The sequence below is a fragment of the Thunnus maccoyii genome, chromosome 11 (assembly GCF_910596095.1).
Source record: "Thunnus maccoyii chromosome 11, fThuMac1.1, whole genome shotgun sequence".
Taxonomy (NCBI): domain Eukaryota; kingdom Metazoa; phylum Chordata; class Actinopteri; order Scombriformes; family Scombridae; genus Thunnus; species Thunnus maccoyii.
In genome coordinates this window covers 19554584-19606258 of record NC_056543.1, presented here as the reverse complement: position 1 = coordinate 19606258, position 51675 = coordinate 19554584, and the positions used below count along the sequence as shown (strand labels likewise).

At 37.6% G+C, this 51675-nt stretch overlaps 2 protein-coding genes and 1 long non-coding RNA gene across 3 annotated transcripts; 2 read left to right on the top strand and 1 right to left on the bottom strand.

Moving 5' to 3' along the window:
- The first annotated feature begins 7684 nt into the window (after positions 1–7684).
- Positions 7685–14327, top strand: slitrk5b (SLIT and NTRK-like family, member 5b). Its single transcript, XM_042425531.1, has 2 exons — positions 7685–7927; positions 8365–14327. The coding sequence occupies exon 2, from the start codon at positions 8421–8423 to the stop codon at positions 11022–11024; it is 2604 nt and encodes an 867-aa protein (XP_042281465.1). The 5' UTR covers positions 7685–7927; positions 8365–8420; the 3' UTR covers positions 11025–14327.
- A 17536-nt stretch (positions 14328–31863) lies between these two features.
- On the bottom strand, positions 31864–36999 carry LOC121907465 (FAST kinase domain-containing protein 5, mitochondrial). Its single transcript, XM_042427057.1, has 2 exons — positions 36659–36999; positions 31864–34597 (listed from the first exon to the last, which is right to left on the bottom strand). The coding sequence occupies exon 2, from the start codon at positions 34583–34585 to the stop codon at positions 32150–32152; it is 2436 nt and encodes an 811-aa protein (XP_042282991.1). The 5' UTR covers positions 34586–34597; positions 36659–36999; the 3' UTR covers positions 31864–32149.
- A 699-nt stretch (positions 37000–37698) lies between these two features.
- Positions 37699–45576, top strand: LOC121907466. Its single transcript, XR_006098882.1, has 2 exons — positions 37699–40854; positions 44070–45576. It is a non-coding gene; the product is annotated as an uncharacterized LOC121907466 (long non-coding RNA).
- The last annotated feature ends 6099 nt before the right edge of the window (positions 45577–51675 follow it).

Sequence of the window (51675 nt, the reverse complement as noted above, 5' to 3'; positions counted from 1 at the left end):
AGCAATGTGTTGCCTTTACTGAATTCTCATGACGCCAACATTGCTTACTGAAAGACGCTTTTAAGAGAACGAAAGGATGCCTCAAGGTAACCATAAATAAAGTCTGTAGAGCTCAGTACTCCAACGAACAAACTGAGCATCCAAGAGAGCTTGCGATAACAATTTCCAAATGACTTAATAGGATGATAATGTGTTAAAATGGAAATTTGTGTCCATTTTAACCTTTAGTTGTATTGCTGGCTGCATGTTCTCATACATTCACACATGCAAGCACACACAGACACAGGTTATTATACCCTCCTCCTTTGAATTCGCAATTAGATATGCAATGCAGAGTGTCATGTTATAGAGAGAATTCAGATATAATTAATATACTGGCATATGCTCCTATTTCTATGCATATCCAGATGAAATATTGATTATGAATGGCAGCAAGAAACCTGGGCTATTCGGTTGAATAATATTTCACAAACATGCACTCTCACCTTAATTGAGTAGAGACATTAATACGTCAGTGATGTACAACTATCTGAGTCCTGCCTGCCACTAGGTATTACTCCGGGTTACTGCCTAAGGCTATACAAATATGAGCTGAAAATGAAAGCAACTCTATAACTGTTTCGATGGTGGATGGTTTGATGAACGTGAACGAAATACTCATGCTGTTTATGTCGTCTCAGCCGCTGCTCTTCCCTGCTTTATAACTAAATCCACATGGGAGCAGGGAGAGAGGTGATGGTCAGCTGAATGATCATCACTGGTGCGGAACAGGGGCATAACACCAGGCAGCAGCAACAACATGTTGATACATGCTTGCAAACATGCACAAACTCTTAAACATACAGCGACATATTGTTAGACATCGTGACACAACACGCATGCAAACGCACACACTGTGAGCTAATTATAAATGTGTAAACAAATGAATGACACAGTATGTTTCGCATGACAAAATGCATACCGAATGAGTCAAACATATGCAACCTCATTATTTGACACAGTGAATCAGGGCAGTGTAAGTTGGATGCTATCATGGCTGCAAATGATCACCCAAAAGATGTGAGCAGAGTCTGTCATTAAAGGCACAATGTGTGTTACCGTGGCAACATCACAGAGGCCTCCATTTTTTTTTAATGCCGTGGTTGTGAACAATCAACATTGCACCCAATCCCCCTGTGAATTAAAGGCACATAGCTAAATAAAGCTCAAGTACCCTGCTGCCACACTTTTACAATCCACTGTTTGTCTCCTCTCTGTAGGGAGTTGTGTAACAACTTGTTTCTGTAGGGGAAAGTAGTGACACTTGACAATCAAAGTAGCTCTGTGTTAGCCAGAATTTAATATTAAAACAATTACTCCAAAGACAAAATGACCAAAATGTGCAATTTTGATTGTCACACATGGAGGTCACAGTAATTGTACAACACAATGCTGCTGCTTCTGCGGTCACTCCCTTACTGACTGATTTAACATGAAAGCTGACATTCTGATTTCTTCACTTGCAATTTCACTCAGTGTCCTTGCCCGAGCTTGGTTAAATGTAACTAAGTTCAACTCCCTACACAGTTACTTTTCCATTATGTTCCACAACGACCTCTCTGACCAAGGTAATTACCTCAGCTCTTGAGTCATTGAAGTCAAAGATAAAGCCCGCAGAGATCTCTCTGCATCAGATTAGTAGTGTGGTTTTTGCAGTCCTCTGAGAAATGCAGCACAGTTGTTCATTCAAGACTTGCATGGTGATTTTTGCTTGTTTGTTTATTCATTAGCATTTGATCTGTCAGCCAAAGAACTGATGTCTTTAGTTTGCCGGAGTCTTGTCAGCATGAGGAACTGAGATAAGGTGAATGTAGTATTTAATTAAGAGGGTAGGGAAGCTCTTCTGGTATCTGGGTACATACAGACACCACACAGCAATTGACCTTAGTGAACATGTCGTGACTTTATCTTGCTCTCATCAGCCCCAAGCAGGAGTTGTGAAGACAGCAAATAGCTGTGCTCTCAGTAAGCCTTTTGATTTTCACAACCACAGCTTGTACTGTTTTCAGCCCGTGGCTTACAGTTTTTTTGGTGTATTTTTTTTTTTTTGCCAAGTGAGATGACATTATTTTGTGCTTTGTGTAATAATGTCTTGAAAACACATAATAAATGCATGTCATGTTTTTTTTCTGCACAACCAAATTACGTTTTACCTTGATTTACTGCAAAATATGTGTGACAGAATGAAATGAAATGCAAGGAATTATTATTATATTACAGTAAGAGAGGATATTTCCCCAAGCTGTGACAGAATTAAAGGGGAAATCCACCCTAAAACACAATCTACACTGTGCTCCTTTAACACAGTAGGGCCATTAACATCAAACAAAAATTGCATCCACACTGCATTTTTGCATTTATGAGTATATGTTTGATATAATCAGTCCAAATTAGTTTTATATTAACTCTAGCTGTGAATCATTAAATGTCTCCATATCCTGGTGACAGAGAGAACAAACAAAGGAATGAATACTGAAGGTAAACCACGAGATTCTTTCATGAGTCAGCAGTGACACCTTAAGGTCTGAGGTAAAATTACATGTCATTTTCCAAATCACTCGGTTTGCTTCAGGTTAACTAAAAGATGATTACAGAATTGATTAAATTAAAATAACAACAACAACAGCAAGACTCATAGTAAGAATAGGTAAAAGGACAGGAATCAGAGCAAAAAATAAAAACCAGCACAATCACTTAGGTGTGTTCAGACAACTTTTGAGTGTAATTAAAATTGCGTTGTGAATCGTTATTTATAAACTTGCAGTTATTGGAGTGAATCACTCTCTTCTCTTGGTTCTGGTCAAAGGTCAATCTGAAGCAGTTGGAAGTAAGTGCTTGTAATTTCACTCCAGTTACACTTACTGTATGTCATTGAAATGAAACAGTCATACTCAGAGATACCAATAGCTTTTCCATTTCAACCATGACTCCTGGTAATAACTGTTTTCTAGGTCTTGTTGACCCTAACATGACCTCAGAGCTAGTCACCCCTTCAACAGACAGGCAGCTCTCTTGTATTTTTCAGGTCTCTCCTTGACTGTTTACAAGGTTAAGCAAATTAAAAGAAATCTAGTTTTTTCTTTAACAACTTTTAATCTCCCAAACATATGAAGTGCAATTTCATTTGACCTGACATGAGATAGAAAAATAAGGATTTCAAATGTTTTTTTCTTGTTCTTCTGCAGAGACACAACACAAAAAATAGAAGAACTGTTACTTTATTACAAATGTCCTTGTCAACTATATGTATTAAAACTAATATAAAATGATTTGATGTGTCTCCCCCAGGGTGAAAAACGTTTTTTTTTCCTTTAAAGGCAGGGCAAAGGCAGGGTAATGTTTTTTGTTGTGCTCATACTGTACAATACATACAGTACGTATATTCTCAGTCCTTTTATCTCTTTTATCTCCTCTTGTTTTATTGTAGCTCTCCTTCTCCTTTTGTATTTCTTATATTTGACCAACAGGTGGTGCCATAGCAGCTAGCAAAACAAAACAAAAAAACCCACAGGCTCTGATTATGTTTCTTTTTATGATCAGTGGTTTTCACAATGAGGTTCATGGACCACCAGGTGTCCTTGAAACATTTCCAAAAGGTCCCAGACAAATTGTGGTAGAGCTGTGGTAGTTATTTTAAATTCACTGTCTGGGATTAGTGGAGGATTTAACAGCAAAAATAGTCCCATTCGAATTATAAATATAGTACATACACTCAGTATAGCACATAGTGTGACATGAAACATATGTTAAGGGGACAGCCCTTAAATTTGAGCTGGTTGGTTGGTTGTGTGTGTATTGATGGGACCTTGATAGAAAAAAAAGCTCTGATCTTGAGTGTATGAGAGTGGAGTTTGTGAAATAAGAGAAGAAATGTTATAGATACCACAAAGGAAAAGCAGCAACAAAAAAAAAAAAGCTGAGAAATATAATAGGAACAGCTGTGCAATCTGATGCAATCCAATACAAAAGTTCTGCCATGAAATCTACTTTTACGACTTAGACATTCAGTTTTTGAAAAGGTGATAATTCTACTTTATGTTTATTGTTGAGATTGTAGTGCGTGGTGGTGGTTTACTGGAGTGCATTATATTGAAAAGTGTTCCTAATACTTTGTCCACCCCATTAACGTACATGATATGGCAGAGCTGTTGTACTGGATTGCATTAGATTGCACAGGTGCTCCCAATAAAGTGCTTGGTGAGTATATATGCACAGTATACAATAAGAATGTGGTAGAAAGCACTGTTTACAATATATCAATATAGAATAATTGTAAAAATTGTATGAAACAGTAATATTAGAAAAAAAACAAACATGAATTAAGTAGCACTTGTTCATTATAGTCAAACTTAATTGTGTTCACAACAGCAAAAGTTCAGCTCTCTAAGAAGCTAAGGAAAAAGAAAATTGTAGGAGCTGTACTTTCAACCTCAGATGTGTAAAAAAAATGGTGAAAAAAATAATTTTAAAAAGGCAAAAAGAAGTATTCTGAAAGTTAAATGAAATATACTGATATAAAAATCAAATATCAGTTCTTCTCACATCATTCCAAGTTCAGGGTGTGATGTAGGCGGTGTTGGGGGATCTGTCAGAGGACAGGGAAGCGTGGAGGATGTGTGAATATTATTTGAATGAAAATATACATTTGAATAAGTATCTATAAAGTGAACAGCAGCATATACGTTGGCGAGATGGAGCTGAATGATAATGATAGTTGATACTCATAATTAGTTCAAAAACAGCTATTATGTGAAATTATGTGTTATTGTTTGGGTGTTATTATGGTCTGCAGGGAACAGTGGAGACTCGTGGCAGCAGAGATGAAAAACGTGGCGGTGTGGGTTTATTCATGCAGCTGCCTGCCATAGAAGGAGCTGCCCTGGGCACTAAAGGATCCATGTGGAGTGATGGCTGAAAATGTTGCCATCTTCTTTTTCTCCCCCCACCTCCTCATAGAGACCAGCAAACCCCAAGAGGCGTGTTCTCAGACTGTCTGCAGTTGGATTTCTTGTATCCAGAGGTGTTTTTCATGCCCCTAACTGCACATTGTTCTGCTGCAATCTATCCTCAGTCTTCTTCCTGTAGCTGTTGCCCTCAATGATCTTTCTCTTCTGCTTCCTGCGTATACCCACCACAGTTCCTCTCTGTCCCTGACATAAAAGATCTCTTTTTTTCATGCAGTATAGCCTTTACTTCAAGAGAACCCAGGACTTGTTGGGGGAAAAAAACACTGCACTCCCCTGATGGACACTGTGTTTTCGAAGATCACCGTATGTAGTCCATGATGCAGTGTGTCAGGCTGCCTGCAATGTCCCCCCACCCCCATGCAGCCCACACATCACAGTCATCTCCTTTGAAGTTAAAGTCTCATCTGCATCTGTCGTTGTGGTCATGGGTTGTCTCAGTGCCAGATGCTTCTACGCAGGCCTGCAAATACAGTTTTAATTGTCCAGCAAGTTACAAATACAGGACCGCCTGTGCAAGTATTCATGGGGCCAAAAGCTTTAAAGTCAGATAATACTATTACAGCACCCAAAAAATCCTTGCATAATGCACTGACATACAGTAATATTCTTAAAAACTCTGTGTTGTCTGTTTGTTTTCTGCGTAACATCACTTCTGATGCAACAAAGACTTTTGAGAGCCATGATAGTAATGTCCCTGCCAGACAATGGCATAACAGTTCACTGGGATACAGAGTGTTTCTTGTATACTCCAGCTGGACACAGATGACAAAGTGCGACGCACCATCTGTAAGGAACATATATCAGAAGCACTACCCATCATCCACTGTGGCACAGCTCCAACTCCATTTGTGTATTTCTGACCTTGGAGCACATAATTGTTAGTCATCATCAGATTCTTCCAGTCATTTGTTATACTGATTCCTTTTGTGTGCATATGTGTGAGTGTGTGTGTGCGTGTGAAGAGTGCCGTCTTCATCTCCCAGTTGGTGAAGATTATAGTATGTTCAGTGTAATGGAAGACTTGGAGAGATATTAAATGAGGCTCATATCATGCATCGTCCGTGTGAGTGTGTGGCTCATGTTCCTTCAACACATTGTGACCATAGATGAACATCTTACTGTAGCGAGATGTAAACATATGTGTGAACATTAACAAAATACACACAACTTGATATAAAAGAACATTTCATTAATATAAAAAACACATTTCCTCCTTCAGATGTTTGTGAAGATAGCTATTTTAGTACAGTAAGATATAATCCAGCTCTACCACTTACTTATAATCTTGCAACAAACATAAATGCTAATTTATGCAGAGTTAGTGGTGTAATGATGGTTAACGCTTAGGGTCTAGCCCAATGTGCGGCATAAATCTCTGAAGGCAGAGTTAACAGATGCACAAATGAATTGCATGCAGGCTGAATACAGCCTTCATACTCTTTAATATGAGCCACAGGCAGTGTCCCTGATGTGCCTGCTCTCCTCCCATGTGAGCAAGAGCCAAGTGGAGAGGATGATGGATATAGCTCCACGAGGACATAGCGATATACAACAATACTTGACATGTTTCCACATGAGTGCCATCAGGTTGAGAAGGGCATGACAGGTCTTTTTCTTTACCTTTTGCTGTCTCTCAACTATAGCACGACATTTTGTATGCAACATGTGCCATGAGTTCAAATGTTACATCCAGTAAATAAAAATGAGTGAACCGAATAATTCACACTAATTATACTTCTGCGAGAATTCATGCCAGAACTGTTTGGTTTTCATTAAGATCAGGTGAAAACACACTCAATGAGGGCAATGAGTCATACTTTGTGTGACTCATAGTTTACTGTTTAATTTTAATAAACCAACAGGCAAATATTGTACCATTGCGAAATATTATTTTTAATTTTCAGGCTCTCTGCTGGCACAGGCAAGGATGATCAATACACACACTAGCAAGTCACAGTGTGTTCATGCATTATGCAGCGGATCACATGATTATCAAGGCTGTTCTGCACAGGCCATACAAGCACTTTAGTGCTGCTTTTGATGAGTTGAAATGAGCTCAGTGTGACAGTTCATTCAAGGGTTCCCTATATTTTGACAAAATATGCTGACCGAACTATTACATTACACCCCAACAACCTCTGACCTCTGACTGGCAGGACATGAATATGGAGATAAATAAACTGAGCTGCCATTGTGATGAAAAATGTAGTCAGCTCTTGTCAAGTGAAAGTAAAGACTCACTGTCATCAGTGTTTTAGGTTTTATCACTTGCATCCCAGCTATCTAACATTACAGAATTGACAGATTATGAAAAGCTGGTGTATTCTGGTGTAGGTTATGTTTTCAGGATGAATAACATGATAAGCGGTTTAACAAACCGTTTGAGCGCAAGAGCGCACAAAGTCCTGGTAAATTATTGATATTTTTTGGGACATCTTTTTTGTAGGTAGGTCAACATCTTTTGGGGGGGGGGGGGATGATGTATCTCGGCATGATGCTCCAGTGAGCTGATTCTTTGTGCATGAAATGACTTGACATCCTCCCGACCACCGAGTGAGAGTGCGTGAGTGCGAGCGAGCGTCCACTGGGGGCGAGAGGGAGAGAGAGAGAGAGAGAGAGAGAGAGAGAGAGAGAGAGAGAGAGAGAGAGAGAGAGAGAGAGAGAGAGAGAGAATAAGCAACTTTGTTACCAGGCACAGCAGTGTCTCCTCCTGCACAGCGTGGCAAAAGAGAAGCATTTGGCAGTTATGGTTGATCAGCGTTTCTTTCATCCTCTCCGGCGCTTTAGTGACGACGAACGTGCTTGCATTGAATAGATCCGATATTTCCTATTTCGCTTTTTCTTTTTTAACGGATTAAAAATTTTAAAAAAAAAGATGCGCTGAAATACCTAAACGAGCCATCTCCATCAATGTGCGTGAGGTATGTATTTCTAGCAGGAGTTAGACAGAGATCACGCAGGCTGTCTTGTGTCTGACAAGGCGTGCACTGTGATACAGAATTCCAGCTAACCTTAATTATCATGTTATTAAACTATCAAATTGCCTTTTCAACGTCTTTACAAGCAAACGCGATATGGCTTCCCCCTCGCAGTGGATTCAGTCCATTGTGCTTATGTCTTGCTTTGACCTTGCTTTTTATTATTTACATAGCTTGAAGGAGTTGCTTTCTATCCCGCTATGTTTGAGCCATTTTAAACCAGCAGCCACACAGCCAGAAGTTACCTCTGGGTGATAGCAAATTAAGCTTTGACTCATGCAGGCTACAGCTTGTTGTGTGGAAGTTGCTTTCCTTGCAGCCTGCCTGTTTTCTACATCATCATCATCATCATCATCATCATGTGTGTCTTTTATTTCTAGATGACATTGAGGATACCTTAGCAGGACTGTGAGCATCGGCCATCATTTGCAGGAAAATGCATCTTTGGATTTCATATGTTTTGCTAAGTGCAACCTCAGTGTGCACTGTTGAGATGTTTGGCGGTTATGGAGAAATATGTCAAAGACTGTGTGCCTGTGAGGAGAGAGAGGGGATACTTACAGTGAGCTGTGAAAACAGAGGAATTGTAAGTCTCTCAGACATAAGCCCGGTGTACTTCTCCCAGTATCATCTGCTGCTTACGGGGAATCTTTTGAAAAAGCTTTCTGCCAATGATTTTGTTGAGTATAAAGGACTTACAATATTACATCTAGGAAATAATGACATATCTGAGGTTGAAGCAGGAGCTTTTAATGGACTTCAGGGATTAAAACGATTACATCTCAACAATAACAAAATTGATGCCTTGAAGGAAGAGTTTTTCCTTGGCCTTGACAGTCTGGAATATCTACAGATTGATTATAATTATATCACTCATGTGGCACCGAATGCCTTCAGCAGACTTCGACATCTGGAGGTCCTGATTCTAAATGACAACTTAATATCTACTCTGCCTGTGAACATTTTCCAGTATGTGCCATTGACTCATTTGGACTTAAGGGGGAATCAGCTGAAAGTGCTTCCCTATTCAGGTCTGCTGGAGCACATGAACAGCGTGGTGGAGTTACAGCTGGAGGAGAACCCGTGGAACTGCTCCTGCGAGTTGATTGCGCTCAAAACCTGGCTCGAGAGCATATCGTACACAGCTTTAGTCGGCGATGTTGTTTGTGAATTCCCTTTCCGGCTTCATGGGAGAGATCTTGATGAGGTTTCAAAACAGGAATTGTGCCCGAGGAGAGCCATTGCTGAATATGAGATGCCACCCCTGTCACATCTGAGCACTGATGCATACTATAGGACCACACCAGCTCTTGTCACAGCCTCCTTCACCTCATCTGGGATAGCACGGTCCTCATCAAGACCCACTAGGGGACCTCGCCAGTCAGGAAAATTAAAATCAAGACCCACTGCTCGCATCCCATCTAATAAACCACAAAATTATGGCCAAATTATTTCCTATCAAACCAAATCTCCCGTGCCTTTAGATTGCCCAACTGCCTGCACCTGCAATCTTCAAATTTCAGACCTTGGCCTGAATGTGAATTGCCAGGAGCGCAAGATCGAGCAGATCTCTGACTTAAATCCCAAACCTTACAATCCCAAAAAGATGTATCTCACAGGGAATTATATCACTGTGGTGCGTAGATCTGATTTTATTGAGGCAACTGGATTAGATTTGCTTCATCTTGGTAACAATCGAATATCTCGCATACATGACAGAGCTTTTGGCGATTTGACACATCTAAGAAGACTATACCTTAATGGGAATTTGATTGACCGTCTTACATCTGATATGTTTTATGGACTGGAAAGCCTACAATTCTTATATTTAGAATACAATGTCATTAAAGAGGTTGCCTCTGACACCTTTCAGCATGTACCCAAACTCCAGCTTCTTTTTTTAAACAATAACCTCTTGAAGACTTTACCAGTGGGCACCTTTAACGGCCTAACATTAGCCAGATTAAATCTCCGCAACAACCATCTGCGATATGTGCCAGTCAGTGGAGTGCTAGATCAGCTTACAGCACTGGTGCAAGTCGATTTGTTCGAGAATCCCTGGGATTGCTCTTGCAGCATACTGGAGTTGAAGACATGGCTAGAGCAGCTTAGCACAGGCACAGTTGTAAACAATGTCATCTGTGGTTCGCCCAAGAGGCTAGCTGGGGAGGACATGAGATACATTAAGACAGCTAATTTCTGCCCTAATAACTCTGATATACTTGCCTCCATTATCCCACCCTCTGAAGAATCATTTCCAGGCAGCACTATCACCATAGAAACATCCTTGGACTCTGACACACACTACAGTGCCATTCCTTTATCTGTGATGATTCTGGCGCTCCTTCTCATGTTCATTGTGTCTGTGTTTGTCGCCGCGGGATTGTTTGTGGCAATGAAAAAGAGACATCAGAAGAGTCAAAATGAGCAGAACAACTCCATGAATGCTTGTATTAGCTCTCTCAACATGGAATATGGCCTTTACAAAAAAGGATCCATTCCAAAAGTCAGAACATCTGCTGGACATGTATACGAGTATATTCCACCTTCCACAGAACCAACATGCAGAACTACTGCCCAAACGCCAACTGACAGAAAATCAGTGGATGGATTTAGAGACTTTGATGAGTTGAGTGGCGCTTTTCTGGGTAACTCGGATGAAGAGGCAGCCAGTAATGTACTAAGCTCGGAATACAGTGCCACTACTCCAGAGCCTCTTAACAAGCCCTCCACCCCACGCCAAGATGATCCATATTACTACAGAGATGTGCTTGAGCCTGACAAGACCACACGCTACAGCAATACGTTACCATGCAGACATACAGCACATTCATCCAGTCAGTATACCTCAGACTTTGATGCAAGGCATCAATACACACACCCAGAGAGAATACAACAGACAATACTCTATTGTGCGGCACCAAGTACTGTTTATGTGGAGCCTAACAGGAGTGAATACTGGGAACTGAAAGCAAAGCTTCATATCGATCCAGATTACCTTGAGGTTCTTGAGAAACGAACAACATTTACACAGTTTTAAAGGGACTCGGCCCCTGGACATGAGAGTGGACACATTGGTGCAATGTATCCATTTTAATCAGGAATTAGACCATGTTTAAAACAAAACAGACATAACTATTTTAACACCTTTATTAGTACAGTGCATTGTAAACTACAAAAGGCATTTATGGGAATCATGCTTTACAGGATTGAGTAATAAAAGGGAACACTGCTCATTTTTAAGTATCACTTAACACTTTATCCCTGTGGTGTTTAACAGTTTAGATTCAATTTGTAAATATGAACAAGCAGCCAGAGATTCGGGGCTCTTATGACTCATCCTATCGTGAAATACACCCTGAATTGACAATAACATGAGCTTTAACTGTTAAATTAGCTGCATTTCACAAGTGTTAATGAACCATGCAGATGATGTTCTCATCCCAGAATAAACCAGTTTTTTGTTACAGACTTATTCATGGTGACCAGTTCTGTCTTTTCAAATTTATTCAAAATGAACATGAGGCTTGATCAAATATATTCTACAAGTAAATGCATCTGTAACCATGAATTTGACCTGTGCGTAGGTGTAGACAACAGTCACCTAGCCCACACATCTGTTAGGAAATTGTGCTCCGATGAAAAATGGGGTCAGACACATTAAGCGAGGTACTTTGTCCTCCGTGATGCACAGCTCTGGGATGAAATGCAGAAATGATTAAAACAAATTCTGATATACAGCAGTATCACAAATCACTGATTATGAGGTCAGTAAATCTGTGCTCTATCGTTTGCAGATTGGGAGAGAATAACTCATGTTTCCTAAAAATATACTGAACTGACCGAGTGCATATGGGGTAATCTGTGAAAATCAGTGGTGTTCCCTCAAAGCTTCCCTCATCAAACCGATCAACTTTTGGATTATGGACACATGTTGCACTTGTATTGAGTTCAATATTAAATGTATTGTAACTATAATTGTGGATTATAAGCGCAATGTATTGTAACTGAAAGAAAATTTGCTTTAATTGTAGATCTACATCATATGTCACAAACATATGTGTAGGAATACCTTTTCGGGCATATTACATAAAAAAAACAACTTGAAAACACACTTGTTGATAATGGACAAATTGTAATAAGTAGCTTTATTTATCTGTGCCACTACCAAAGTACTTCACAGGAAATCAGCTCATAATATATGCAAACTTTGACACTCACAAGGGTTCATCAAAGCACAATCCTGTGTGACATTGCACCCTTATAACCCTTTTTCTTTATTATAAGCCTGACTACACCTACAAAATTTGTCTTCCGGTTACAATACATTTGAGTAGATTTGCAATACATTAAGAGTCAATATCATTCATATACTTCTGTCTGAAATTTAGCTGAAATTTTGTTGGCTTCAGACCCATATAAAACATTTTAAATGACTGCATATTTTTATATCAACAAGCAAATATGGAAATTAAGCATTTTTAGTATTTCTTTATTTCTTTCTTATTTTCCTTTTACAAAAAAATGCACTATTGACCTCCAGAGGTCAACAATGATGTCACTTTCTGAAATGCACAGTATGGTAACACATGTGCATATAGCCATAGTAGTAGGTTTGATAACTGCATACACAAAAGAAACACATATTAGAAAATCTTGCACTATGCATAGATATAGAGTATACTTAGACAATCTGTACAAAATGCCCAATACTCATCCCATCAATCTCCAACCAACACTCATAAACATAATATTTAATAATATTATCACATCCCATAAATGCTCATTTGAAATTTAATGCACATGAATATTCAGAGGTACTTTTGTACCACATTTTGGATAATTTGTTTTTTTCTAAAACTTAATGTATTTTTAATTCCATGTGTTTTCAGGGGAATACTGAGTGTATTAGTGTGTATTGCATTACAATGACAACTCTGTCTCATTACTTGGCATTGTTTGTCTCATCTGTATGGTGCAGTGTCCTGTAAAATCTGGCAATTTGACTTCAGTTAGCCGTTTCATTTTCTCTCTTTTTAAGAAGGGATTGATGGGTAGTGTAACAAACGTGTAAAGGCCTGCAAGAGCTTTAGCTATTAGATTGAAAAGCACAACAAATGAATGCAGCAGCTGAATGGAAAGAGTCGTCTTTATGCATAAAAATGTTCTATGCTCTGAAGCAAACTAAGCACATCATAATGCAGTCTAACCAATTTCTGGGTCAATAGTGTAAGCCAAGAAATGTGACTTTCCCTGAGAGTTTAATAGACAGTAAATTCACATCATATGCAGTATTATGCACTGAACCTGTCATCTTAACTCAGCTAATTAGAGGACATGGTGTATCTGGACCCTGTCTGCATGTCACCACATATTACACTACAGCATTAGTCATGCTGTTTATCAAGAATACAGTCTTGGTTTGTTGCCTTTCACATGTTCAGAGTCATTTTGTGATTATATTGTCACTTGACTTGTCTCTGCTCTTTGGAAATTCATCTGATCAAATGAAATTAAATCTACACAGCGAAGCATGATGTAAACCTGCACAGGTTTGTACATTAAAATGTGTTACATGTGGAATTTTTTAAATCAGTATATTGCTGTGAACTTTGTGGTGAAAACACTGTAAACCTGTAAAACATACAGGTACACACACAATTATTTTTTATTTTTTATTTTTTTATTGTGAACAGTGGCTGACATTTAGTTAACTGTTTCAGTTCTCAAATTGATAATTCTTTTTAAATGTGTGGTAAATTTTGTACAACCAAACTACATGCAAGTAGATGAGTGAATAGCACATCACAAAAGGGCAAATAAGGTAGCTTGCCATTGCATTTAGAGAAAATCCTACTAAGATCACTTTTAACATTGTATTTGTTATGATGTTTCTTTACATTTGTAACAATCTTGCAAAGGCAACTGTGTAATGGAAACGCAGTATTTACTGTATATAACAGATATATATGTTTTTTTCCAGCTTTTTGTAAGTAATAACCAAAAGCAGATTTTGTTTTTCTCACGTAAGACTGATAATCCAAAAATATGTTCAATTGAAATGTGACTTTTCTGTGTATATGTGCAAATGTTTAATTTGCAAAGAAGAAGAGATCAAGTCAGTGTCTTAATCTTATTCAGATTCTTGCTTTTGTTTGGTTTTCATATGAAACAGTGATTTTCTATGTCAACCTCGGATTGTAAATAGAACACTTCATCAGCATATCCATGCAAACTTGCAGAGGCTCTGAAAAGCAAAAACCTGGTCTCTTATTGCAAAAACACAGTGCAACTAGGAATTTGTGAGGTAAATATATCTACAATGTGCTGTTTCTTTAGTTGTTAGCTGATGAATAAAAGATATGCATTCATTTGGTATACGCTTGTTTTCTGTGTCCCCCTCATCCTCTAAACCATGGTGTAGGCAGTAAATGTCATAGTGCACAGGGAGGACAGATTTTTAAATGTTGCACAAAAGCCCATTGGCATTTTTCAGAGCATTACTTAAGTTACAATATCCCATTTGAATGTTCAGATCAAGCAATTGTCACAGTTTCAATTAGGCAAATGGGAAATAACGAGTATGAATGTGTTACATAATCAACATTGGGATAGCATAGTTAGTAATTTATGACGCCTTCGTTTTACTCAGTATCACCCAAAGACATTTTGACTAAGAACTTAAATGATCAATTCTCTCATGTATAAATGAAATGATTATCTGATGCCCCAAGTGTTCAAGCAGCTGCACAAATAGCAGTAACAGAACAGGCCTACGGCCGGATTACAAAATGTGCTTATACCAAATTTTAGCTTCTTGTACACGTTTGAATTAAAAATGTTTGATTTCTCTATGGGCTCAAAATAGGGTCAAATGTATTTTAGCTGTTTATCAGCATATCTGAATGTGTGAAAACATTTCATATGAATACATTTTAATGTGTGAATATGTAAAAATGTTATGATCAAATGAATTCAAATGTTTACAGCTACGAATCAAATCTACAAATACAAATCAAACCTACAAGTACAAGTACTTTTGTCCCACATTTGAAACTTCCTCCCGAATAGCCATTGGGGATGCTCTGAAACACTGCTGACGCTGAAATCACGCTCCAACTGAACAGCCTCTCAGCCTCTGAACTTAACAATGCTCATGCCGAATTCCCTTATGAAAATGCGCAGTTCAAAATAGGCCTTGTTTGTAGACGTAAGACAAGCAACATGGATGACATTTTAAAACTAAAGTAATATTACTACGGCACCTATTTTGATGGTAAACGTGGACTTATTTTAGTAAAAATGTAACTTAAATGACTGGTTAATAAGCGATCCATCACCAGTCATCATTATGTTAAGTTGTCATTTCTTTCAATAGAATTCAGTGTTAATGTTACCATCAGCCTTGAAGCAAAAGCCTCTTACGCTGTGCTTTTTGGTGAAGTGCTGACCAGCAAATGCTCTCCCTCTGCCCGGGGACCTGCCAGCCGAACAGCTGGTGCTGAAGCTGAAGTTGGAGGCAGCAGCCAGCGCCGCTTTAACACTGACTCTAACTTACCCGTCAACAGACAGTTAAACTGAGTTTGAAATAACTCCTTGAGTGCTACTGTTGACTTAAATGGCCCCATTCACCAGTAACAGCGGATTATCTGTGAATCCAAGTTGTCTCTGATGAAAGTTTGAAAACTAACCAAGTTACTAGCCAAGTTATTTCAAACCCAACTGAAGCATCCATTGACAGGCAGCATTTCACCAAAAAGCACAGCGTTAGAGGCTTTTGCTCCAGGGCTGATGGCGAAAATGCAGCAGAGAAACATTAACTCTGAACTCCACTGAAAAAAACAACAATTGATTGGTGATGGATAGCTTGTTACATTTTTACTGAAATAAGTCCAATTTACGAACAAAACAGGTGCAGAATTAGATACTGGCTCCTAACATTACTTTATTTTTAAAATAGCATCCATGTTGCTTGTCCTACACCTACAAACAAGGCCTATCTTAAATTGTGTAATTTTATAAGGGATTTTGGCATGACTGTTATTAAGTTCAGAGGCTGTTCAGTTGGGGCGCACTGTCAGTGTTTTAGAGCATCCTCATTGGCTATTCAGGAGGAAGCGTCAAACATGGGACAAAAGTACTTGTCCTCGTAGGTTTGATTTGTACTCGTATATTTGATTCATAAAAAAAAAAACTTTTTGTGACTGCAAACCTTTGTGCAAATCTTCTTTATGCACTCACATAACACACTCAATTTCAAGCTGTACATATGCAGCCTGGCAGCAGCAGCAGTAGTGGAGTCGTTGAGGTGGAGACTCTGAAGCTGTTAGTATTCACTGGACAAAATTAAGATCATTTGATATTATATTTTATTTCAGGCGGTAAGCGTTGTTACCTAATTTGTGATTGCTGCTCAGACATGCTGTCTAATTAAACAACTTTATTACTGTTGATGAAAATTCCTCCCAAAAGCAAATTAAGACATCTGGTCCTTTTTTAGAGAAGAACCAAAGTGTCAGTAACAGTTGAGCTTAATTAATAAGAATGCTCTGTAATCAATCCAAACATTAATCTTTGAAATTAAAGAGGAATAATTAGTATTTAATGCCATCTCTCCCCTTTTCCATGAGTGGATCAAGAGCAGAATACAGAATCTCAGGTGAGTTTTGAAAACTTTACAGCAGCTGGTTACAGAGCAGCACATTACCTACAGGCTTCTATAGATTTATTTTATTGTAGCATTTATTGTGACAGTGTATGATATGTTATTTTTTAATATTAATTTTGGTCTCAGATTTATAGTTAAGTATCAATAAAATAAAATGCAAAAATCTGAGAAAAAAATCATGATCCAAGTCTGGTTTCAGGCAAGTCAGCAAATGCATATTAAGTAAAGTAAACATTATGCAGAGTCAGGCTCTTTATGTGTGTATGTGTGTGCGCACATGCGCCTATAAAATAGAAAAGAGTGATAGAGAGCAAGTACATACACACAATTATTTTGGCCATCTGACAAAAAAACACCCCAACCAAAGTTAAAACCAAACCTACGCCTTTAATTTGTTGTGTCAACTCTGATGTGCATAAAGCTGGAATGAGGTGATGTGACCTTACTGTAACTGTGTGAGCAAGAAAAACACATCTGCATGCATATGCTAGCAGACGCTTGCAGAGAAAGTATATTCTTAGCAGACATGGCTTTCTGGAAGCCTGGTATCCATGGAAACATCCAATTACCTGACATGGAAAAACAATTCCAGATCAAGAGGTACTACGTTGACACATTGTAAACTAATTTGTAACTCAGCCTTTTGACACATATGTCATTGCACTGAAATGTAAACATTGTATGCAAAAGGACTTGAGATTTATTTTTTTTTATAAGACTTGCATAACATTCATTCCCCTGCTTCCCCTGTACCTTTCAGACACTAGATCTGTGTCCATTTTAATAAGATAACTAACCACTGTGGATTGACTCATCTCGTTGTCAGATTGGTGGTGTTGTGTTGCTGAGCTGCTTGAAGACCCCAGTTTTGCTAGGGAGAAGGAAATTAGGGCAGATCTACATTATGTACGCTTGAAGAGATGTGTCAGGCAGTATGAAGACAGCATATGACTGTAAGCATTCACCAAAGGAAAAACCTTACTATCTGCTTACATCGGGCAAGCAAACACAGTAGAAGTACTACTGACTCGAGCCCACTTAATATGTCTCTGTTTCTTTCACAGTGGAGAGTAGAAAAGAATCTCACATCTGGCGACATATGTATGGCTTCCAGTCGTTACTCTCAGACTATGTTTCTGTCCCTGAAGCCTTTCCGGTCTTCTGTTTCCCTGTTTCTGTTCCTAGCAATGCTCTGTTTCTTTCTTACTCTCACTTTGTATATACATATATGCGTATGTGCTTGTGTGTGAATGAGTGTGTCTGGGTGCATAAATTATTGACTCAGAGTGTGTTCATGCTTGCCTCAAGGACTTTAGCCAAGCAACATGGCAATACCTTCATCCTCTCTTTTCGTCTTTCAATATTTTTGTTTCAAAAACATTCACAGAACTCACTATTTAGTAATAATTGATGCATTACATCTTGTGTTAAAGTGCTGTTTCCAGAGTCAGTGTTGAAGTCCACTGTGCTTGTCTGGAGTGCGTGTGTCAGAGTGATGTCCATTGTTTTAGATTGATTTGAAGAGAAATGACATGCTGCAGGAGTGGAGTAGTATATACAAACCCAGAGAGGAGGATTTGGGTTGGGGATGTGCTAAATATTGTCAGTTTATTTGCAACAACAGTATTTGTGAAACACACTAATATTTATGAGGGCTTATCCAGGCTTACGACTGCCAACCTGAGAAAAGTGACAAAATCCTCCTTCATCCTCCCATTTATAGTACTCACACTAGAAATGAGGATGATATTTTACATCAAGAAAAAATAAAAGCTTGGGCAAAAGGCAGAATAAAATATGCTGTATTTCTCTGAGATTTCCTGCCAGCATTCAGACAAATTAATAACATTCCCCAATTCAAAATGATCCAATTTGAATATCATGTTTCCCTCCTTCAGACACCAGCATCCTGTGCAGCTCTTGTGCTGCCCTGCAGAGTTGCTCATCATGCGTTAACCTCTGTTCATGCCCGATATCCACCCCTTTTATATCAGTCCCTTTCCCTCATGGCTCTTCAGCACATCAAGGGCATGTCCTTCTCTGTATCTTGGCCTGAAGTGTCACTAACTGCTATCATAGACTGACATGCTTGTTGGCCTGTCACTTATAGTGACAACAAACATGCCTAGATGGACAACATACCTTATATTTGAATGTGTTAACAAAATATGTTCAAAATCAGGGTTTTTGTTTTGGTTTTTTTTAGCTCATGGGGGATTTATTCATAAATGCAGCACACCAGCCTGATCCACTAGAGTAGTGTTTCCTCCTGATTTGAAAAAGATGTGACCTGAAAGGGCCCTGTTTGTGTTTTCTCATTCAGTTGAGAGGGAGGAGAGACACAAATCTCACAATGAAAAAGCAGCACTGCCTGAACAATAATGGTCGACTCAAGAAAGGAGGCAGCTGCAAAGGGCGTGATTTTCTGCAGAAGCAATGGCTACTGACCATTTAAACAAAACTGTATGGCAAGATTAGCAAATTAAATTTGAAGTCTAGAATTACATTAAATTGAAGATATATTTTTATATATAATTTATTATTTTGTACTATTTCATACATCTTTTTTTTTTTGAGGTGTCTTAATTTCACACATCAAGATAAACCTGATTTCAGCAGTGAAGCTGTTGAATGAAATGCTATGACGTGTGAGTGCATTATTACAGACTGTCCATGTACTGAATTTTAAATGCAGCTATTGCAGTACATTTCCTCCTTGCTGACCATCTCAGACAACCAAACTGACATCCGGAGGACAGCAGCTAACCACTCGCCCACAAATGAAATGTTCAAATGTTCTGTCTGTTCTGACAAGTAGCAGTTAATGACCAAACTTTTCTGTAGTGGGAAAGACACATTATAAGATTTATACCCCCAATATATTTCCTATAAAGCATTTTGCGTCTGCTCTAAAGTGACATTACAAATTGTATTAAATCAGTTCATTTAACAATCTTTCATTTAACAGTCCTGCGTTCCCTGTAAAGAGGTAACATTTAACTCATGATTACATGTCTGAATCAAACTGTAATGTGTTGCAATTTCACTTCAGATTGATGGTCAGTGTAAGCGATGATGGCTAAGCATAGAAAAAGGTGTATAGTGTAACAAGTGTACTCCAGGTTTTAAGAGATTTAAAAGTTTTTTTGTTTTTTTCATGATTGGCAAGATTCTAATTGAATTTTAATTTAAATGTGTGGTGTATATTGGGCATTATTGAAGTTCCTTTGGACAGATATGCAGTGCTGCACATTCAAGGCGTATCTCAGAACTTATATCATAACGCTCTAAATGGAGTTCACTGCAGCAAATACATGCAGTCACAAAGGCCTCTCATCTCACTGCTGTGCCCAGAGGTACAATACATGTAACTGTAGGTAAATGGATTATGAATGTGGTGCTCCTGCAAGATACTGAATTCACTCTGTTGTCTTTCTTTCTTTCTTTGCTGTCTACATTACCTTTTAGTTTTAATTCAGCAACACTATATATATATATATATATATATATATATATATATATATATATATATATATATATATATATATATATTAAGGTTTTTAGGGAAAATGTATAATTTCTTTTATATATTATATAATAACTAAACTACAATATTTTTGCCTTAGTGCAGTGTCAGATTTATGCGGCGACACCTACTGGATTCGGACAGTATCTTGCTGAAGGACACTGCAGCAGAATAGACACTTGAGGTGACAGGAGAACCTACTGTGACTTTCATAATCACGCAAGCTTTTGGCATCTGGTTCACTAACTTGACAGCTTCACTTTTCTTATCTCTTTTCTTATTCTTGTGTTGCCTTTTATGATGTCTTGGCACAAGTAATTGTCTATAAGCACTGTAGCAGCACTGTAGTGTGACTATTGGTCATTCTATAAAAATCATGTGTCAGTGCATCTCAGATATTTATGTACACAGCATTGCCCACAAACACTTCTTTCTGTTTAGTTGGTGGTGAGTCAGACAAGATTATATTTCAAACTTGAAGGTAACTTTTTAAGCGGTGTACAGTTCAAGGCATAGCAAGACTTTCATGTCATATTCAACTCTTGTGACAGTCTGAGGGTGTGCTGTGGTTCCTAAAAGCACTTTCCCGTGTTTCTGTCTCTCTTCACTGCGAATCTCCTTGTGGGATTTACAGCAAGCTACAATGGATCCAGACAGATGGCAAGGTGGGAGTGTGTGGTAACCATCTTCTGAACCCCAGAGAGCACTGCCATATACAAGCTGTCAAACAAATGTCTTCACCCAGAATTCTATTGGTTATAATATAATACGATCTTGACTTTGATGTTCATTTCCACAATTGTTCAGACATCCCAAAGAACTATGAGTACACTTCTACGCCAAAATACTTGTTAAGAAGTTTATGCATACAAATCCCATGTTAATTATATTGTTGTTGTGTCAGTAGAATCTTCATATCCTCCATGAATGCATCAGGGCAACAGGGCCATCAGGAATTTCCATAAAGTGAAGAAGCAAATAGGTCATGAATATCATTAATATTCAAAAAGCAGAACTTCAAAGAGTGGTAGTCCAATGCCTCAGCATTAACTACATTTGACCATTCATATCTTTCCTCATTAACCACACTCCGAAGCATTATTTGCTGAAGGCTGTGTACTGTGGGCTGGTGGCAAGTGCATCAAAACAGTTCTTTCAAGTTCCTCCTTCTGTTAAGTATCGTGCAGCTACACAATTCCTAACAGGCCAAAAGACTGAGAGGACCCTCTGCCAGAGCTCTGTATGCGTTCGGCTCTGGTAATGCTGATGAAGCTCATAGCAATTTATGTAACACATTGCTTCAGTTGTTCACTGTAATTGACAGGCTATTGTTGGTTGGCTGCCAAGATTTCCCCACATTTCCCAAAAGATATGTCAAATTTGTCCAATCAACCACTAAAAGACTTCAACAATTTTGACAAGGATTGTTTGATGTTTCTAAAAAAAAAAAAGAAAGAAAGAAAGAAAGAAATGATGTATTCCTTCAGAATAATTTGACATGATAACATACAGAAAGGTAAAAATGCAACAAATAGTGGCTTAGAAACTTCTTATGTACGTAACCTGAACATTTTGCAAGACTACTTGAAAATTAACTCACAAACAGCTGACATAAATACCATGATTTGTTAACCATTTGATGATAGTGAAAATATCCAGCAGATAATCTCAGACAGTCAGCTAATACATTTCAATATCTACAAATACCATATTGAAAGAGGGCATTACACATTCAAATTAAAGTCTTTCAGAATAATTTTACTTGATGAGCCATATTCCCAATTTTATTCAAGGCTGAAGTGAAAATATAGTATTTCTAAATTATGATGAATTTCATCTTAAGACTTGTGTTCAATTTAAGATTGTTAACCAACTCATATCTGTCTATCATGCATTATGTGATGAAAAAGAAGCCTTGTCATTTTCATGCTAGAGTGCAGCACTACAAATGTCAACACCATCAATCATGCCAAGGTGGATGGTAAACTTTCAAACCCATATTTTAATGGTTTATCCAAAAATAAAAACATATTAAATGGTATGAAATACTGTATAAAGGCATAAATCTAAGTTCACACAAACAAAGCAAACAAAAAAGGGAAAAAGTATTGCGCTTTTACCAAACATAAAACTAATGTAATATAGTTGAGGTTAGCATCAAAATGTTTCAAAACACATCAGGCCAATCAATGATGAATCTTGGTGATTGCCAGCCTTACACACTCTACACAGATCACTTTACACACTCCACTATTCACCTGTGGCACATTAGGAATATAGTAGTTAAAGCAATAGTTAAAACACTGCCTTTCAACTAAAACACATGACAAGCTAGTGGCTTAACAGTGTGTAAGTAATGTAGAGGAAAACAAGATTGACTTGTAATGACCGAAAGGCAATCTGGTTGCAGGTCTGTATTTTTTTTTTTTTTCATTGTCACAGGAAAATGTGAGTTTACCACCACAGGCGCAGACATACTGCTCCACAAGGACCCTTGAAAATACAGAACACTCTTGTGGCAACACAGTCAGGTGTAAAGTAAGTGATTGCCCTTCTGGAAAGCATGAAAAAAAGATTTTTGCATCTACTTTATAGAGCCACCGGCTGCAGCTGGGCTCACCGAGTGTGTGAGTAACCTCCTCAGAGCTGTTTTAAAGTTAAATGCAACTCTCTGTATAGCAAATTAATACAGTCGGTAGATTTAGTGATTAATGCAAAATCTTTAACGTGTGATGACAAATCAATCTCCACTCTGGTTTACAATATGAAACTCATAAGAATGTAGGATGAATTATTCAACAACACTATTTTAGATTTCACAATGTCTGTTAATAATTCATTACATATCCTGCATATTTGAAAATACCTGAGTTTGTGAAGAGGTTTACATGCATATTTATAGAATCTTTTAATTCAGAAAAAAAGAATTTAACTCAGCAATCCTGCAAAAAAAACAACCAAAAAAGCATGTTTTAAAAACCATCAGGTGGAAAACTGTTCTTTTTAAATGTTGCTCAATAAAATGCTTCAGACCTTTAAAGATGGCATTCGAATCCTAGAAGATGATAAACTTATGCAATCAAATGATAACATACAGCATTTCCTCCCCTTTAATCAGAGTGTTGATTGCAATCTTGATGGGATGGCTTCTTTTTTGTCCACAGGGAGAATTCTTCCGCTGGTTATAACACTGTTAAACTCCTCACCTAGCCACTGGCTACCAGATCAAAGCAACATCCACTCACAGGAAAACAGTCAAGCAGAGAAAAAGGTTGGTTGCTATAGCAACTTATACCACTTCTTGTATGGTCTCACACTACAATTTTATCATTAGGACAGAAGCATATTAACTACATTAATCAAAGTAAGCTCTTGCTCATAAAGCAACAACACCTGCTGTGATGATTTCAGATGGCAGCAGGAGGTTTTGTTTATGGACTCTTATTTACAGATATTACAGGCAGTTTATTAAACTTAAAGATGATGCTCTTTAGCTATGAAATTTTTATTAAGTATGACGCTAAAAATATTTCTTATTAGGCTGGTATGGTTCAGTTCAGATTATCAATCTTTGAACATTAGATTTTTTTCACGCATGTATGGATAAATCACATTTAGTCATATACATATACTGTATGTCCTTGTGCCCCTCCCAGGAGACCGAATTTCTATGGCACAGGATGATGGCAACATCAAATATTCACACTTGGATTTACCACTCTTGAAATAAGAGCGTCCTTGGAAGTCTGACATCTCCTGTATAATTAAGTTGTCCGGATTAAAGCAGGAATGGGACCTAATCAGCAGCAGGATACGTTGATAAGCATTAAGCCACAAAGACAGAAAACGGTGAAAAACCCCTTCTGATCAGAGGGTCCCATAATGCATCAATCCTGAAGAATGAGGTCAACCACTGTGGTTTTCCATACAGTCAAATCCATTAAATATGTGGGTTTGACAGCTGTGGAAACCTGCACTGGCTTAGAATGGTACAAATGCAGTAAAATGAGACAACAAAACAATGAAAAATGTCCGTCATTCTCGAAGAGTGTCATTGATTTTAGTTTGTTATTTCTGTGAATGTAAAAGAATATGAAATACAAGACAGCTTTGGAACTCTTCTGAATGTGAAAATTCCTGTTATGTTTTTTGTTGTGCTGTGTCATTCGTCCTTTTGCTGATCTTTTGATAAGTGAGCCACCCATTTTAAATGTTCCTTTCAGTTTGGTAGCAGCACTATGGCACCTACTGCACAAAAAAAATGTCCTGCTTGCACACACTCCTATCAAAATGGCCATATGTCATTATTTGTCATAAGGTGACTCAGAAAGGCCTGTTTGATTTAACGGTGTCTACTTTGTAAATGAATACCGCAGACATTACAATACTCCAACGCTCCATCAGTATTTGAATCTTCTTTTTTTTTGTTCATTGCCACTGTCATAAAATGGGAATGTTCTACAATAATGTGTAGCTGAGCACAATGTTTTGCTATGTCAAGGCAATGTGAATGTACTGTAAAATTCATCAATTATTTATGAATGGAAGTCGGAACATTGGAAAGATTTTAAATTTCTCCAGCTCTTTCATTAAACGTCTTCCCCAGCATGCCTTTTGATGATATAATGTAGTAAGGACAGAATTCATTTACAAACAGTACTGGGCGTAGTGTTCCCAAATGTGTGTTTGTTAGTGTGGTGTGTATTTGTGTCTATAATTACTCCCCTTTGCACATCTCAATACCTGATCCCTGAGTGTTCTAGATAACATAATTAACCATTACGCAACCGTTAACACATCACTTTACATTAGTCTACTAGGGTTACTAGGGTCTAATTACAGACTAAAATATGAATTCCCATTAAGAAGATTTCTGCGCCCTTAAAAGCAGGGGAAGTCGTCTGGTTTAATTTATGTTCGGAGGTCGGCAGTGCATTACTGTCTTCATTTTATGAGACAAATTCTGATTATGCTACTGCAGTATTTTGTAATTCTTTCTTACAATAAATACAACTTTTAGACCAAAAAGCTTACCCACTGAAGCTCATTACATAGAATGAAGAAACTGGTTTTTACATCAAAGGCATGTAGGATTACACTTTCATGGTTTGATGTTTGTTCCAGTTCTTGATGTTGCAATTGCTGCATCACCTCTTTGTGGCATTTTCTGTTTCTCACACAAAACGTAGAAACAACATTTTATATTCTGTTTGTTTCTTAAATTTGTCTTCCTTTGTCAAAGAGGAGCACCACTTGTATTAAACTCTAATTGGAACTGCAAACTTTAAATATAGTCACTGTTAGATTGACATTGATTAGGGAATTAAATGTCTGTTTGTTTTCAGTATTCAACTTTTTGTTTTAGTTTTTTAGTATTTCAACATTATGCTATAAAGCATATGTATAAATACACCATATATCTATTGGGATGAAACCAGAATGTTTATGACCATTGGATATGAAATTTGTTTCACAAATGTGCCTTTATAAATTTTCTACATGTCAAAATTGCGGAGCAATTTAGCACAACTTAATAAACTAAATTAAACATAGAGGGGAGACAAAACAATATTGCAATGCCATCATGTTCTTATCAAAACTGTTTTTCATGTTTTAAATAGCTTAACCATCAAATATCAGCAAAGCTGAAGGCTAAGTGCAGAACTAAGTGAAACATAGTTCTGCACCTGACTGGGCTGGCATCCACATTTACAAAAAAAAAAATTCAATTTGATCTTGTTGATATTTTTATATTTAGACATTTTTATTTTAGATATCTCACATTTTGTTTTCCCTTCACATCACTTTACCAAGCTGGAAAACAGATCCTTGTCAGTACATACAACATTATCAATGTATTTTCCTATTAGGTTCTCAAGAAGTTTCAAGGATCATCATGCCATTGGTATCTTTTTGGTGATAACATGCTCTTTAATATAAGTATACTAAAGAGTATATTTTGCTCTTAATTATATACTTGAACATTTATTTAAAATCCTGAAAGTGCTCTGTATCTGGTGCACTAGGTTTTTGTTAAAGGATGTCACAGATCCATGCTAAAAATCCAACTCCTGTTTATTGCAACTGTTTCTCCTCTTCTCCCATCCTGCACAGTAAACATCCTGAATCTTGACATGACAGACTGAGAGTTTCAATGCAGTAATTTAGTCCTTGTTGAACTGTTTTAGGTCAATTGAAAGATGATATTCGTGACCCCACATAATATCCAGGAGGAAAACACTCTGAAGCTCTCAAAAGAAGCTTGACAGACCTTGTAGGCATCCTTGTGCATCCCTTAGGAGTGGGAAGTAGTGTTTTCTATGTTCAAAGCTGCACACAAGATTCTCAGTGGTGTATGTTGCTTATGTGTCCATTTATTATAATAAAGCTGCACTAATAAATAGTTTATATTAACAAAGGAAAAAATGAAACCTGTTATGTGATAAGTTTACCTTGTAGTAATAAACACATAATTACCATCCAACTCTGCAGTCCCCCTCCACTATATGGAGTGTTTAAGCATCCTTCTGCTCATTGTTTTGGTTTTACAGCCTGTTTCCAGCAGCAGCAGGCAGCTGTACATAACCTGTACATATGCCAAATATAGACAGGTAAGTAACTAGCTGGTGAACATAATGAAGCATTTAGAGGCTGAAGAGTTGGATATTTCCCTCAGGAACTGGTAGAGACCAAAACAGAGTGAAAAAGAGAGTCAATATTGGATTTACATTCACCGGGTGGCCAGAAACATGACCTGAAATGCTAGTGCTGCTCTGTTGTTGCTGGATAAGCAGGTAATTGTTTGCTAACACATTTGCTTGATCAACTGTATATATTGAATTAAGTCAATTTTGTGTTTACAGCTTGTTGTGCTGCCTCCAACTGGCCAAAAACTGATAAATGCAGGTTTAAAGTTATAATCCTTAAGATTTCAGTCCTGGTTGATTTTGTGTATCATGCATCAACCACTGATGCATGATACACAGCAGTGATTTTTGACACCAGCCTTTGTCTTTGGCCTTACGTCCATCCATCATGTACATCCATAATTTCCTGTGAATGTGTGTAGTCAATATGAATCCCACAGAAAGGATAAGCAATTACAGTGTGCCAATACACAGAATGGCTTTTGCACAAATGCAATCAAAAATGGGATTTGATCTAGCCTAATGAAAAACTTAAATATTATGACTGTTATTAAGCATGTTATAGACAAGCAGTCAAACCAAAACTGACCTTGAAATGCATCCTGATATGCCAGCCAGAATTTACACGATTATGGAGTTTTATAATAGCATGACCCCTTTGCAATAGTGGAACTGTATAACAGTGACTCTGCTATACAGTAGTTTCACTTTGTTTAGTGAGCTTGCATCAATCCTGCTTTGAGCCGTAATGATCTGTGTGACCAAATAATGAGAGGGACAGCAAAATGTGGTTATGCAACACATTGCTGCTTGCACAAGTGTCATCTTGAACTTATCTCACACAGCAAGGGGAATATACATAATGCTAATTAGCATGAAAACAAAGAACTCTCCCCCTCAACATACCTTCATCTTTTACAAGCTTTCTAAAAATAGTCCCTACAATATGGTCTGGGGTATTTTTTAATTACAGCAGCATGTGCTTTAAATACTAGAATTTCTCCTTTGCAAATGTTTATTTCTGGTGAACTTTTGTTTAGGCAGCTGCATATTATCATTATTATTGTTGTTTGTGTTCAATGTTCTCTCTTCATTATGCCTTCTGGTCATGATGGATTTCTTTCATGGGCCAGTTGTTAATGTTTCTATGGATAGTATGAATTAGTTAAAACTATCATATATCAGAGGCAAGATTTTTAGACAAAAGGAAATCTCTAGCATTTTGCTGTTATGTTAAATCATGTGAAAGTATGTCAGCGCCCTGGTTCCATTAGTCATATTATATACTTCTCTATCTCTGCCATTCTCTATATTTCTATTTGTTTGTTTTTGTCAATGAGAACAGTAATAAGCCAAATCCAGCCAAATCCACTGTCTTCTTAAGGTGAAAAGGTTTATCCCCTAATATAAGAGGAACTAAAAGGCAATCTTTAACTCGGTTAAGTTAATAAAGGCTTGTCAATAGCAGCTAAGACAAGTGCTGAATGCAAACACTCCCTATCAGTTGTGTCCCACAGCAGTTGGTTTAGCAGAGTGTGTGTGTTTGGAATGTTAAAGGCAAGGATCCAGGCGTATTACTGAATGCCACCGAGGAGGTCAGAAAGCAAGTGTGGCACCGAGAGGGAGTACAGAAACATTCAAGACACTCATACTGGGAAATTGTGATGGGGATCATTTGTCGTCACTCTCCAGGCGAACGTATTTGCATATATCAGGTTAATATCAGGTTAATCTGTGACAAGTAGTAAGGGAATTGCATCTGTGTTTAATGTGACACTTGGATATGTCTGTCTCATACAATAAAGTAAATTAAAGAATTATAGCAGGCAGACAGTAGTATCTCTCTGTTGTGATAACTTAATGTTGATGCAAGCTTAGGCCACATTCAGACTGTGCTGGATTATCTTCCAGGCTGTGAAAAGCAAAAGAATTGAAATGCAAATAAGACAAGGATTACTGAGAGAGCATTCACTCTAGCAGCGCCTCTTCCATTAACTGGTGAAATACTGGCCACATTTGAAAATTGTGTCTAAACCTGATGATTATTCTCTATTTACTTACTTTGGTTTATAGCAAGTTAATTACTCATACAATAGCAAGTTCATTTCTTGTTGTGGGTGAGACATGAATAGAAGAATGATTAGCACCTTGCCTGGCAGATTACACACAATACAATATAACAACATCATAATGATCCAATCTCAGCCGATAACCATTCCCATTACTCTACACACCCCTTAATAAACTACTGTGCTGTGGCAGGCAGTCCCTATTCCCCAAACATGTTTGCCCTTGTTAGCTCCTACCTGAGAACATAATAGAACTGACACATCAGTGATAAAGGTAACCTTTTCTCTCCACATGAATATGGGATTTGCTTGGATCCCCAATGAGTTGCATTTGGATCCAAATGAGAATCTGAATCATCTCAACTTCAAAAGCATGCTTCCTGCTCATCCAGAAGTGTGAAATTTGTAGCTGCAGGGTTGGCACTGACTTGAAAGTGCCCAAATGTGAATTCTCTTTTATAGTTTTTCAGATCTCTGAAGAATAGAAAAGGTATTCATTGACTCTATACCATCTTATTGAAATGCACTCTTCTACCCTTGTGTGCTTCTCTCTTGCTTTGAGTCTCAAAATTGACTATATTATTGAAAACATAATGTAATATTGCCAAAATATGAAATTAATTTTCAGTATTGTTTACTACTTTATTTATTGTTTTTATAACCTTGTTGTAGAAACTGTTGTTCTACTGTTTATCTGAACATAGGGATGCTACTTGTAATGCAGGATTCATATTAATGTCAGTGAAATAAATTTTACAAAAATATCAAGGAGTCATGCTGGAATCATTTCATCCTTGTCAGTGAGACATACTGTGTAGTTTCCTTGGTGGAGAGTGCCGTCTGCTGGCAACCATTAAGTATAGTACATCACTCCATCTATTCATCTCCTCTCATTCTTCTTGATTAGGGAGCAATGTCAGCAGAGTAACTGAAACAACTCTTTTCCCAGCAGCTTTCTCTAGCTCCACCTGGGGGACCATCAAGTACTCCCACGCATGATGACAAATAAAGCATTCATTCACTTTTTCTTTCCTTCTTTTCATTTCTTTTTCTCACTTACTACCACTTGTCTTCCACCAGGAAGTGACTTAAAAGGAGCGAGGAAAGGAAAGTGAATGAGATAAGGAGACAGACATGAGAAGAATTGGGACAATTGTTTGCAGACATTGGCATCAAAGCTTATATTCATTAAAGATGAAGTGCTCCTTACTCGACACTACAGTCCAGTAACCATTTTTTAAGTATTTAATTCTGTACTGTTGTCTAGTAATATCCCTAACTTTAAATTCCATTACACAGTAATTAGACCTGTGCAATGTCAGAACTGAGCCAAGGGAGAGTCCAGTGGCCTTGCGGTCACTATTAAAAGAGCCAAAGGCGAACAATTGATAAAAAGTCTTCTCTGCAGGATTTTCGTTGCCTTTCTTCCAGACAATGCCTCTTGGTAGGAGACCTTGGAGCTTTTTCTTTTCTACAGTATCGGGACAGCTGGAAGTTCTAACATCAGGGTCTGGGTCACAAAAGAAAGAGGGAGGTAAGGAGGGGGAAGAAGAAACGTTTTGAGGGGAACAGAACACGCCTGTAGGCTCTCCAGTATGTCCTTACCCCAAGGCTGCATCCTAGCTTCCACTGACAAAGATATCTTTGTAATAGTTTAAACTATTATTTTTTTCAATACCAGTTTTTTCAAAATTGGTTCATTGTTGTGCATCTGAAAGCCTCTGAATAAAAGAGTCTGTCCACTGAACATAAATGTTATCTTGCTTTTCTTAAAAGATCAAACTTGTGCTTTGCATGTTTTAATTGTTTAAATTAATTGTTTTTCCAAGGCATATAATAGTATTGTACTTTGTGCTACATTTTCCTACATTCCAGGCAGCCATTGATTTCCTTTACAATGTCTTTGAAACATGCTTTAGGTGGTTAATTCATCAAAGTGAATACTAGTATATCTAGTTTTAAATATTAATTTATAAGTTACTTAACTCTTAAGTTGTAATACAATTGAAACTGCTGACTACAACTGATTTATATTTTGGTGGGAGGCATCTGATATGTGACCGTGGGCTTTAGAACTGCTTTGCATTCACAAATTATGTTGTCAAAAAAACCCAAAACCCCATATCTTGCTGCAGTGGCAGAATGAGAGGACACAGAACCTCCGGAGCAAAGTAATTTTATAACGTCTTGGAGAAGTCAAACATGGCTGAGTCTGGGAACATAAATTCTACCCCAGTGTGAAGGGATTCATTTCCCAGAGTCAGTGGGGCAGTGACCAGCCTCTACTTGGTATGCTCAGACTGTTTCAGAAGTAGGGTTTACAGTGTTGCGTCATTTGCTATATAGCAGGTTTTGCAGTAACTGCCACAAAAAACTGACAGTGGAACGCACTCAGTGGCAAAAATTCTATTATAAAATCCTACTTTATGCACTGAAAACATTCAGCAAATCTTTTAAACGTATTATAATTTCCAACCAAGCCAGTAAGAACACAGGGATAAAGCAGATGATTCCGTCTAAGCTTTGTGATAAACAAGTTCTGCATTAGATGTTTCATTTAAATTGTGACCATCCAAGCTACTGTGGATTATATTTGCTCCCCTTTGGTATTAAGTTGTGACAGAGGATTTAAATCCTTTCTTTATCAAATTACGTAACATATTTTACTGTTCAGGAGCAGCCACGACACCAAAACATCACAGAAATCTGTTTCACATCAGTCGGAATGTTTAAGTTTAGTGACCTTTGACATGCAAAGTGGGAAACACTTGACACAGATGCACTGACTTTTGACAAGACCATCATGCAAAAGTGAATGTGATTAAGCATTTCTCTTTACTCTTCTACATATGCTAGAAATCATCAGCAAAGTCTGGCAGGAAGATTAAAATTTGAGCAATCTAGAAAAGAAAATATATCCCCAATGTCTTATGTAAGTTAGGATAGCATAGATACTTTGACCAGGACAGTAAGGGTGAATATTCTTTAATTACCATCATTCTCACAAAAATATCTTGACATTTCACACATTTTGATGGAAAGGGTTTTTTGCAGATTTTATCAAAATTAAATGTATTTACAAAGTCAAAAGAGGATGGTAATAGAAAACATCTGTCCACCTCCTTAACCTTCTGTGCTTTGCACATACTCATAGCAAACTAAACATTGCCCTGAAGCAAAGGTGCCAACAAAGTTTGCAGTGCATTCAGAGTTTGTTGTGATTGCTCTCACAGGCTCCTCAAGGTCAGACAACCATTACAGATTGTTGTAGACCTTGCAGTGCAGGTATGCTAGTTTCTCAGCCCTGCTTTTCCTCAGCAGGGGAAACCACTCCTGATGGCTAAGCTCTACAACTTTATAGCCTGCCAACTTCAACTGCCTCCTCTTCAAGGCATGAAGGCCCAACAACTGTCGTGACTGGTAGCAGTAGTGGTTCCTGTTAGGGACCTGGATAGCAAGTTTGACTGTGCCCTTTGAGTCCTGAGGGCCTAAACTTAGGCTACTAGGTTTGATAAGCATTTCTGTAATGGCACTGGTCAGGTTTATCCCTGTGTCAAACAGTCTCCCATCATCATCAGGCTCCACTCTGTGAGGAGATGCAGTAACTGCGGGGGCTGGGATTAAAGGATGTGTGGTGTTTTTAGCATTTGTTAGCTGTGCTAAAAGTTCCTCAGTTATAGTTACTCCAGTATTTATTCTCCCCCAACCACAGTTTGAAGGAAATTTGGATGAACTGTTCTCAGGAGATATTGTGGCTGCGTGGGATGCTGGGTTCACAGGTATTGGCTGTCCAGTGGAGTCAAGATGTACTTCAAGGTCAATGGAGCGAGTGTGTGGCAGAATCATTCGGGTACATACAAATTCCTCTCCTCCAAGCAGTTCTTGCAGAGCAGATTCTGCCTCCTGAACCTCTGGTTTCTGGCATACATCTGATTGAGCAAACTTCCACAACATTTCTACCGTCTCCTCTCTCAGTTCACAGCTTAGCCGTGGGCCAGTCCACTGAGGCAACTCCAGAGCCACAGTTCCATCTAAAGTGAACATGTCTTTTTTCAGTTCCAGCTCTTTTGATTTCAGTGCTAAGTTGACAAAGTCAGGGCTCAAGGCTAATGCAATTAGGTCCTCTGGGAACTGAGAGACAAAGGCCAGGCCAAGAAGACCAGTAAGCAGGTGCTCTGGGTATCGTTGGAATTCAGCTTTTCTCTGTCTTACGGACTCTGTAAGGCTCGGATAAAAGTTTGGGCTCTGAGCTGGGAGAAACCCTAATGTCCCAAAGCTCCACAACAGTTTGCAGGAGTCCTTACTCCTGCAGTGTGTCACCAGTGATGGAACTCTCTCGGCAATAGCCATGAGGATGTAATCATTGCGGTAATGTAACGCTGAACACGCCAGTGTCACATGCATCAACCCTTTGACACCCATCCTGTGAGCCCGTCGAGGCACTTCCTGTGTCATGGCCTCCATCCATGCCCTGTGATACAGGTAGCTGAAACGCAGATATTTCAGCACATTCACCACGCCAAAGTCACTCATCTCCTCCACAAAAGAGTGTGCCTTATCGACAATAGCATTCACTGCACCCTCAGAAATTGAAGCCTGGGATTTAAAGAGCCCCAGGCATACAGTGCCAACCTCCTCAGGGTGTAGTTGCTGTAAGTGGCGCATGAGTAGCTGCTCTACAGGATGGATCAAGTCTTTTGGGCACTGTCTACCTTCTCCCATTATATATAGCAGTTGGACTAGCTCAGGGACTCCCATCTGTCCCAGATACAAATGGACCAATTCATAGAGGTGCTTTAGAAATTGAGGGACCTGCCTCCCAATACAGCGCCATAAGTCAGCAGCTAACAATAACTGGTGTAAACTCATCTTGTTGGCTCGGCGAATCAGCTCAGCCTCATACAATCCAAGAACAGTGTGAGCAGAGGGCATATCCAGCCACACAAATGACCGCAACACCTCCAGCAGCTGAGGTTGAGTAAAGAGGCGCAGGTTTTCCACAGAATATCGGAGGAGCATGATGAAGCGTTGGTCACTCCTCACTAGTGGCATCCTGTCTGGGTGCAAGCGGCTGAGCTCCGCAAGAAAATGAGACACATCAGATGGTTTCATGCTGCTTTTTAAAACGGCCACTTTTTGGAGGAGTGGCAAGGCCCGTTCCCATTCGATTGAGCGAGGACGCTTGTTGAGGTCATGGGTCATGGCAGCATACTCTGACCGGCACTTGAGAAAGGCACGTGTATCTACTTTAACATCAGGTGATAAAGGTTTTCTGTGGTGCGGTGGCGGTAATGATATTTTGGGTTCAGGGCCTTTGTTGAACGCCAAGTCAAGAAGTGTGTTTTTGGAGCTGGAAAGATGCCGCGAGCAGCTCACACTGTAGCGATTGCTCTGTTGCCAGAAGGAAGGTGCGAGAGTGGAGAGACACTGTTCATCCACATCATTATCTGTTTGGCTCTGGGTGCTTGCAGAGTTCCCCACAGAGCGGTGATATGAGGACGGGTTGTAGTGCAGCCTGTAGCCTCCTTGGAGAGAGGATTCCTTGTCTTGCAAAGCTCCTCTCTTTCCCTCCTGCTCACCGATCTCATCCTCTGCTTTGCCATTCACATGTTGAGCCTGGGCAAAATCCTTTCTCAAGCTTCTAAGGTAGCGTAGCCTGGGCACCCGCCGACACAGAACAGAGGCAGCCATCAATCTGCCAGACTAAAAAGAAAACAGCATGATTTTAAATGACAGCGATTAAATACCATATAAAAGGTATTAAGTCAACCAAACACACAATTCCTTTTGTGGCAGGCAGTAATTTACAACACAAAGTCTATATATTGATTTTTTGAAGGGGGGATTGTTTTATCTGTAAATCAATTTCACTTTGAATTTGGTCTGAGATGCCAGAGGTCAAGATAATTACGCTAATATAATATATATATATATATATATATATATATATATATATAAAATATGGGAGACATTAAAAACTAATGTTCCATTTTTGAGACATTCAAATATGATTTTCAATTCAATACACAAAAAAGTATTTCTTTATTAGGGATGCACCAATCCAACTTTTTCAGTCCTGATGCCAATACCTGGGTTTTGGGTAACAGCTGATACCGAGTACCGATCCAATACCAGTGCTGAATTAATAAGCTGTATGTCTCACTGTGTGGAGGAGACTGGGATCATTCATTTATGAGTAAGACAACATCAGGCTTGACTTAAACTTTGCTTTCCTAACTTTGTTAAACAAAATGTATTAAAATAACGGTATCCAATACCAGATCGGCCCATTGTCTCTGATCCAGCTATTTGAGTCAGTATCGGACCAATATCCGATATCAGTACATCTCTATTCTTTAGCTAATATTTATGGAGCAGTATTGTCTAAAACCGTTTTTAACCAAATATGATAAATGCTGCGAATATGTATTTGATTACAAATGTCTAATGAAATCAATGACCTGTCAAACAGTATGAAATGAGTGATTATAGTTTAATTTCCACACTTTAAACAAAAAACATTAGCTAATTCATTTCAGCTTGCTACTATATTCATTTCTGTGTATAACACTATGAACTATGTTCATATGAACTATGAACAACTGTCATGAACATTTCCTGCTTGAGTGCCAGTCTTTAAGTGAGCACGTGGATGAATGGAAATATTTGCAATAAGCTTACAGAATGAATATAAACTTCTGATTGCAAACATGATATAGTGACGGCAGGGAGGACAGCTTAACGGTTACCATTTTGCTGCTACAGTCTAGACCATGATGATACATAATTTCTGCTATTACTGGCTCATCACACAGTAAACACTCAGCAATTTGAAATATTTTCTCTGTAATATAGACTATTTATTGATTGTTGTGATAATAGTTACAATTCTTTGCCCAAAGTCTGGCCAACGCAACTTGACATGCTCCTCCTTAAAGTCCCCCTCGAGTCAAAAATTAGTTTTACATCTTGTTCCTTCAGTTGGATGTTTGAGCTTCACTGTGCAGAACGATGTATGTGCAGGGTTTGACACTAGAAAACTGTTTTCACATTCATCTGCTGAAAGCAGAAAGTTTCTCTGTGCTCAAAGACAATCAAATTTTAAGAGGTAGGTCTATGACAATGATTTCTGACATCACAACTAGTTTGGAAGCTTATTATAGCCCAATATTCAACATACAGAAGTGTGATATGGAAACTTGAAGCCTCCAGTGTACACACAGTGAGAATGGACTTTACAGTTAAGTTGGAGACATCTTGTGTCCAACAGTTCAACTTGTAATGGAAAAAAAAAAAGCATATTAAAAGATTCTGGCATTTTAATGAGAGAGAAGGAGTAGATAACATATTATGGATTTTAATGTGGTAATTATACTTAATAATATCATCTACTTTCTGGAATAACCATGTCAGACACACATTATTGTTCCAAGCAGAGTATTTTCGTATGTCACATGTGTGGAGGGGATCTTTTAAAATGTGTTTCCCTGCAATAAGGCCACTGCCACATTATCTTATCACCTAGAAGATACCTTTCTATGTGTAAACATACTGATGTTGTGTTCAAACAGATAAATAACAGCACGTTACCATTCACTACGGAAACACTGAATGCTACTCAATGAATAATTAGCCACATTTCAGACTATAAATGTGGTGTCACACAGCAGGTAAATTAAGCTAATGTTTCTCCTGCACGATTAATTCCACAGTAAACCACATTACGCACATTTTAATATCCTTTAACTAAGCCGTTCAACTCACCTCTGGCTTTCCAGCTCCAACACGGGCCTGTTATTAGAGCTGAACATGTAAAAACCTCATGAAGTTTTGAGTGAAGGAGGCGTTAAACCAACCGGCGCTGGCTCCATGCCACAAGCATACCGGAACTCAAGAACTCCTTTGACCTTCCAAATAAAAACCTTGACATTGCAATTTGGACGATGTGACCATCGACGAACTAACAACCAGTGTCAGAGAGGTTCTGCTGTAATGTACAGAATTGTTATACTATAAAATTATATTCACTGTCACCACTGCCTTTACGATGGTTGATTTTGAGGTATCGATTGTATTATTCTGGCAGGCGAATACAGCTTCCGTGAAGGGCAGCCATGACTGAACGCTATTTTTTTTCCTAGGATGGTGAAGTCATGAGCTACCCTACTCTGCCTCTGATTGGCTTATTCTGATATTCTTACCCTAACTCTAACCAATCTCACTCCTCATGCCTAAACCTAACCAACCCAACCAACGACTGCATTGAGTACTAGCCAATCAGAGGCAGAGTAGGGCGGGCCATGACTTCGCCATCGTCCTAGGATAAAAAAAAAATTGCTAACTGAACACTGTGACCTACGGTAAATGGGTTAGTCCAAACATAAAGACGAAGAAACGCGAATTTAAAAAAATCTAAAAAACGAAGTTTAAAAAGATAACCAGAGGATCACCAATGACAACATAGTTTAATATTGATTCACAGATTAAATCATGAGCGCGATGATAAAGGGATGAGAAAGAAAAGGACAGAAAGAAAGCCTGACAACTGCATTGACAGTTAAGCAAATATTTTACCAAATTTTAATACAAACTTTTTGTTGAAACTTAAATACCCCACAAAGAAAGATATTTTCACAGAAATTCATTAAATTCATTACAACTTTAATTGTTTGTATAGTATATATACAAGTATATATGTTTGTATGTACATATATAGTACCAAAAAATACTTTTAAAAAGTACTTTACCAGTAATTATACATCTGTTTTAATTAATTGAATTACACTCTGTATCTGGAGATTGATTTTTTTTTGTAAAAAATAAATAACTAAATAAAATGCCTGTAAGAAGAAAAGAGTAGAGCCAACAACAACTAAATGGGCATGTTTGTTACTGGCGTTGTTGTATTTTGATTATTCTTTCTTATTTGTTCTGTTTCTTTCTTAAGCTGAATAATATTTGAAGATTTCAACTGAAAAAATCCCTTTCAGTTCACCCAACTGTGATGCACATTTGAATTGTCTCGGAAAATGCATATACATTTTGGAATTATGTTCCCTTACACCTGCTAAGTAAATTATCTTTTTTTTCCCTTAAGATTTTAATTAGGTTTTAGATTAACTGTTCTATTCTTTCTGGACAAAAATGATTAGCAATTTTAGTTGAGTTACTAATCTGAAATCACTTAAGACATATTCTTTAACTTAATGTATAAATGCATGTCTTAACAATCAAAAACAATTAATTAGGTTAACAATAGCCTGAAATTCGTTCCCACCCTTACCTCAATACCTTTTTTCACAGAAGACATTTTGACATGTCACTGTAGGAAAAGAACATATATAAATGTTAAAATTAATGATGGCTGAACATAACATAACATAGATCAAGATCTATGCTATAGGCCATTAAAAGTTCTGTTTTGTTACTTGATGTGAATTCTTGTTTTAGCATACAGATCTATCAATACTGATGTTTTAACCACTAATCAAAAGTATGATCAACCCCTAAACCTGAGACAAGAATTTATCAGTAGTGACCCACTACATTTGTGTTATTGATTGAACATTAGTTGTAATTTGGTACGATAATTGCCACTGATGTAAGTTGTTTGCACTTCAGGGAATGTCTGCCAGGAAATGCCTATCTTTTCAGCAACGAACATAAATCAGTGAGCATTTATAGACACGTGAATGTTTTTATCCTCTCCACAAAAGTCATAATCAATCTTCTCTTTTCTCTATGTATGCTGATGAAATGTCAGTAAATTACTCCCAAAGCACCGGCTGAGGTTGGCCTATGATCACTGTTTTAAACCTGTCTGCAGCTGCTTATCAAAGGTCATGCCATTAAGTTAATGATTGTCTGTCAGAAATATTTACTTTTTAAAATGGAGCTGTGCTTTGGTTTGTCTTGAAACATGGGGATCGGAAGAGAAAGTATATCGCTAAATAATCTCTTTTTTGCATCTTATTTGATATTTCAAAGCTGATACTATATTGAATTGTGTATCTATAATTTTAGACTGAATAATATGTTGATCTAATTGACAAGTCAGACATTAAAGCATTGTTCACTTTGTTGAAAAGATGTCAACACTCTTGCAAGAAATTAGTTTCCAGCTACTGTTTTCTTCCCTGTGGAACATCAATGTCCCCCAGTCCTCTAGTGTTTATGTGATAGGTAATGTTGACCATATAAAATTGAGGTGTATTCTTCACATACATAATTAATGTATTTTAATTATAGATGGGCAACATTCTGTGCGTTTCTAAACGGATTTACAAAATATGCCTTTCAATATGTTTACAAAAAATTATCAGGTATAAACAACCATTTAACAGCGTCATTAATTATTAATTGCAAATATGTGGTGGGTAATGTTGAGGTAGAGCAGGTAAAAACCCTTGCAAACAGTTCACAGTCACAGAAATGCATCACAATTGATAATTTCACCTCTGTGATAATAATGACAGAAATTATCTGTATCTATCTACTGTGTCTCTTAATTGTTTAGTCATCTGTACACAATGTTAACTTACAAAATACTGTCAATAGAGTAGCGCGATTGTATCTTTGATGATTGCATATTAAATAGATCTTGATAAAACAATAAACAAATAAACCTGCACTGGCTTTGTAATTTTATTTGACCTCATTATTGTAGAATAAGTTTTGTTGTGAACTGTTAATGCAAATTTTAACGAATATACAAATAAAGAGGATTTAAGTTTTGCATGTATGTGTGTGTACTGTAATCTTAAAAATACGATGTTTAATATTGTATTCAATGATATGCTATAATGACCCATGTATACCACAATTAATCAGTAGTCAAATAATTTGAAATATTCTTATGAAAGCTTGTATTAATCATTTCACCTGACTTTGTGAGTCTGTACCCACAAACATCCCAAACATTTTGCAACATATAGCAATATATTGGGGTAAGGTAACTTTTTCATTTATTCATGTTTTAATGCATACAGTTAACATTGTGACCCTCTTACATTATTGGCAATGTTGAGAATTCTGGTTGTATCTTATTGTTTGTTATAGGTAACACTTTCTCTCATCAGGTCAAAATAACTAATATGACAAAATAACCTAACATTGTCCACAATATCAAATGAGAAAAAAAATCTCCAAAGACATCCATTTTATATTTATGATATTGTTTCCATAGAGTAATATAATGCTGTGATATACTGCTCTTAATGTTTAATTGAGGTACATCAAGCCTTTAATGGTGCTTCATTTGTCAGGCATCTGTGTAAATTAAAGGATTAAATGTACTTTGCTATTCCAAATACAAAAACCTTTCAAATATTGTGCAGCTATCTGAAAAAGACATGACAAGAAATCCTATTTGATAAGTTTGTTATGGTAAACAGACCAGAAACACATCATAAATTAATGTTATAGAATATAATTTAACAAATGCATTAGAGTAGATAGTCAAGTGGATATCTATAGGCTATTTCTCAAATATTTTTGTTTTAAAAGTATGCAGGAAAACATAAGCAAAATCAGGTTGTAAAACTTTATGGGCGTCTGTTCGTCTAACTAACAGTATATTTGTTTCCTTTTTTTAATCCAAATGAGGAATAATTATGTGGTTCATGTATCTCACTGCCTCTACATGCTTATCAACAGTCCAAATCAAGGGGTGAAACTTGAGAGCCGTACTTGGAGAGGAAGTAGTTGATTTATGCTAATGAAGGAGTTGGGGTTTAGCTACGCTGGCTGGGAGCCGCCCTTCATTCACCACATGGTTAACCTAGACTCTACTCGCGCCACTTTCGCAATCTTACTACGATTCACAAACTCCTAGCAAATCATAATAGTGGCACATGGTTGTGTTTTTGGATTATACGTCCCAGCTGTTATTCAATTTGTGAAGTCTTTTTTTCTAAATATTTTCTCAGTTTTGCAGATATCCCTGAAACAGTGAGCAAACGGTAAGTCTGTACAAGTGAGTGAAGATGGTGGATTTTTATAAGCTAGTGTCTTTTTTTTACGCGCATGTTATTGGGAAGAAACCTGTTGTTAGCCTTGTCGGGAGATGCGGTTAAACGTCAGGAAAGTGAAATGCTCGGGACTGAATGCGACACTGGAGACACACTTTCACGTTTACATTGGAGAGAGAGAGAGAAAAAAACGTTTTAATCGGCAGTTTCCGCATTTGAAAACAATGTTGCAAGGGGCGCATGGCAACCTCTCCTCCATCGTTGGGAGAATGAGGGAGATTTGAAAAGCATGTGTTGCTGCTGCACCTCACGTCGGTGTAGCTCGGGGAAGAGATCCTAGCTCGTGAAAATGACGCGTTACATACTTTGCTAGTAGCTGCAAGTTACAGACTCACGTACTCCCTGTTGTCGGCCACATGTTGATAAGTTTTGAGTGAATTTGTGCGCTCTGGTGAACACTTAAAAGCGCCTCCAGAACAAAGCAGCAGCACATGGGGCTGCAGCAGGCCGCGCGCTGCTGCTGAGTTAGCTGCTAACGCTAAAACACTGACGAGTAGCCAAGTTAACACTGCTGCCATTGACTTGACTGAGCTTTTTATGTGCTTACGTGAAACTGTCGCTGTTTACAAGCACTCGAGCACACACACTGATATTTAGTCTTGCGTTAGCGTTTGTAAGTTTGGAGTCCTGAAGCGGCTAACATGAGAGTATGCATTGCTCCGAAGTGGATGGAGGTAACGTTAGCCAGCTAATTTAGTGCGTGTTTGCAGCTATTTGCCTCACGCGCCGTGTTTTAACACATTTGATCTGTGGCGTTAAATGTCTCTATCGGTTGACAATCTGTTGAAGCAGTCGACAAGACGTGCAGGTTACACGCACATGCTTGCATCGGACTGTTTTGATCGAGCCCACGGACACGACTAGCTTGTTGTGTGTTGGATTGTGAGTTTTAAGTTTGCAGTAGCTCGTATCGTGCGCTTGGTGCGCCGAGTCACAACGAGGGCAACACACACACACACACACACTTCACATGCACCTGATTCCGGTGGGAAAGTGCACGAGCGACGAGCGTTTCAGCGTCGCCAATTTAGTTATGCACATGTTATGTTATCCTGTCTGTGGATGAAGATTAATTTTTTAATATATATATTATATACATATATATTATATATATAAAACGGTCAAAATGCGGACTTCTGGGCGCCATGTTAGCGCGTGGGGGAGGGGTGCAGCAATGTGACTGGAGCGCAAGCGTTGCCATCCTCAAGCAGTCCTGCTTCAGGGTCAGGTTTCCTATTGAACTTTGTTATGAAGACATTTCGACATGTAGTCACATCTGTTGTTTTTTTGATAAAACTACAACAGAATAGGCCTTCTGGATTTGTATAAAGACCCCGAACTGCGTCAAAATACACTTTGATAGGCAATTAGGCGGGTTATTGACGAATACGTAAGTCCTCGGAATATTGGGGCATTGTCGTAATAATAATAATTAAACTTTATTCATATAGCACCTTTCAAAACAAAGATACGAAGTTCTGCACAAGACGAATTCAAAAAGTCGATTTCATTTATATAACACCAAATAACAAAAGTCTTCTCAGGGCACTTTTCACGTAGAACAGGCCTAGACCATATTCTTTAAAATGGTAGAAACAATTTAAAACAGTTAAAAAGTTATACAACATTTGGAAGGAAATATAGAAGCAAAAGGAGCTACATATGAGGAAGAGCAAAATAAAACGTAAAATAATTTAAGTAATCAATAAAATATGAATTAAGAGAATGACTTTACAGCACCTGGTAGGCTATTTCCAGACGGTTTCCCGTCCAAGTACCAACCAGATCCGACCCCTGAGCATCCAAGAGTGCTCAGGGTGGTATGGCTATTAGCCTTGTACGAGGGTGACTGTGTATATTTCATGTATTTCATAATACTATACAGCCACTTTGAAGAGAGATTCTAATAAATGTTGCAGTGTCATCGAAATGTTGTTGCGCCTTTGCATTTCAATTGTAGCAATTTGTCTTATGCAACACAATAATTGGTTATAGCCAAAGTGTGTGGAATATCTCTCTTTTAAGTGGTCCTCCAAAATGTTATATAGCCTACCAAATTTAGTAAAGAAATAAAACATTGGTTTGCAATTGATTAGAAATGGCACACAGGTATAGATGAATAAGACAAGGTAGTTCATAAAATATATGTATGTTTCTACTTAAAGTTCACAAGTTATGGTGTGAAAGAGTTTCTTGCTTATGTACATTGTTGCTCCTAAATTAATCAGTTCTCCCATGGGTTTAACTTCCCTTCAGATTACATTGAAATGTGTAGGACTGCAACTATCAGTTATTTTCATTGTTGATTAATCTGGTGATTATTTTCTCTATAAAATGTCAGAAACTGGTGACAATCACCATTTCCCAAGGCCCAAGATGCAACCTAAATGTCTTGTTTTGTTCCATCCAACAGTCCACAACCCAAAGATATTGAGTTTATTATAAAAAAGGACAAAGTAAACCAGAAAATATTCACATTTAAGAAGCTGGAATCAGAGAATAATGGCGTTTCTTAAAAAAAATGACTCCAAATGATTAATCGTGTATCAGAATAGTTGGCAATTGATTTTCTGTTGATCGACTAATCGTGGCAGCTCTAGAAATGTGTGAATTAGTTTGAGAGATCCTGCCAACTATGAACAGGATGAAAACAATCTCCTTGGCAGAGGTAACAAAACAAGTTTATCATAACAATGCTCATTCGGGTTGGAGAAAACGATCTTAATTGACTGACCAGTTCATTGCTAAGCAACTGGAAATTTTGAAGTCGTACTAAAGTAATTAATCAATTTCATTAAGACAGATTAATCTGAAATAATTTTCATAATTGATCATTTATCAAGCAAGAATGCCTGACATACTCTGTTCCAGTTTGTCAAATGTGAGGATACCCTCCTTTTCCCAGTTTTGCATCATTATAAATTAATATTTGGACTGTTAGTCTGAGAAAACAAGCACCGTCAATACATCATCTTGGCGTTTGCAAATGTATCAGCATTTTTTTCCCAGTCTCTTGACATTTTGTAGACTGTAGGATAAACAATGAATCAAACAAATGTATATTAGTCGATTTAATAAAAATCATTGCAGCCCTGGGTTGAAGTTTCTGACATACTCTTGATGTTGTGTCTTGTTTATGATTGCAGGCCCCTGTGTACAGCCGTATCACCTCCGGAAAACTCCTCATTGTGGATTTAAAGGCATCCCAATTCTTTCTGTGAATGAAAACTCCCCTATGAACAGTTTAAAGTCACTGTAGTGTCAAAGTGCTTACAGTGCAGGTAGTCATATAAAATCTACTGCAGTGAAGGCACTTTCAGCACTATTCTGATATGTGTAACTAAAGGCACCTGTTCATTCACAGACAGGGCTGGTATATGCCAGTCCAGGATGGGCTGAATTTGAATAAACATCTGGCAGGACCTCATCTTCATCCTACTCTGAGGTTCACCGCCCCCACTGTTTCCTAGCAATCTAAGAGCCAGTCTCCTCCTATCAAACATGGCTGATATTTCATGCGTCCTGTCATTGTGGGAAATGAGATTTCAGCCTTCAACAATACATGAAATCAGTGTGACCACTGAGTGTTGCTGAGAGTTTTGTTTTCTCTTAATTTAGCAAGTAACCACAGTTAAATATGGACCAAAGAATGTTAAGTTGAACTTTGTTTAGTTTCATTTTTGATTGACTGTTATGTCAAATCATTGTAATATGGGTATTTGGCATAACTGTGCGCTTGCGTGCCTTTTGCTAGTGCTTATGCTAAGGTGCATCTAGTGCAGATAGTGAAGTAGACTAGCACCTACTGCCCTAAGTGCTCCTTCTGGCATAAGGGGCTGGGACTCTCATCTGCTCTGTATTTGTGTGTGTATGTGTGTGTGTGCATATATATGTACACTTTTCTTTGTGGCAGGTCTCTGTTAGTTTTGCATAGTTGCGCTGCAAGAAGAAATAAGTTGTGCAAATCTATGCAAAGCTGATGGTGGCCTGTGTTTCCATCTGAATGCTTGTTAATATCATTTTGTCCTCCATTGTGGTCAATCAGGTTTCAATTACAGCTCGGTTAATAAGATACATGCAGGTTTCAGTAGTATTAAAGTGCTTATAGTGCAGGTAGTTTTATGAAATTCTACTGCAGTGTGAGCACTTAAAGTACTTCTAGATGCGTTTCCCTTCTTGGAGAACAGCAGAGGTAGCTTGTGCACATGGGTCTCTGGTTAGTTTTGCTGGTTTGCTTTCAGCTTTTCACTGTAGTGCTGTGCAAATCCATGCAAAACTGATCATAGAACTGAAATTAATCTATCGGAAGTGATCCCTTTCTGTGCAGGTTGGGAGAGGTGGCAATGCTCTGTATTAGTTAGGTATTGCACTTGTCCCGGCCTGTTGAGGACATGGGGAATTGCTCATCCTGACATCACCCTTGATCTTTTCCGATGTGCAATTATCTGGAACAATCAAATTGGCGATTGTAGGTTACTTCATTTTCTTTAGAGTTAAACCACATCATATCTGACATTTGAACATGGTGTTGATGTCTCAGGAAATGCATTTTTTAATGTCCCTTTTGAACAGTGTGGGTAAATAGTCGTGTCAACCACGGTTAATGTTTGATGACTCTTCCATTTTTATAATAAACTTCCATTGGCTCACTGAGATATTTGTTGCTTTTTCACCAGATGTATAACCCATTGATCACATGGTTGAATCTCTGAACAGAAGAACAAAAGGTGCTTTAGGGATACCATATAAGACATTCTTTTAAAATATTTCATATACTGCCTTATACTACTTTTTTATCCCACCAATTTATGCAAGGCAATTCTTTTGTTTCATGGTAAATAAGCTTAACAGTAAGGTGTTTGTCATGAAGATGTAGAGTCACAGTTTGATCTCATATTTCAGTTGTTACCAGTTTTGTTTTGCAGTTTCAAGATTCTCTGAAGTATCTTGGCAGCCTAAGATTGTCATTATCTGTTCAAGCTGCTTCAAGGTTTTGTAGAGTCCATAGTTGGTTGAGCTATGTTTGGAAAAAATGATAGAAACACATGCCAGTATCTGTACAGTAAGTGCAATCTTCCACCCTATCATTTTTGCAGTTCAGAGAATTTTTACACTTTTTTTTTAATCAATATTTTAGTAAACAATACATCCAGTGACATGTTTGTTTTTGTATACTCCCCCCATCCACCCACATATTGTGTGATTAGTAGCTAGAAAAACTGTGATACCCAAGAAGAGAGAATATATAAATGAACTGAATTTAAAATAATAATAAAATTAAGTAAATATATAAAAAATAATAAACAGGTAAATAAATAATAGTAAAAAATAGAAAAAAATATATATATACATACATACACATACCTACATACACACATACTTACATACACATGAAAATAATAAAAATAGTATTATAATAAAAAAAATTGAGCAGATAAGTACATCCAGTTAGTTAAATAACATTTTACACAGTTTTAAAGGAAAACTTGGGAATCAAGGAAGCAGTTTTGCTTCTCAGTATGATCAAACTTGATATGTGGGAAATTTGGTGTTACTGTCTGTAGGTTAAGATCAGTCCCATATTTATCAGTTTATGTAGAAAGGCATTGATACGATTAATCACGGTAATCATTTTAAACAGATTTGTAAAATATGTTCTTGCATGATTTAAGATAGATGTAAAATATCAACTATTGATGATGAACAGATAACTATCAGTGATAAATAATAGCTTTTTCATCATCATGAAGCTTTGGAATTTTTACATGTGCACTGCAGCAGGTATTTTATGAAGTATATGTTAAAAACTTAAATAGCAACAGAAAACAATAACTCGGATGCAATCATGAAACTATTGCTGGTGTTAGTCCCTGTCAATATGGGAGTGATGATAAGCCTCAATCCTCTGTTTTGAATTTTGGTAGTGGGACTAGTGTGATGTTTTAATTTGGATTGTCCCTTTAAATTAAATGTACAATATGAGGAGTGCAGTTATGCCTTTTTCCAGCAGAGGGAAGCACGTGTACACTTAATAAATTGATCATCCCAGGACATGTGGCCAATGATTGTGACTGAAATGGCACAAATTAAATAAAGTAACATTAAATTAAATTGACACAAACATTTCAACTTAAGACAACAGTTTGTATTGTGCCAAAGATGATGACAGCTTGAGTTGTATGTTTTGAGCAAATATTTGAGTTAAATAAGGGCAACAACATATAAACAGTCATCAAATTGTATGAGCAATGTTGACCTTAGTTTTTACAAAATTATTTTACTATTGTTGGTGGTGGTTTTAATTTAATTTTAAATATCATAGCCCCTGTGTTTTTATATTGTACCACTGTATGAATTGGAGAGATGTTTTCTGTTGCTTTTTACCTAAATTCTATCATCATAAGCAGGGATGTGTTACAGATATTAACGCTCCACATATCCTACACACACACACACATACATACACACACATTTACAAACCCCTACACCCAGCCAACCTCTGGCCAATGAGCAGAGTTTTCATTATTCGGCATTGTATGGTACACTGCCAGAGAGAGCCATTCACTGGAGTGTTCACCTTTCATTATCATGTCCTCTTTACTTGACAGTCAAGATAAATGGGAAGCATCCAGAAAGGACATGAACTCAAAGATGCATTTCTGCTTGTCAGCCTGTGCCGATTGCTCTAGCAACCTCCATTTACTTGGATGTCTAGAAAATCTTATGCCTTTATTAGACATAGAATGCTGCTTGATTGCGGGATGTCAGGTAGATGCCACCTGGTGTGTTTAAGTTGTGCTAATGTGGCCAAACTGTGTCAGAGATCAAGTACCTACTGCATTCCTCCGTGTTTCAATTACAGAGTATTTAAATAAAATACTGTGAGGAATGCTCATGATAGACAAACCTAACACTTTCTGGACGTGCACATTGAAACCCCTCACAAGTTTTCACATAGGACTGGGTCTAAGTTGCTCTCATCAAACATGATACAAATGTTACAATCTCTCAAGTGGGAGCCAGCCACCTCTGTGCCTAATAATTCTGTGTCTCACTCCCCCTCTGATTGATATCAATTAAGTCCAAGCCTCCCAGTTTGTCAGGTTTTGGTACCCGCTAAGGCCTTCACCCTCCAGTCCAGGCTTGGGCTGTCACATGTATCTGATTTTAAACCTCTAATCATCCCCAAGGTTGAACAATATATTACTCCTTCAATCATTCCTATTCAAATTACTGTTAGATACCCTATTCATTATTCAAATTGTACTGTTCCTGCCTCTAATTTAATTACAATCCCCCTCCAGCCTTCTATTGCTACTTCTGATCCCACTCCAAACACTCTATTTAACCTTATTACCTTTAGGAACAGAAACGGCCCAGGGATAATTCATTTAAATATTTGAAGTTTACTTCAGAAGTTAGATCATGTAAATATAATAGGTCTCATAGTGATCCTGATATCTTGGTGCTAAGTGAAACTAAAGAGTGTCAGTGACTTGGATGTAGCTCTAAAGGATTACAACTTATATAGAATAGACAGAATTGGAAGGGGAGGTGGAGTGGTTTTATATGTTAAATCAGGTTTCTCTGTAACATTTCTAAATGCTGTCACCATACCAATATATTTTGAATTTCTTGCGCTGACAGTTCAGTTAGAGCCTAATTCAGTATGTTGTAGGAGTCAATAAACCCCCATCTGCTGATACAAGTTCCACTGACAAAATAGTAGATCTACTCTCTCAGTATTCTGATGCTGAATTAATTGTTGTTGGTGACTTTGATCTGAATTGGCTGAATAATACATCTGATTATCTCAAGGAGATTAGTAGTAACCTCAATTTATCCCAGGTGATTACAGAACCCACTAGGCCAAATTTGGAAGATTACTCAAGGTCTACCCTAATTGATTTAATCTTTTCCAATAGGATTGACAAACTGATTGCCTGTGGTGTCTTTGAGCTAGGAATTAGTGATCATTGCCCTATAGTATAGTCTTAACTCAGTGCCATGTTGCCCACACTCTGTCCAACTTTGCTCTTATCCAGCGTAGTGAACTACAAGAAGTGGTGCAGCAGTTAATTTCTACAACCTGTGCTCTTGACCCAGTGCCTACTAAATTGTCATCTGTTTGGTAGATGATGTGCTTGAGATTGTTAATGCCTCCCTTATCTCTGGAATCTTCCCCACCAATCTCAAACATGCTATTATAACACCATTGTTGAAAAAGAGTAATCTTGATCCATGTGTTTTTGAGAACTACAGACCAATTTCAAACCTGCCATTCCTGGGAAAAAATCTTGAAAAGGTTGTATACCAACAATTTCATATGTATCAGTCATATAACAATTTGTTTATCGTTTACCAGTCTGGTTTTAGAGTTAACCACAGTACAGAAACGGCCCTGGTCAGAGTTGTTAATGATCTTACAATGAGCTCAGACAACCATAAAGTTTCTATTCTTGTACTTCTTGACCTCAGCGCAGCCTTCAACACAGTTGACCGTATAATTCTTCCTCATCGCCTAAAACACTTTTTAGGCCCTAGAGGCAAAAATCTTAATTGGCTTTCTTCTTATCTTACTGGAAAATCTTTTTCCATTTCTATTGGTAAGTTTGAATCAATTGAAGTTGGCAGTCCATATGTAGTCCCTCAAGGATCAATTCTTGGTCCATTAATGTTTAATTTGTATATGTTCCCACTTGGGTCCATCATTCAGCAATACAATATTTCATATCACTCCTATGCTGATGACACACAGTTATACATATCTGTTTCTACTGACAACCGTAGCCCAATGAATGACCTCATCCAATGCATTGCAAATATCAAATATTGGACGGCCACATCTTTTTTACAGCTAAATAAGGACCAAACAGAGATTCTTTTAGTAAGTCCCAAGGCTTTGAGGCGCCAGATTCACTCTTTGTTATCTCCCCCTCAGTAAAACCTTGTGAGCACACCAAAAATTTCCTGACACACATATCTAATATCTCCAAGACTACCTTTTATCATCTCAGAAATATATCTTAAGTAAGATGCTTCCTGTCACAGTCAGACTCTGAAAAGCTGTTCCGTGCATTTATTTCTAATAGACTAGATTACTGTCATGCACTTTTTGCTAGAGTGACAAAGCAGGTGTTAAATAAAGTCCAGCTCATTCAGAATGCTGCAGGCAGAGTATTAACTAAAACCAAAAGGTTTGAACACAAATTTAACTTCTTTTTGCTGGCTCCTAGTAAAACAAAGAATTGATTTTAAAATACTTCTTTCTTTTTTTAATCTATGGACGGCTTAGTTCCTTCCTATGCTTTTCTTCAATTAAACAAAGACAAATCTGAATTAATTGTTTTTGGAGCCAAAGAAGAACAATTAAAAGTCACTCAGCTGCAACCAGTGATGTTAAAAACCACAATCAAAGCGAGAAATCTTGGTGTAGTTATGGACTCACCTGAATTTCAACAGCCACATGAAGATAATTACAAAGTCATCCCACTATCACTGTAAGAATATACCAAGGATTAAAGGACTTATGTCTCAGCAGGATTTGGAAAAAATTGTCCATGCCTTTATCTTCAGTAGACTCGACTACTATAGCAGTGTCTTCACAGGTCTCCCTAAAAAGTTGATCAGACAGCTGCTTCTGGATTCAGAACACTGCTGCTCAAGTCCTCACTAAGACCAAGAAAGTGGATCATATCACTCCAGTTCTCAGATCATTACATTGGCTTCCTGTCTGTCAAAGAATTGATAAAATACTGCTGTTGGTTAACAAACCACCGAATGGTTTATTCCTGATCTTCTGCTACTTTATGAACCAACCAGACCTCTCAGGGTGTCTGGGACAAACTCCCAGAAAAATGCAGGTCTGCTGTATCTCTGAGTTCTTTTAAATCAAGGCTGAAGACTTTTCTGTCTGCTGCCTTTTATTAAATCAAATAATTATTCATTTCTTACACTGCAGTGTAACTTTTATTCTTGTATTTTCTCTGTCTTATTCTATTTTATCTTGTTTTATCTATTTTATCTATGTTTTTAATCGATTCCCTTAACTATTTAATGACTGATTTTAAATGTATTTAAATGTCCTTTTATGGTGTGTTCCTTTTGCACTTTATCTCAATGCTTTTAGCATTTCATGTAAAGCACACTGAATTGCCTTGCTGCTGAAATGTTCTATATAAATAAACTTGCCTTGCCTTATGTTGTTGACATGCTCACTGAGGACATACTGGACAGATTCCTTAGATCATCAAGCAAAGGTCTCCTCACTATACTGGGAATAAATTCTAAAGCAGTTTAAAGTGCCTTCAGTCATTATGGTCCTACTCTCTGGAATTCTCTACCACATAAAGTCTGCTACAATAGTGTCTTCTTTTAAAAGCAGATTAAAAACATATCTGTTTTCACAAGATTTTAGTTAGGTTTAAAGTATGTAGTTAATGGGTAAAACTTTTCTTTTAGAATCAGTATCATTATTATTATTTGCTTTTTAATAATAATAACGATACCTTCTTATCTTATTCACCTTTTTATTCTATATGTTTTATATATGTAATACTTTCTTATCTTATTTTTTTGTCATGGATGATGCTCATCTATTTTTTAAAAATCTTTAAGCACATTGAGTCTACATCTGTCATATGAATTACACTCTTGTCAAACCTAAAGGAAGCTAAAAGACATTTCATTAACGTCCATAAAAGAAATTGTCAAAAAGTCTAATTGCGGTAAAGAATAGTCTCACTTGATTGC

Coding starts and splice junctions, on each gene's coding strand:
- LOC121907465 (XM_042427057.1), bottom strand. CDS start 34,585: ATGGCTGCCTCTGTTCTGTGTCGGCGGGTGCCCAGGCTACGCTACCTT.
- slitrk5b (XM_042425531.1), top strand. CDS start 8,421: ATGCATCTTTGGATTTCATATGTTTTGCTAAGTGCAACCTCAGTGTGC.